Below are 71,172 nucleotides of genomic sequence, written 5' to 3'. Positions count from 1 at the left end.
CCTCAGGTGTTCAGGGTAAGAGGATTTCCGGTAGATGGGACAGATGCTTGCTGGCTGTTACTGAGCCTCAATTTGCAGTTCTCTGGCCTGGCCAGGTGGTGTTAAATTACTGAGGGTGGAGCAGTTGCTTCTCCCTGGGACTCTGGGAAGGGGCTCTTTGAGTAATATGGCTACTGTCCTGTGAGGAGTGATTCAGCACAAAACTCCCATTGCCCTCCTAGCTCTCCAAGCTACTGAGTCTCTCCACATTGTTCTAGTCCAGTCTGCCCTCCCTCTGCTGGAGCCCAAGGTGCATGGCTGTAGCTAATTTAGTGCTCTGAACTGGCCCTCTATGGAGCCAGCTCTGGATTTTAATCCCGAGGGAGTTGCTCACAGCTAAAATAGCTGCTGTCTGTGGGCTCGCAGCCCACAGTCTCATGCCTCTGCAGTTCCTACCAGGCTAGATTTATTGTCCTCTTTCTGTCCGTCATTATATGGGTCATCTTCAGCTGCTTATCTGTTGGTTCTTCCAGACAACTTGTCTTTATTTTAGTTGTAATTCAAGTTTGGTCCCGGGAGATGGTCGTGTAGCTACCATCCACTCTGCCGCCATTTTAGAATCTCTCAAGAGTTAATTTCATTGATTTCTTAAAACTTGCTTAATATATTACTATTTTCAGTGAGTCATATCCCTAATTCAGGAAGTAATTATAACATGGACAATAACCATTATAATAAAGAATAGCTAATATTTGTCAAGCATGTATTATGTGCCAGGCTTTATTATTTTATCTCATCCTTGCAATCCATTATTACCCCATTTTAAACATATGACCTTGGTTGACTTCTAATATTGCTCAGTAGTATTGGACAGTAGCCATATTACTCAAAGAGCTCCTTCCCGGAGCCCCAGGGAGAAGCAACTGCTCCACCCTCAGGAGTTTAACACCACCTGGCCAGGCCAGAGAAATGCAAATTGAGGCTCATTAACAGCCAGCTCAAAGGATGCTTAAACAGGGTACTTTGAGATGACAAAACATTCAATGGTTTCAAAATCATTTGTGCAAGAAGCCCTGTCCAAATCAGATATTTGGAGCTGCTTCATGGCTGAGAGTAAACTGCCCAGGTTGGTTACAGTATAAAGTGGAACTTAAGCTCCTGGTTCCACCCCTGGCACAGAGAGTCCAAACTTAGAAACATTACCCTTTTTCATCTTAGACTAGTGGTTGCCAGGATAGGGTGTCCAGATCTCAAATTAAGGAGAGGTGTTAATATCTTGGGAAGTTGCAACGGTTGGCTGTGGACACATGCCTGGACATCAGTGAGATCTCACTCCAAACAGAGTTGTTCAATAGAATTTGTTGCTGTCAAACAGCCCAAACAACCAAAACAATTGTGTATATGTCCCCATTAGAATGCTCCCAGAGACATTTTATTCAATGAAAAAAGCCAGATGTAGAAGAGTTTACATGGTATACAATAATTTGTTTAGAAAGCAGGTGGTGGAGGGAGGATGTATTTAAATCTATGCTAAGATGATCAGAGAATCTAACAGTAAAGTTTCACAAGAAATTACCTTGGAGGAGAGAGCCTTTCAGGGATAGAAGAATTACTTTTCATTCTTCACTTTCTTGTCATTTTTAAATTTTGTAAACAATGTATATGCATTACTATTTCAAATAGAGAGTAATAGATAGATGATAGATGATAAATAGATAGATTTTCCTAGTCAGCAGGATTTCTTACATCTGCTCCTTTATGTCCATGCTCCACTCTTCCCCATCCGGCTCTGCACCCTAAAAGGCTGACAACTGGTACCCAGTTGGGTTTGGCCAATGGGAGCATCAGCAGTGGATCAGAGGAGAGAAAAGGAAGAGAGTTAGGTCAAAGTATTTATTCAAGTTGACCAAAAAAGAAATTATATAATATACTTTTAGGGAGCAATATGAAGAAAATATAACAGAGCAGTGGAATAGAGTGGCTGTTTAAGGGGTGCTATTTAGGTGGAATGGTCCAGGAAGGACCCACTGAGGAAGGAAAATTTGAGCCGAAATCAGCATGAGCAGAAAGGACCAGCAATTGGAAGGTCCAGGGGATAATCGTTGCCAGCATGGGAAAGGGCAAAGGTGAAGGTCCTGAGGTTGACCCAGTACTGAATGTCTCAAGAAGAGAAAGCAGGCTCATATTCTGAGCCCAGGAGGAGAGGGCTAAGAGGAGATGTCATGGGCTAGATGGGCAGGACTACAGGCCACAGTGTAGTCCCTGATGGTATTATAACTGCAGTGCATCACCAGGATGCATCCATTAGGAGCATGGTGAAATCTGACTTGCAGTTACATTTATAAAGGGTCATTGTCTGCAGAGTCGAGAATGAATTGCACAAGGGAGAGAAGTTAAAAGGCTCAGTCTAGAGACAGCAAGACTAAGTCTAGGGTGATAGCAGAGGCGATAGTAACACATGGTCAGGATCAGGATATATTTTGGAGGTGGAGCTGGGAAAATGTGTTGATAGATTGACTGCAACAGTGTAGGGGTTGGTGGCAAAAACCAAGAACAAGTCTCTGGGTTTTGGCTTGAAGCAGGACAGGGATGCTGTTAATAGGATGAGAAAGGCTCAGGATTGGGAATAAGTTTTGTTTTGTTCTTGTTAAATGGTTTATGCAACCATTACAATTTTATGGTTCATCTCTCAGACTTCTGGTGAGATACGGCTTATATTCTTATTTTGAAAAAGAAACACATGACAAATAAACCAAACTGGACAGTGTGGCCCAGTGGGTTGAGGGTCATCCCATGCAACAAGAGATCATCAGTTTGATTCTTGGTCAGAGCACATGCCCAGGTTGTGAGCTCAATCCACAGTAGGGAGCATGCAGGAGGCGGCCGATCGATGTTTCTCTCTCATCGATGTTTGTACTTCTCTCTCCCTCTCCCTTCCTACGTAGAAAAAAAATTTTTTTTAAACCCACAAAACTTCCAGTATGCCCGTGTTATCAGAGAATTGCAAGAATTGCCCTTTACCATTACTAGTAAGAGTGGGGTTCTTGGGGTGCCACTGGAACAAGCATTTCCAGAGGCCCCCACGGAAGGACGAGATGTGTTAGAAATCTTTATACGTAGTCCTGGCAGATCTGCAGCTGTGGATTCAGCAGAGCTGGAAGCAAGGCCAATATCCAGAGTTTCCATTCCATGGTAGAGCTGGAATTGATGTAGCATCAGGCTCGTCACAGTTCATCAGTCCCTGTGTGTGCGGGGGGGGGGGGAGGGTCCACATGGCTGTGGGTCATGTGGGTGAATGCAAAGCATGGGAGCCCCACAATCCAGGAGGCAGGCTCCAGCAGCAAGAGCAAGAGAGCAAGAGAGGGAGCTCCTTCATTCAGGAGCTTAGACGGCAGATCTTCCCATGCTTGTAGGAGCCATGCCTATTCTGGCCAATGACCTCTTTCCAGATGTGTCTGACAGGCAAGTATCTTCCCTATGTCACCGGACTTTTCTGGGCATACGTCTGTTTGGTGTTCCCTTTGTTCCTTTCCTATTAATTAGTAACTGGGTTAATTACAAAGATATCACTAGGGTCAATATAGTTTTGGCCTAATCCTCTGTACCATCTGTACCCCTGCGCTGCCTACTGAGAGCTGATGGTCCAAGTGGCAGTGGTCCTGATCCTGGGCCACCACAGAACATTAGAGGAAGACGAAGTCATGTGCAGCATGAGGTTGGTGTTAGGTAGCACTGCCTTACACACTCAATGCCCTCTGCAGAATACCAGAATTAACTGAAATGCTTCACAGAGATGATTTAATCCGATGATTTTTTTCAAACAAGCTGGGGTGACCTCCCCCCAAGAATTTCAGAGGTGTGGCAATTTTTAAAATGCCTCACCTCCCCCAAAGATGCTGAAATGATCCCTTGGGGTTATTTTCTCCCTTGGCTGCTTCTCCCCACCCACTGAAAAACCACTGTCTGTGTTGGAAGCTCTGCAGGGACGGTGTTTCTGACCTGTGCCTGCGCAGGCGGAGAGCGTGAGCCAAGTCCAAGCTACCTGTGTGCACCAGGAAAAATGACACAGAGGAGCATCACTTGCTCATGGTCATGGGTAAGTGGGTCTCAGGACCTGTAGTGGAGCCCAGGTCCCCTGGCGATGCCCCTTCTTCCAAAATATATTGGGTGTTTATAATGAACACATTTTGGAGGAAGTATTTCTTGAATTTGGAATTTTTTTGGAAGCCGTGACCCCCATATGTAATCATGCAGATAACTCTGTTACATTAAATATTGAATTGATTAGAATAGTCGGCTTTTCTATTCTAAAAAAGCGATTAATCCACATTTAACTTCTTACATAAGCCCAGCCTGTGTGGCTCAGTGGTTGAGCATCGACCCATGTACCAAGAAGTCACTGGTTCGATTCCCGGTCAGGGCACATGCCCAGGTTGTGGGCCGAATCCCCAGTGGGGGGCGTGCAGGAGGCGGCCAATCAATGTTCTCTCTTATCAGTGTTTCTGTCTCTCTCTCCCTCTCCCTTCTTCTCTCTCTAAGATCAATAAAGAAAAAATAAATAAAAAGAAGAAAATATCAGGAGAGCTATATGCTGAGTGGTGGCATTTCATTTCAATGTATTTTCATATTTTTTCTTTCTCTTAGGTATAATTTTCTGATAGTAGAGTTCTCCCTTTTTAGGTATACAGTTCTAAGAATTTTGATAACTGTCTTTCGGCAGGTAACCCGCCATCATCATCACCCGACAACGTTCCCTCCTGGGCTTCAGGAGCCAATACTTCTGACACCGTCAGCCCCTGACAGGCGTTGACAAGACTTCTGTCCCCACCGTTTGCCTTGCCGACTGTCATGTGAATGAAGTCATCCAAGAGAGCGTGACTTTTGTGACGCCTCCGTTCTGGTGCACGTGGGAGCAGTCTGTTCCTTTTTGCCCCCGGATCTCACTGTGTGGACACAGTTTGCTTGGCCCCTCGCAGCTGACGGGCACTCGGGTTGTCTCCACCTGGGACAGTCGTGAACAAAACCACGGTCGGCAGTGTGAACAGGTGTGCACGCGGCCACGTGCTTCCCTTTCTCTTTGGTGAATGTGTGCCGTGGGGTGACCGGGTCGTACTGAAGGTGTGCACTGAACTTCGGAAGAAACTGCTCATCCGTTTCCCAGGGCAGCTGTACCCTTTGTCGTCCCCGCCAGGACCTACAAGCGTTGCAGCTGCTCCGTCTCCTCCTCAGGACCCGCAGGACCGGTTTTCCAACAGCTTTAGTCATGGAACAGCGGGTTGTGTTTTCCACTGTGATTCTATCGTGACTGGTGATACTGAGCATCTTTTCGTGGGCTTATCTGCCATCCACATCCCCTCTGTGATGACGCGTCTGTTCAAGTACCTTGCGCACCCTTTGTCTTGAGCTATCTTTCTTACTGTTGACTTACGTGTTCTGCATACAAGTCCTATCTTCGATCTACATAAGTCATATATTTTCTCCCAGTCTGCCTTTGACTGTTTTACAGTTACTTTCAACGAGTAGACATTTTTTAACTTGTCAGTTTGTTTTTAATTTGATGGTTTCTACTCTTTTTTTTTTTTCGCTAAGAAATCTTTGCTTCACCCAAGGTCACAAAGATTTTCTCCTAGAAGTTTTACACTAAGATCTATACCACTTTCTAATTAATTTTTGCATTGGGTCCGCTTTTCCTTTGTAAATATATCTGTTAAAATAATCTTCCTAATGGCAAAACATTTCAGTGTCACTAAGATGAGGAAGACAGCGGCGAGTGTACCTTTCATCTCAAGAAAAGTGAAGGTGTGAAGTGAAGCGTTGTTCTCCGCGAGGATCCGGGTTCGCAGAACTGCACCTGCTCTGAGTGCCGCCCGTGGCTCAGTGCCCAGGCATTTGACAGCCGTTAAAGACCCGGTGTAATGTCTCGTCTGGCTTGCTGGTGATCTCCACACTGGACCAGTCAAGAAACATTGTCTCCCAAGTACGGTAATTCCAGAGCCTGTTCCCAGCCCTCCAGCCCCTGGCCCATCACTGGCTCGTTCTGCAGAGAGACCTTAAAGGTGAGGCACCCATAGCCCTCGAGTTCACCTGGTCTACAACTTACCTAATCATTTTTCAAATAAGTACGATGAACAAAGAATATGTACAGAGAAGTCAGAAAATTAATAAGGATCTTATATTCCTTTCGGTCTGAATTTCCTGGCAGGGTCTCTCCACCTAGAAAATGCACCTTGTGTTACAAGTGCTTATGTTCGGTCCGGCCGCTGTGGCTCAGTGGCTGAGCGTCGACCCTGCACCCAGAGGTCGCCAGTTCGATTCCCGGTCAGGGCACAGGCCCAGGTGGTGGGCTGATCCCCAGTGGGGGGCGTGCAGGAGGCGGCCTATCCATGTTCTCTCTCATCGATGTTTCCATCTCTCTCTCCCTCTCAAATCAATAAAGGGGTGGGAAACAGCCGCAAAAACCCCGAACAAGTGCTTCTGTTCAGCTTTAACCCGGTGCTGCTCCGGTGACCAGCCTGTTTCACGTCCAAGGTGTGGCTCCCAGGTGATAAATGGTCTCGTCATTCAGGACCTTCTCACAGGGCGACTAAATATTTATTTTTGCTGATCAAACCAAAGGAGGGAGGAAGGGAGGAGGGAGAGGGAGAGGGGGAAAGATTAATTAATGTGTGATGTACCCCGAGGCTGGACAGGGAGACTCGGATCGGAGTGGGGCTGGCTCCTGAGGAGGCCGGGAGGAGGGGACCAGTACTCAGGAGACGTGCTTGGGGAGACAGCTGGAGCGGGGCCCAGAGAGGAAGCCGAGTGCCCGGTCACCGCTCCTAACTGACCTCTTTACCAGGCCTTCTCGTGGTGGCTGCGGGGCCCGCCACTGGGCTCCCGGACCAGTCCAGCCCGCTCAGCCCTCTGTTGTCTCCAGGAAGTCAGTCCCGGGAGTCCAGGCGTCCAAGACCCTGCGGTCCCTGCAGGATTGGAGGGCGGGGCCCTGGACCCATGAGGGGGGTGACCGCATGGAGAGAAGGGCTCGTCCTGACCCGGGGGACAGACAAGGCGCCTGACCGACAGCGCCTGGGCCAGGGCAGCGTTGGACACACGTACTCATCACCACACCTGGGCCGTCCCTCAGGCCACCACCACAGCCTGCCTCACCTGGGGCCTCGGGACACGTCCAAGGGGTTGGCCTGGGACACACTGCCACTGCCCGTCACTCCCTTGTTGTGAGCCTCTTGGGGCCCCTCAGTTCAGGAGATGGCGCCTGTGGGGAAGAGGAGGGAAGGATAGGTTGAGGGGTGTTCCGGGGAGGGGACTGTGCCCTGGTCCTTTGTCTTCAGGGTTTCGAGGCTGGGATTGCAGGGGGGTCTCGGGGGAGGACCTCAGCAGAGTATTCATCTGCTTTCCAGGTGTGTCCTCTCAGGCCGTGGTGTCCACTGATTGGTCGTCGCCAGGGCAGGTCACTAGTGGTCACAGCTGGTTCTGGCTTCCCCCACCTGGTTTTGCTGCTTTTCTGGGCCTGGAGCTAAAATACAACTGAGGCCTCGATGTTCTCTCCGGGGGGGAAAGGTCAGGGGTCCAAACTGCACGACCAGTGAGATGCCGGGGTGGGGGGGGTGGCGCAAGGTCACCCTGGGCGAGGTCGGCACCTGCTTTGCCCGTTGCTAGGCGCCGGGGGCTTTGAGCCCGGTGACCTTCTGTACCTGCTACAAATCACTCAGCCAGTCTGCTCAGCTCTGTCTCGGTTTCCCCATTCCACTCGCCAAGGACGTGTCTAGCTTCTTGCTAACCTGCCTCAGTAGGAAATCTAATCCTTGTCCCAGTGCATCTGAAAAGAAATATATCGACACACAGGAAGCGTTTAGAATAGAGCGGAGACAGAGTACGTCCCCAAAGGTATCACGTTTTTGTTAATACTGCTACTATCATTCGGACGCAAGTCAGCAAGGGAATTGTCAGTGTTTAGGTGCCACACACCCACCCACAGAAAAACCTGGACAGGGCCAGTAGCGATTGGGAAAGACCGAACCCAACTACAGGGTGTGCCGTCTCAACACCCCCGGGTCAGAGCAACGAGGAGAATCGGCATCGAAGCCCTGCGCTGGGCTAGGAGTCGCCCTCTGTCGCTAATGGATCGTCTCAAACTCCGCCTTCCGTCTTCACTCTTCCGGGGAAGCGACGCTTCCCTCCTCCCTGTGACAGCGGACATTCTGCGGGGCTGAGCTGCAGCTAGCGACCGGCTCGGCATAAGGTACCGGCGAGAAACCCAGAAACATCGGAGCGCACGTCCTGCCTGACAGACCCCACTAGCGGCCTTCCCCCTCCACTCTGGGGCTCCTGCCAGAGAAGCCAGCTTCCTGCATTCACTCTAGGTACCCCCACTGCTGTGACACCCCGAAAACCTCCGCCCTGAATTCTCCCAGTCCGAAGCGGCTGTGCTCCATCCGTTTGCCGAGGCAACTTTGTGTTCTTTCCCCCTTTCCTCAACCCTTTAATCTCTAGTTCAAGTAATTAGCTCTACAAATAATAGCTGCAATCAAGGTCTACCACACGTGACCCCCCCGATAAATCAATCAATTCTTTCTGCAGAGTGGTTCTTCCCCCCTTACAGTCATTAAAGAATTACAGCGCTACTTGAGGATCTCCAGCAACTTGAATTAGTCAAGAAATGCCAATCAAATTTACCAGATTTGGCTTTAAAGATGGAAAAAAATGAGATGGATTCACAAAGGCCTCTTGTCTTAGAATCGGAAGCTTGATAAACCTTTGTTGAATCTCTCCTAGAGAGGCCTTGATAGAGTGTAAGGATCCATTTGGAAGAAAATCAAAGTCAGTATTACCACTGACAAATCAGACAGAATGCAGAAACTCATTAAAGCATCTAAAAATTAAGCATTGGAATAATCAACCACCTACTCTCTCTAGGTGATGCAATATTCTGTAATAGCTAACAGGTTAGTACAGCAAAGGAAAAGGGGAGAGAAATTATCCAGCAAATAGACACATTTTAATTTCATAACTTGCAAAGAAATGTTTATAGTTGGATGGGAACTACAGGATCATCGGGTCCGAGCTTATCACTGTGCTATCAGGGCTGACTCCAGGGCTGGAGGTGAGGGGCTCTGTGGCCGGGCGCCTGGGTCCTGTCCCTTCCAGGACGGACGCTCGATTCTTATCTCTTAATCCACCCACGAGTTCAGTAGAGTTCGCTGACTAAAAATCATTTGAAGTCCAGCCGGTGTGGCTCAGTGGTTGAGCGTCGACCCTGCACCAAGAGGTCACCAGTTTGATTCCAGTCAGGGCACATGCCCAGGCTGTGGGCCTGATCCCCAGTGGGGGGCGTGCAGGAGGCGGCCAATCCATGTTCTCTCTCATCAATGTTTCTCTCTCTCTCTCTCTAAAATCAATAAAGAAAAAATAATAATAATTTGAAAATCGCCTATGTAGCTGAAACTGCTCTTTTCACAAACGAGTAAAATGAGTGCCAGAGAAATGAAGGAATTCTTCCTCTAGTGATGGACTTGGACCAGACCCTGGTTCACGTCTCTCTCCAGGGCCCTCTCGACACCATGCCGGGCTGCCGCTTACACAGCGGAGCAGGCCAGGCGAGAATTCCCATGACTTCGGAGTTGGACCATTTTTGGGTTGTTTTATTTTTGGATGACTATGAAAAAAAAACAATGAAGCCAAATTATTGTGAGAACAGGCATCACGCTGTATTGGAAGCAAAAACCACTGCAGTTGTACTTACTCCCCCTCCGGGTTCTTCCCAGTCACACTGAAGAATCATGTCATCATCCAGCACCGGAGCGGGTCGTGGGGGGACGGCAAGGACGGGTTCCAGTTTCTTATGTCACCAAATGCATCTCGACTAAGATGGAGAGACGACGTCAGGAGCTTGCTGGGTGGGGACTTGCGGACACTGACGACTCACGTCCTCGGAGAGGCTGCACGGAGAACGGGGGCATCATGTCATCCGAGGCTTCGCAGATGGAGTTTCACAGGAAGGCTGTCGGCAAAATGACCGCCAGGTTCTCTCGTGGGGCCCCAGGGCCGGATCACGCTCGCCGCTCTGCAGCCTGTGGTGCGTGGGGGGTGGGGAATGTTGAAAAGAAGCTGCGGAGAGGAGGTGAGGTGGGCGTCGGACCCGAGGGGCCTGCTCACAGCCGGAGACATTACTGGTGAGACTCACATGGTGACTGAGCGTAAGTCTAGGGTCCAGGTCTTGAATTTTGGATACACTGAAACCTAATCCTATCGGGATATTCCAGCAGAATCGTGCGCTTGGCGCTGAACGGAATTCAGAAAGTGGGAGCTACAGTGATGGTGTAAGTGGCTTGGTTCACAACGAGAAGGTTCTCCACCGGTGACTCGACACCCGTGTCTCCTTGGCTGCAGCGCCCGGACAGCGGCGAAGCCCACTTAGGATCACGGGCCGCTGGGAGAATGGGCGGGGGCCCCGGTTCGAGGCTGACTGCACATGACAGTCACCGGGGGTGCGGTAGTGCCAAGGTCATGCTCTGAAATCAAATAAATATAAGTCTCAGGGACTAGGGCCCAGACAGCCGTCGTTTTAAAATCTCCTCAAGCGATTCCAACGCGCGGCCAAGGCTGAGACCCACCAGGTTAGAACGAAGAGGTCTGTGGGGCTCATACTTTCTCTGTAGGGATCCATACTCTTGTATGTTACAGACCAATGAGGTTTTGTGTTTTTAAATTGGGCCCGGCCGGTGTGGCTCAGTGGTTGAGCATCGACTCTGCACCAAGAGGTCTCCAGTTCATTCCCGGTCAGGGCACATGCCCAGGTTGTGGCCTGATCCCCAGTGGGGGGCATGCAGGAGGCGGCCAGTCCATGTTCTCTCTCATCAATGTTTCTATCTCTCTCCCTCTACCTTCCGCTCTCTCTGAAATCAATAAAATTTTTTTAAAAAAGTGTTTAGCCTGAGCTGAACAGATGTAGGTTTGCCAATATTTTAACTTACCAAGCAAGGACATTAAAAATTAAATCACCATTATTTTATTAAAGTAAAGAGATATTAACAACAATTTCAGGATAAAAGATGAACCCACTGCCCCATGCTTATTCTTCTCATGTTTCTACAGCTCCACAAAAACCTCCCCCTGAGCGGACGCAGACCTAAGACGGGGCGTCTGATGCTCTCTGACCCAGTCAGGGCTTCTCTTCCCGGGCAGCGTAGAGACATCCGCTTGGTTCTGCTTCATCAAACCACCATCCTCTGCTGACGACCCCCTCCCTCCCCCCTCTCCTTTCTGTGAAGGTGTTCATGGTATTGATTAAGTTGTAGGTGATTTCTGCTCCCAGGCTTGGAAATGTGCTGTCTCTTCCAATTGCAGAATATGCTGATTTCTTCAGCACTCTGCTTGGACAGTTCACACTAAGGTTTCTGGAACGGATATGGCACATATACCCCCAGATCACCACCGGTGCCCCCTTTGTTTTTAGTGGACAGTGATGACAGTCAGTCTAAATCCAGAGACTTCATGGGGCGGCCAGATACCCCGTGGCGAGTGTTTCTCGGTGCCAAGTTACATGAAATGAAGACTTAGTCATACTCGAACCCGAGTTTCCAGTTCCCCTCCTGAATCTTGTGCATGCCCCTCCTCCCCTGGGGGACCTAGGCATTCTTTTTTTTTTTTTTTTTTTGTCCTTATTCGAGGACATTTTTCCATTTTTTGCACAGACAGAGTGGGAGGGAGAGAGAGAAAGAGAGAGAGAGGGAAACATCAATGTGAAAGGGACACATCGAGTGGCTGCCACCCGCACGACCAACCAGGGCCGGGGACAAACTGCAACCGAGGTACGTGCCTTTAGCGGGAACTGAACCCGGGTCTCTCCGGACCGCAGGCGGACACTCTAGCCACTGAGCCAAACCGGCCAGGGCACCTTGGCATTCTTGAATCAGTGCTACACTCAGCTCTCTGTCTTCAACAAGACAGCCTCTGGCAAGAGATAGCTGTGCCCCAAAGTCCAAGACTTGACCTTGGAGTCGCCCTCCACGCACACACCACCTGGAGACTCATCCACGCCGCCAGGGGAACAAATCTTCGTGGGGTGACTTCTACGCTGCAATGCTACTCGGTGGGTCAAGAGAATTGAAGCGAGCAGACACATGTGCTTTTGACCGACTAGGGCAATTCTACGAGCAGACGTTTCTGTTCTCCAAGCAGCCAAGACGTGCAACTAAGAGCAGGCTACTCTGTCCCTGTTCCTCCCTGTTCCACCAACCCCCGCTGAAGCTGGTCCTCTCCTCAAGGTCACGGGCTGCTCAGAAGAGCACATACGCTTCAGAGTTAGAAGACCTGGATTCAAATTGAGCTCCACTACTCACTCGGGCAAATTGCTTTCTCCCTCTGAGCCTCAGTTTCCTTATCTTTAAAGTGGGAATATCATCATCTTTACCACCTCCACCACCACCATCATCCTCTTCGTCATCACTTGATATGGTAACTGTGAGAATTAAATCAGAGCTCTGGCCGGTTTGGCTCGGCGGTTAGAGCGTCGGCCCGCGGACCAAAGAGTCGCAGGTTTGGTTCCCGCTAAGGGTGCATACCTCGGTTGTGGTTTGTCCCCAGCTCCTGTGGGGGTCGTGCAGGTGGCAACCAGTCAATCTGTCTCTCTCACATCAATGTTTTTTTTTCTCTCTCTCTTCCTCTTTCCTCCCCTCCTGCTCTATCTGAAGATAAATGGAAAAATATCCTTGGGTGAGGATTAATAAATAAATAAATAAGATAATTTAGGTAAAATACTTAGCACAGTGCCAGGCATATAAAGTTTTTTTTTTTTTTTTATCCTCACCCGAGGACATTTTTCCATTTTTTGTTCAGATAGAGTGGGAGGGAGAGAGAGAGAGAGAAACATCGATGTGAAGGGACACATCGAGGGGCTGCCACCTGCACGACCCAACCAGGGCTGGGGACAAACTGCAACCGAGGTACGTGCCCTTAGCGGGAACCGAACCCGGGTCTCTCAGTACCGCAGGTCGACGCTCCAACCGCTGCGCCAAACCGGCCAGGGCCATATAAAGTTTTTACTAAAAATTAAGCATTTTTGTTCTAAAAGTTAAGAATTCTTTGTAGGTTAGAGCCTAGAACAAGAATGTGGCAAATAGTAGACATTCAGCAAACACACACACACACACACACACACACCCTACATCTGTGTGCAAGAGGAGGTATCTCATTGGAAATGCAGAATTAGAAAGCTGTCGTTGAATTCTGAACTTCTGTTTTTAGGTCCCTCTTGACGATTTAACCAAACTCACTTTGTTGCTTAATCTTTCTTGTGACTCTGTCTTTTGTCCCCCTAATGCATTACCTCTGCTGGGACCCTGCTTTTCTGTGGCAAATTCACAGACAAAGCCTTCCGTCTGACCACAGCCTCCTCTTCCCATGACCACGCCCTGTCTTCTTTACAGACCCCGGAACTTTGCAGCCCCACAGTGGCGTCCTGCTATTGCCCGGAAGCAGCCAGGACAATAGCACGCAGACTCCTGGATATTTGCACCTGCACCTCCATATTTTTGTTTCCCAGAAAACGCTGGATTCAAAGTCTCTGTTGATACACCGGTTCTAAATCACAGACCTGGGTGTGGGGCAGTTTGTGTCCATGCAGGACCTAATTCAGTCCAATATTTGTCCCGCTACAATGAACATGTTTCAAAATCAATTAATACCAACAAATAGACGCATGTCCTTTTTACCTCTGCCAAAATTTCTCTTCTACCCCCCGCCCCCCGCCCAAACCTCACAAACATAAAAACACACCAGTACATGAACTTCTCAAGTTGCTGAAAATGTACCATAGGGACCAAGCCTGTTGCTGAAAGTTTCAACTCAGCCAATCAGACAGAAGCCTGGAGAAGGGGAGGCATTTCTCAAGTTACGCGGAGGACTCCATCTGTTATCTTAGACCTTTGTTAGCCAGTGACACAAGGGGAGGGACTCCAGGCAGTTTGAAAGAGTTTTCTTTCACGGATTCTTAGTCCAAAGATGTCAAATTAGAGAGAAATGGAAGCACAGGAGGAGAAAAGCCGAGTGACACGGAAGCCTTCGTCCCGGCATGCGGCTGACATGTCGCCTGGCCGCGGCCTCCGATGCTGAGCCTGCCTTCCCTCTGGGTCCCCTCTGTTCGGCTTCGACCTGAACGCCGTCCGCGGGGCCGTCGCTTCTCGTCACTCACAGAGCTCTTGTTTTTGAACTCCCCCCTCGCCACAGCCACGCCTCATCATGCCAAGCCAGCAGAAGAAAGTCATTTTTTGCACGGCTGGGGCGTTGAGCTTCATGTGTGCCCTTGGCGTGGTGACGGCGCTGGGGACGCCGTTTTGGATCAAGGCCACCTTCTTCTGCAAGACGGGGGCCCTGCTAGTCAACGCCTCGGGGCAGGAGCTGCACAAGTTCATGGGCGAGATGCAGTACGGGCTTTTCCACGGGGAAGGCGTGAGGCAGTGCGGACTGGGAGCCAGGCCCTTCCGGTTCCAATGTAAGTAGCGGCGGCATCTGTCGGTCTGGTACCTCCGGCGCCACACACCTGCAACTGTTGCAGGGAATACTCTTCAGAGCCGTGCCCTGTCTGCTGCAGGGTTTTCTGTAAGATCCGAACCGTCTGAAATAGCGGGGGCTCTTCTGAGCAATCTCTTCTCCCTAGTTTTCCGTGTTTTGCATTTGTTTGGTGGATTATTTCATCCTTGCTCTCTTTCCTGTGACAACACAGAGTCCACGAGTTGCTATGGAGTCCGACTTTTTGAAAAGATAAGAAATTAGCGCTCTTCTCGAATATTAATGTTCACATAGGAAATTATGGGGCCTTGTTACAAAGGGAGAGGCTGGGAGAAGTGGAAAAGATGTAAGAGATGATTTTCCGTTTGCAGTTAAAAAAGGGGTCAGCAGCGCCGTGGGCTCCTCAGCTAGTCCTACCTGCTCTTCCTTCGAGACTTGACTTCTATCCCTGCCGGGTCCTCTCCTGCTGCTAAGTATTTTTTAACCTGTTTGGAATCCCTTGGCTACAGACATTTAAAACAATCGGCTGTGCTGTCAGGGGAAAAAAATAGCTGCCTCCTTGGCATAGAGCCTTTGCAAGAAATTGACCTTCAGATCAGGTAGAGAACGTGAGACAGGTTTCCCGTCATGATGTCTGTGAAATGGAAGTGTTCTCCTCCATATTTATAACCTGTTGATCTTAGGAAGAGAACTTTAAAAAAATTACCATGCGGATAGGCAACTCATTAAATAAAAATTAATAAGAAGTCATTTGTTATATCTCTCTCAACGCACATGCAGAAATTATTATTTCAAAAGGGCTGGTTTGAAACAATCTCACGAAGACACAACCAGTAAATTAGAGCATAAATCACTCTTCAGGAAAGGAGGTTACCAACTGAGGCATTTAAAATGAGTTATTTTGTCTGGGTTTTTTTTTTTCTTTCACTAGTATAGTTAGAAGGCTAAATTAATTGAATTTATTATTAACATAGGCAGTGTCTAATTAAATTTCAGTGCTGGCGTATTTATATTTCTGCAACATTTCTTAGCAGTCATTGGACACCAACCTTGAACTCACACAGTGAGTCCGTAAGTGATATGAATTTGCGTAGGGCGCCAGAGATTCCCCAAGGGTTAGTCTTCAGCTTTGCAAAAAAAAAAAAAAAAAAATGATCATACACTCGATTTTATGAAGTGAATACCCACGCTTTGCCCTGAGCGGTTTCGGTTTATTAAGGTCATGGGCTGTTACGAGTTGCTTAGCTTTCGTGAGGGGCAGGCAGAGAACAAAACAGATGTCACAGGGTTTGCAACTGTTGCAAAGTGGGAAAAGATGAGTGAGATAAACCACGAGCCCCTCTGCGTGAGCGAAGCTTCCCACCAGTGGGCGTAGACCCACGCAGGGAGCGCACACGGATTTCCTGGAGCCCTTGCGTTTTCTGCAGAGAAATCTTCCAAAGCGATAGTGTTTCCTGGGGTTCACTGGACACTACGCACCACGCAGGGAGCGCACACGGATTTCTGGAGCCCTTGCGTTTTCTGCAGAGAAATCTTTCAAAGCGATCGTGTTTCCTGGGGTTCCCTGGACACCGCACCGCGCACAGTTTGTCCCAGGGAAGCCTCACACAGCCACTTTCCTCGTGGTTCCAGGAAAGGGTTTCTATGGTTGTGTCCCGGGCTGGCCCTGTCTAAAATGAAGTCCATCTTGTCAGGCGGGGTTACAGAGCTGGTGGCTTTACACAGTCCCCTCCCCTGGCTCACAGAACTGCATTGATCCCCAAGATACTCAGCATGTCCCCCCAGCCTGGTGAAGAAAAATGTACGTTTGCTTGTGTGCTCAGTGGTGTCCGCCCTCTCCCTAGCCTGACCCAGACACGTTACAGCCTCATTCATTTCCGAGGCCCAGCGAGGTGCACGTACGAACATTTTCCGCCTAAGCAGGAAAGTATCTTCCTTGATGGAAGATGAGAGTTAGGAGAACTGTAGGATAAGTAGACCCAATGGACTCCCTAAAAGGCATAACGCGCCCTGGCCGGTGTGGCTCAGCGGTTAGAGCGTCAGCCCGAGGACCAGAGTCGTAGGTTCAATTCCGGTCAAGGGCATGTACCTCGGTTGCGGTTGTGGGTTCAATCCTCGGCCCTTGTTGGGGTCATTGGGAGGCAACCAGTCAATGTGTCTCTCTCACCTCAGTGTTTCCCTCCCTCCCTCCCTCCCACGCTCTCTGAAAATCAATGGGAAAATATCCTCGGCTGAGGATTAAAAAAATAAATGAGTAAAAAGCATAATGTTCATTTATGTAAACGGCCCCTCGGAGTGTTAGGACTCCCTGGTCAGTGATCCCAGGTCACGCCGCACCGGGTGCAGTCCCCTCGGGGACCGTCGTGGTCACCGCCTTCCCGCTCACCATGCCCTCACGTGTCAGGGGCGTTCCCAGGACGTGCCCACGAAGGAAGAGAGCTCCCCGATGTTCTCCCTGATAGAAGAGCCCCGCTCACATGCAGGAATGAGACCCTGCATTCTCGGTAACGGCTCCTTTCCAGCAGAACCCGGAGCGCCAACAGCCTCCGAGTGGATGATCCCTTTCTTTCTCGAGTCCAAGTTGAAATTGGAGCCCCGCTCATTCCCCGGGACCTGCCTCTCTCCTCTTCCCTTTGACAGTTACTGAGCACACATTCGGTTTGCAGGACTTTCCAGCGCAGGAGGGCGGAAAGGGTGACGCGTCACAGTGGGGGGCCCCTGGGCAGTTTTCTGCACCTTGTCCTGATCTGCAGTTACTGTGAATGTCTCTTTCAGTCCCGTTGGATCGCTACATGCTACCTGTTTGCCATACTTTTCATTCAGATCAGCATCGGCCAACGGGACTATAACGCCGGCCATAAGTACAAGCCTCATCTGTCATTGCCCACGTTCTCGTGACGACATTAGGAAGAAGAAATGAAACAAGTGAAGTTAACTCTAATGACCTATTTTCTTTAACCCAAGATGTCCCAAATACCGTCAATGTAACCGTTAACGTAGAAAAGTAGTAAGCGATTTTCCTTTTTTGTTTGTTTTCGGTGCTAAGTCTTTGAAGGGAGACGTGTGTGTTATATTTACGCACATCTCGGCTCAGACCGGCCACTGTCCAGGTGCTCACTGGGCTAAGACCTATCATACCGCAGCGTGCAAATCTACGTGGAGATCGAATCTCCATAAATTGGGTGTTGACGGCGTCTATATCCTAAATGAATTTTTGCTTGTTTCTCTGTAAGAGTATGTGTGTGGTTTTTTATTTATTTATTTATTTTTATCCTCACTCGAGGACATTTTTCCATTTTTTGTTCAGGTAGAGCGGAGGGGGGCGGGGGAGAGGAACAGAGAGAGAGAGAAACATCGATGCGAAAGGGACACATCGAGTGGCTGCCACCCGCACAACCTACCAGGGCCGGGGACAAACTGCAACCGAGGTACACGCCCTTAGCGGGAACTGAACCCGGGTCCCTCAGGACCGCAGGCCGACGCTCTAACCGCTGAGCCAAACCAGCCAGGGCTATGTGTGTTATTTTTATGTGCGATGTTTGTGTAACTTTTACAACCCAGATACATGGTGTCACATGCAGATGAAGAGTGGACCAGAGAAATAGGCGGGCAGCGTGGTCATTGACTAAGTGTCCCTGCTGAGAACTCCGCCCCTTTTAATCATAGCCAGAGTCCTGTCCGCCAGCCCACAGCTCTGCTGGGAAAACCTGGGCCTCCTGTCCTCTGCCTGGCTCTCCTCCGAGCACGGGTCAGCGGGTCCCTTTCCAGAGGTCACCAGCACTCATAACCAGCATGTCATTTCACTCATTATAATGAAGAACCGTTTTCCTTTCAAGGCAACACAAGTGGAGGGCTTAATTTTTCCTGATACGTCACCTGTAACATTTTAATGATGGTTTTAAACTCTGAATACGCCATCAAGACAAAAACTGACAGTTCTGTGCCACGTGGGGGGGGGGGGGTTCTGTTTGGGTGGCTTGACACACCACAGAGCACCTCCTACACAGGATCCCCAAGAACCACATGATGTCGGTCATCCCTGGGTACACTGATCTATTCATTGCCAAGACAGTTCGATGAGCTGGGAAAACATATGGAGTCTTTTTTCATTTGGAAATGTGAGAAATAAAATTTAACCAATCATGTATCACAGCTTGAAACCTCAGGCACACAAAGCAGTTTCATGTAATGATCGGAAAATTTCTAAAAAGCATAACAGAGATTTAGTGTCTGATTTAATATTTTATTTTTTTTAAGCTTATCTTTATTATTGAATGTATTACAGATGTTTCTCATTTTTCCCCCATTGACACCCTCCTCCTCATTCCCGCCTCCCTCCTGCCTTTCCCCACACTGTTGTCTGTGTCCATTGGTTATGCATATAAGTCCTTTGGTTTATTTCTTCCCACCCCCCCAACCCCTTTCCCTTTGAGGTTTGTCAGTCTAGCAATGAGTTTGTGCTTCTTAATCCTTTCACCTTTTTCACCCATTCCCACAACCCCCCTCCCATCTGGCAACCAACAAACTGTTCTCTGTATCTATGAGAATGTTTCTGTTCTGCTTGCTCATTTTGTTTGTAGATTCCATTGTGGATAGATATGTATTCATTGCCATTTTGTTTGTTCATATTTTTTATCTTTTTCTTCAAGAAGACCCTTCAATATTTCATATAATAATGGTTTGGTGGTGATGAACTCCTTTAGCTTTTACTTGTCTGGGAAACTCGATATGGCCATCGATTCTAAATGACAGCTTTGCAGGATAGAGTAATCTTGGTTGTAGGTTCTTGCTTTTCATCACTCTGAATATTTCTTGCCACTCCCTTCTGGCCTGCAAAGTTTCTTTTGCAAAATCAGCTGACAGTTTTATGGGAACTCCCTTGTAGGTAACTAGCTGCCTTTCTCTTGCTGCTTTTAAGATTCTCTCTTTGTCTTGAACCTTTTGCATTTTGATGATGATGTGTCTTGGTGTGGGCCTCTTGGGGTTCATCTTGTTTGGGACTCTCTGTGCTTCCTGGACTTGTATGTCTGTTTCCTTCACCAAGTTAGGAAAGTTTTCTGCCATTATTGTTTCAAATAGGTTGTCGATTTCTTGTTCTCTCTCTTCTCCTTCTGGCACCCCCAAGATGCGAATGTTGGCACACTTGAAGTTGTCCCAGAGGCTCCTTACACTATCCTCATTTTTGGGAATTTTTTTTCTTTTTGCTGTTCTGATTGGGTATTTTTTGCTTCCTTATATTCCAAATCGATGGTTTGCTTCTTGGCTTTCCCTACTCTACTATTGAATCTGTATAAATTATTCTTTATTTCAGTTAGTGCCTCCTTCATTTCTGACTGGTCCTTTTTTATGCTCTTGAGGCCCTCACTAAGTTCACTGAGGTTCTCACTAAGTTCATTGAGCATCTTTATAAGCAGTATCTTGAACTCAGCATCTGTTAGGTTGCTTATCTCTATTTCGCTTAGTTCTTTTCTTGGGGTTTTGTTCTGTTCTTTCATTTGGGACCTGTTTCTTTGTCTCCTCATTTTGGCTGCCTCCCTGTGTTTGTTTCTGTGTATTACTTAACGAGAGGTATGGGGCTCGCTGAGACCAGATGCTGCTTGTTTGAGAGACTTTAGGAAAACCTGAAGCAGGATCCAAGACAGGCCAATCCTATGGTTAAGCAAGTGGCAACAGCTTGGGTGGGCCTGAAAGTTGGGTGGGGTGGGGCCTCAGGGAGTCACCAGGGTGGGGCTACCAGTGTGAGCCAGGTTGCTGGAGTCCCAGATATGGGGGCTGTCTGCTGCCCCCGGGAAGGGCTCACCAAAGGAACAAAGGCCTCTGACAGCACGTTTGTCCCCTCTCCAGAAAGCCCCCTCTCCAGCCCTCGCTCCAGTGTCAAACAGCTCAGTTCTTCCCTGTGTGTCTCTGGCGCCCCTCGAGCTGCCTCCCCTCCAAGCTTAGAGGGAGAGAGTCCAACAAGTCCGTGCGCGGGCCCTTTAGGGAGCTGCCTGGGGCTCCAGCCGCCTCAGCCTCCCTGAGCCTCAGTTCCTGCTGGTTTTCCAGCCAGAAGTGATGGGGATTCTCTTCCTGGGACTGGAACCCTGAGTGGGGGGCCTGGTGTGGGACGGGGACCCCTCAGTCCTCAGGGACCTTCCCAGCCGAGGTTTCCTCCTGATTTTTATCCGCCGCACGTGGGTGTGGGACCAGCCCGGCCCCTCCGCCCTCCTACCAGTCTCGTGTGGCTGCTGCTTTAACCCCGTGGTTGCAGGACTCCACCCAGCTCGGGGTCAGGCGGCTCTGAGTGATGGTTGTGCTGCAGTTCAGCTGTAACTTTGATGTGGTTGTGGGAGGACGGATACCGCGTTACCTCCCTGCCATCCTGACCGGAAGTCCTCTGATGTAATATTTTAGATGAGCAGAGTCTATTTACCAAATAAAGACGGCAGAGGGAACATTGAGGCTGCTTCTGTGAGCAGGCAGGTGGCTTCCCGAGTGTATTTGGGGTAGAAGAGTTGAGATTCAGGGTCTCTCACCTCTGACACTCTGTCCCCATGGTCTCCTGCTAACCCCCCTGCCTGCCCCAGGTGGTCTCCTGGTCACCATCCTCACACCCCGCATCTTCCCCATCACCCAGCCATGCCACGCAGAACTGCAAAGGTCTTAGATGTACCTGCTTCTGGTAACAGTGCCTGTCTCCCCTGCCTTCCTTGGTCCATGGCCTGTGGGAAGCAGGCATGGTGGGTGGAACAGAGGCCATGGAGTGTGCCCGGGAGGCCTACCTGGTAGGAGGGATGGGAAAGGAAGGGACTGGCATCATCTCACCCAGCAGGGTGGGCCCTCGGCCTTTTAGCTCAGGGCCCTACTGTCTAGTCTCACCCGCCCATTACAACAGCCCAGCACGTAGAGATCTCGTTTTCCTCCATTGGAACAAAAGAGGGATGAACAGAACAGAAGAGAGTCATGTTTAAGGAGCACTAGCATAAAGGAAAAACCTCCCAGTTCTCTCAGCCAAATGACTGTTTCTGTCTCTGTCCTTTTCAGACCTTGATGTTCACGCTATTGTTTCTTTTGTCTTTATTGTTGAGAGTGTTACATATATCACCCCCCCCCCTTCTCCTTTGCCCCTCTCCTCCTGGTTCCCATCCTACCCCAGGGCTTCACTGCCCCAGAGTCTCTGCCGTGGGTCATGCACAGGTGCATGTAAGTTCCTTGGTGAGTCTCCTCCCACCCTTCCCCCTGTCCTCTGAGTAAGGACAGTCTCTTCAACCAATGGTGCTGGGAAAAGTGGACAGCTACAAGCAAAAAAAATGAAACTGGACCACCAACCTACACCCTACACAAGAATACACTCACAATGGATAAAAGATTTAAATGTAAGTCACGAAACCATAAAAATCCTAGGAGAAAACACAGGCAGCAAAGTGTCAGCTCTCTCACACAGCATAATTTTCACCAATACATCGCCAAGGGCGAGAGAAACAAAGGAAAAAATAAACAAATGGGACTACATCAAACTAAAAAGCTTCTGCACAGCAAAAGAAACCAGCATCAAAATGAAGAGGAAACTTACTATTTGGGAGAGCATAATCGCCAAGGACACAGCAGATAAGGGGTTCATTTTCACGAGTGCTGGCGAGGGTGTGGAGAAAAGGGGACCCTAGTACACTGCTGGTGGGAATGCAGACTGGTGCAGTCACTGTGGAAAACAGTATGGAATTTCCTCAAAAAATTAAAAATTGATCTGCTGTTTAACCCAGTAATCCCACTTCTAGGAATATATCCTAAGAACACCAATCAGAAAGAATATATGTACCCCTCTGTTCATAGCAGTGCTACTTACAATAGCTAAGGTCTGGAAACAGCACAAGTGCCCATCAGTAGATGAATAGATAAAAAAGCTGTGGTACATGTACACAATGGAGTACTATGCAGCTATCAAAAAGAAGGATCTCTTATCCTTTGAGACAGCATGGAGGGACCTGGAGAGTATTATGCTAAGTGAAATAAGCCAGTCAGAGAAGGACAAGTATCACATGATCTCACTTACATGTAGAATCTAATGAACAAAATAAACTGATGAATAAAATAGAAACAGAAACACAGATGCATGGAACAGATGCATTCTGTGATTTAAATCACCTTGTTTTATAATTTGAGAATGTGTGTTTCTCTGCAAGGGGGTCCTGAGCCCCAAGAAGGCAGGGTCTCTCAGCAGGACCTGCACAGTTCATGCCGCAAAGAGGTATTTAGCAAATATTTGGTAAACTGGCATTATTGAGATGAAGCAACCCGGGTTGGAGGCTGGTCTGCATCTCAGACCTTGAGCAAACCACGTCCCTTCATTGGCTCTGGAAAAATGGGAAGTGATACCAGGTGATTTCTAACATCTCTCCCGGTTCAAACTCTCTAAGAGCCACGTAACGTGGGACCGGCGGCCCCGGAAAGGTCCCTCCAGCTTGGACACTGCGCGACCCTGCTGGTGTCCGCCTCACAGAGCCTTCGCGGGTGGACTCCTCAGCCCTCCGCTGGACGTGGTGGTTTGTGCACCTTCGTTCTCTGGCTCCGAAAGCTCCTAAATCATTCCGAAATGCCTGCCGCTTGTCAGGACCCGAGTGAACCTCGTCACCCAAGCGAACGCTTCTTTCTTCCCCGTCATAGCCTTTTCCTTTCCGTGTACGACATCGCAGGTGACAGAGGAGAAAATAAATGAGCAGCTTAGGCGGCCGAGGGAGAAGGGGTAGGGGTGCCCGGGAGGAGCAGCCGCAAACACCCAGGGCAGACGGCACTCTGAGGAAGGTCGGAGGACAGTGCCAGGCTGACCTGCTTCCTCCTCGTGACTCCTCGCGACTCCTCTTCCATCCTCACTGAAAACCCCCCTTTCCTGAGTCTGATCTGTTAAACCGATAATGGCAAGGAGTTCGGAATGGCCAAAGTGTTCAGTACCTCCAGGGTGCGCTTCCCCGAAGAAGGGGCGAGAGCAGCAATCGTCCTCGAACCAGTGAGGGACACGGAGACATCTGGTCGAGTCCAGCAGGAGAACCTTATTTCTCCCTCCTCCCTAACCACTGCCTCCGCTATCCCGCCCAGAAGGAAACGGGACGGAATCGGCCCGGAGAATTGTGCGCGCGCAGAGCTAGGGAAGCAGACCGGACTGGTTCGGATGCGTGTGACGGGCCGTGCTCATTGCTCCGCTGCATCTGGCCCCACACCGTCTGCAGAGCGGACACGAAGAGACAAAGTGTCAGGACAGCCTTCACCTTCACCGTCTGTTCGAAGACGAGGCTGGGACTTTACAAGGGCTTGTTCTCCTGTTCCACGTGCTGGCGCTTGGCCTTCGGGCTGGGCCTCATTCACCGCCTTTCGGCGGCCCTGATGTCTGAGCCCCTTTGCCTGTCGTTGGACAGTAACATAGCCAAGCCCGTTTAATAATCTAGATTGAGCCCGGCCGGCGTGGCTCAGTGGTTGAGCATCGACCCTGCACCAAGAGGTCACCGGCTCGATTCCCAGTCAGGGCACATGCCCAGGTTGTGGGCCTGATCCCCAGTGGGGGGCATGTAGGAGGCGGCACTCTCTCATCCATGTTTCTGTCTCTCTCTCCCTCCCCCTTCCTCTCTCTCTCAAATCAATAAAGGAAAAAAATTATTCTAAAAATAAACAAATAGTCTAGATTGAGCAGGTCACACACTTGTTGCTAATCCTCGGGCTTTGTAAGCACAGGACCACAGTGTTGACTGTTTACGTTGAAGACAGGGGTCTCTGACTGCCTACGTACTTAGCTGAGTTAGCGTCACTGTCAACGGAAACCCTCAGGGTACCGTCTTCAGAGTAGTTCTTTGACTCCAACAATTATTTCACCATAGCAATTACCAAACGAGAGGGTCTTTCCTGGGGTGACATAAACAGTTTCAAAACCTAGGCAAGGCCCGGTCGGGGTGGCTCAGTGGGTTGAGTGTCGCCCCGTGGACCGAGAGGTCCCCATTCGATTCCTGGTCAGAGCGCACGCCTGGGATGAGAGTCCATCCCCAGGAGGGGGCGTGCAGGAGGCGGCCGATCCGTGTTGGTGTTTCTTTCTCACATTGACGTTTCTCTCTCTTCCTTCCTCTCTCTCTAAAAAAAAAAAATCAACAAAACCATATATATAAAAACAAAAAATTGTTTTAAAAAACACACAGGCAAGGACAACAAGAAAAGCAGATACATAGCATTTTATTCGCTTTCCAAATGTCCAAGAGCATTCATTAAGGGCCAGTAGAGACATAGAGCACAAATTAAATCTTTCTTTAAAAAAAAAGGCTCATTTTCATCTCTCAAGTATTTCGGGAACTTCATACAGTTAAAGGCGTGTTTTCAAATGGAAGCTCGCCTGCCCAGACCCACGGGGGATGTTCCAGGGCAGGATGTGGCTGCGCACCAGGCGGCTACGGGTTCGAGAGGCCTGGCGCCAGACGGCACCGGGCAGACTCATTTACGCGCGGGTCATATTTTGCTCCCTCCCCGCGTGTTATACCCGCGGCCGCCGTTCTCAGGAGTTATTTCCGCGGCACGATCCCACCCCGTGGATTAGGAGCAGTTAAATGGGTTCCGTTATCCGAGGCACAAGGCTGGCCGGGCAGCTGTCGTCCCTAAGCCCCCACGGGTGATTGAGGCTCGCGGACGGGGCTGCTTCCCGGAGCTCTGCGGCAGGTGCTCAGCGAGGGGAAGTCATGCGTGGTGCTGAGAACATTGTATTTAAACGGCTGCATCGCCGTCAAGCCCCCCTTGTAAGTGCTGGGTCGTGGGTTTGTTCTCCCTGACCACGCAGCCGTCAGAGGCCTGGCTCCAAACCTGGGTGTGAGATTAGGGTGATGCTCAAGGAGACGAGTCGCTGGGCGGACGGCAGGGACTGTCTCTGAGTGGATTTTCACAGTGACTGGCCGCAGATGGGCCGAGGGACAGTCAGATCAAGGGCATTCTGTAAGAAGAAAGACGTCTTCCTTCTTGGTCCCTTTCAAGGGGATGAATCGCTGCGACCAAGGGGCCGGCTTCCTCTTTCACTGACGGCGTTGCCCGAGGCTGCCCGCATCCTGCCAGCTTCCCGATGGCCCGCTTCTCACATCTGGACAGATGAAGGCAAAAGGGTTGGTGCGACCCAAATGGTCCATCAGTGGTCCGCGACCCTGGCGGCACTTCACACCACCCAGGGGGTCTTTACAACTCGAGGTTCGGAGGCTGCCACCCAGACCGAGTGCAGCAGGCACCCGGAGGCGGCCGAGCCCTGCGTGGCTGGGAGCGTCCCAGCTGACTCATGCACAGCCAACGGCGAGAACTCCTGGGGTGGACGGTGGCCAGGACAGGTGCCATCGGGTGAGGTCCGGAGTCAGAGGCTCTCATTGTTCGGGGTGGGGGTCGCCCAGAAGAAGGGCAGGGGGCAGAGGCAGTACTTAGCACGATTTCCGCACAGTTAGGAGCTCCTCCGGTCGAACTGAAGCTGGGACCCTGGGGTTTTTCGTTAGCTGTCCCGCGAAGGGCCTCACTTTGCCTACGCCCGGCCTCGGGGAGTGAGTGATCTGACTGATGAGTCCGCAGTAAGAAACGCGTCCTTGGCTCTCAGCCCGCGGCCTCCCCTCCCCGCACAGCTGCCCACCCGTGACAGGAGCCTGCTCCCCACCCGGCCAGGGCGAAGGCACCGGCTTTGCCCTGCATGGAGGCCTTGGGCTGTCCGCCTGCCTCTGGCTGGGCGGTGTGGCTGCCTCATTCAGCAGAGCTCGGTGGGTGGACGGCAGCCGTGTTCTCCAGCTGCCCTACAGGGATAAAGGTGACACTCTGACCCTGGTCACCTGGGGAAGGGCTCTGTTCCCTCCAAAGCATCCATCAGGGCTCCTCTCTGGAGGTGAGCCCCCAGCTCAGACGCCAGCTGAGACAAACCAGGACAGAGGATCCCCAGAAACGACACAAGGGAAATAGAAACGAGAGTGCGAACAATCCATCGGATGCGGGGGAAGTGCGACAGGCGTCATCCGGTAACTCACTCTCAGTCCAAAGTTCCTGGGTTATTTACAGCAATAGTCACCCACTTGGTCAGGGGGGAAGAAACAGGTAAAAACCTGAGCTACAAGACAGAACCTTTTCCTGAATTTCATGTATTCTAGGGACTCCCACGGGGGGATTTTGGTCACAGTGTACAGACGTGCGCTCTGACCCCTGTGGGCCAAATAACTCCCGCCCACCCACGACCATCGGTCCTGAGACCCAAGAACCAGACACCCTGTCTGCCCTGCGTCCTCCTGCCTGGGGGGACGCAACCCAACTGTCCTGAATGCAACTCTCGTCACGTTAAACAATTATTTAGGCAGTTACGTAAAATTTACAAAGAGCCTCCGCAGAAAGGACCTCATTGTGTCTCCCTTGTGAGGTTACGTGGATGTTGAAGGAGATGGACGCACTGAGCGGCGGCAGGGACTGTCCTCACTGGTTTTCATAATGACCGGCCGCAGAGGGGCTGAGGGGCAGTCAGATCAAGAACTCGAATGCCCCTGGGTTTGTTTCTATTACATCCGTGTTTGCAGACAAGGAACCAGAGGCCCACGGAGGCCCACGTGAGCATTAAATGACAAAACCAGATGCATCCCAAGTTCTTCTCACTCCAAAAGTGATGCTTTTCCCCACCTGCCAGGGGCCCTGTCAGTTAAGGCCTGGCTACTTGTCTCCCTCCAACCTTCTTGCTTTGGTGGCGGATGACAGTCCAACTGCCGAACACGCTTGGCTAATTATAGGTTTAGACTGATTTTACTAATTCCTGTTTTAAGAATCGTAAGATGAAATATATTACTGTTAGACTGGGATCAGTAATATAGCCAAGGGTATATTCAGGATAAAATATAACAGAAGAACTCAGCAGATAGAACTAAAATACATTTTCAGGCCACTGAAATGAAAGTCATACATTTAGAGCTATCAGATAAAAATGGATTCATGGCAAGCAATAAGGGAACACACTGAGCGATTAGTAAAAACAAAGAGTTTTTTTTAAAAATCGTGTTACCCTCTAATGATCTATTGAAAACATCATGACTTTGCATGTAAGATACAGATATTTTGTAAGGTAATGGATATCTATGCCTCCGCTCCCCCAATGACAACAGAAACATTTCACTGGGTACCTATCAGGTGCCTGCATATCCTCCGATAGCGAGGAGATGACGGAATGATGGAGGTTATTCCTTCCCAGACACTCGGACTCCGGCAGAGTGTTGACACCCAGCCCCTTGTAAGAAGTGCACAGCTACATCTACCCGAATGGGCTGGCTTTCGTTTCAGTGACAAGTGCAGACGTCACAGATTTAAATCAACCACGATCGACTTGTTGCAGGTGGTACACGGTCTTCAGGGACCGGCCGTGGAGCCCGTCCCGGACACGGCCACCAGCTAGAGTGTTGCCATTTGTTGTCACAGACCGTGCTGTAGAGACTTCCACCTTAGCCGCCAAACCCTCTGCGCCAGACCGACACACGCTACCGTCGCTCACATTTCGTTGGCCACGTCATGTGACACGGCCACGCCTGCCTTCGGAGGGGCTGACATGTGCAGTCCTACGGCCACGAGCCGGGGGAGGGAGGAACCGGAACTGCAGATGGTCGATTGGCACGGACGACCAGCACAATCGTTGTCTGTGTTCCGGACGCGCCAAGAAGAGGACTGACTGTCCGTCACGCAGGCCCAGGGGCATCAGAGGGCAGAGCTTACAAACACGTGCGCGTCCACTGGATGAAGTGAGAACTTCACACTGAAGAAGCCATTGCGAGCAAAGGAACAGCATGAGCCCGGGTACGAAGACTCCGTGTCCAGAGCAGAGCGTGTGGGGAGAAAGGAGGAGCAAGAATAGGGCTGGCGAGGGAGGCAGTGACCCGACCGTGAGGACCTCGCTTGCTGGACCGACGTGGCTGACGTGACTGGAGGCCGTGGGCACCCTGTAAAGACGTGGGGCTCCGAGGTGGAGTGCAAGAAGACCCGGAGAGAGTTGGGGAGGCCAGTCCGCACGCCCCTCCAGTGTCTGAAGTCCCAACCCAAAGCATTGTCAGAGGTGGGGGCGTTTCCACAATAGAGGCAAGAATCGACAGAACTTGGTGACAGGATGAACCCCAGATTTCTGCTGGACAGATTGTTGACATCATTCCCGAAGACAGGAAACACGGAAGGGGAACGTTTAAAGGGAAGGTGAAGTTATTTGTGGTTATGTTTGATGAATTAAGGGGCAGCAACAAGAGATGCCCATCGGTGAAGCAGGCGTGGAGGGAATGAGGGGCCGGGGAGCTGGAGAAGGAGGGGGGTCTGCACATTAGGGGGTCAGTGGAGCTGTGACTGAAGACGAGGTTTCCCAGGGACAGGATCAGTGAGAAGGTGGAGAATGGTGTGTTCTTGGGAACACCAACGTGCATGGGTAGAGGGGGGACCTGCAAAGGAGGCTGGGGGGCAGGGCAGTGAGCTGGAAGAGAGCAGCTGGGACCACAGGAGGAGAACCCCCAACAAGGAAGCAATGGACAACGGTCCTGTGCACCACAGAGATGGCAAATGAAAACAGTCCTTTCAAGTTTGACACCAGAAGGTCCCAGGGACCTTCTCTAAAGTGGTCCTGATGGAGGGGGGGGGGCAGTTCCTTGTAGCAGCTGAGGAGGGACAGGGGGTGAGGACCCAGAGAAAGGCTGAGGTCAGGCCATGGCTGGATGAACCCTAAGGCCCAGGGGTGTGTGTGTGTGTGTGTGTGTGTGCGTGTGCGCCCGTGCGCGCGCAGTGGGAGGGTCCTGAGCCTTGAGCATGGTTCTCCGCGGGGGGACAGAGCCAGAGGAAAAGGTTGAAGACAGGAGAGGTCGGCAACAGGTCCAGAAAGCACCCCGTGAAGGTGGAAAGGGGTAGGTCTGCGAGTACAGGGAGAAGACCTTGCATAAGAGAAAAACAAATTTTTTTCACTAAGAGTGGAGGAAAGATTGGACATGGACCAGGGAGAGGGTGCGTGTGGACAGCAGTGGAGAACCAAGACGTTGGGAGAATTCCCCTGTTTTTCTCTGTGAAATGGAAGAGTTCAGTTCCCTGGGGATGTTCAAGCCTTTTGTGAGCCGGGCACATAGACCTTGGGAAGGGAGGTGGGGGTGGGACAGGTGTTGGGAGTGGGGGAAGTTTGGAGTGTCGGACACGGGGCAGAGGATGAGGAGACTGGGAACGACTTTGCAGGATGGGGGACCACAGGTCAGAGGCTTGACCAGGAGAGTGGGGGTGCAGAGGCAGAGGACAGCCCAAAGAACAGAGCCCCAGGAAATGACCGCAGAAGGGTACATTTCCTACAGGGAGAGTCCTGGGAACTGTGTTTTCACTCCGGGTTATTAACTTAGGACTTAGCTCCGTTGCATTTCGTAATAGCCGACTGCCGTCATAAGGGCTTGGCAGCCTTGCTCTGTGTGCCGAGCGACTCATGCCTTGTGATGCCCTCTCCTCGCCCACCCGTGGCTTGGGCACCCCTGTTTTAGGAAATGAAGCCAATGATTACTTTCTTTGAGCTCTCTGTTTCCGACTAGATGTCAGAAACCTCTGCTTTCCAGACTCAGCGAGAAGGAACTGAGCTTTGAACCAGGGTTGAAACAGTGACGTTGGACATGTACGTTACAAAATGTAACCGACCTTCTTTAAGTGAATACATATATATCCTTTTACGTTACAAAATGTAACCGACCTTCTTTAAGTGAATACATATATATATCCTTTTACGTTACAAAATGTAACCGACCTTCTTTAAGTGAATACATATGTATATCCTTTTACGTTACAAAATGTAACCGACGTTCTTTAAGTGAATACATATATATCCTTTTACGTTACAAAATGTAACCGACCTTCTTTAAGTGAATACATATATATCCTTTTACGTTACAAAATGCAACCGACCTTCTTTAAGTGAATACATATATATCCTTTTACGTTACAAAATGTAACCGACCTTCTTTAAGTGAATAAATATATATACTTTTAGAAAGAATCTTGACCCAAGTAATTTCCTGGGACTTCATCCAAAAAGCATATTCCCGTTCATCGTGCCCCCCATACAGGAGAGAAACAGGTGTGTGCTTTGGATGCTCCCGGAGGCAGCAGCTATAACGCAAGTCTGTCTAACAGCAGCTGGAGGGACAATCCACATGGTTATCCAAATGACAGTTTTGAAGACAATATTTATAGCACGGAAACTTATGTTCTGAGTCAAAAGAACAGAATGTGACCTCAAGTCTGTATTTTGATTATAGTAATACAGAAAACAAATATTAAGATGGATAAATATTTGAAAGGAATAAAAATCAAGGAAAATGTTGCTTTATATGTTGGTAGGACTGTGGGTGAAATTTCTATCTTAGTATCCATTTCATTGTTATAATGTTGTTCATGGGGAAAAAAAAGTTTCTGCCCTGGCCGGTTTTGCTCGGTGGTTAGAGCCTCGGCCCGCAGACCAATGAGTCACGGGTTCGATTCCAGTCAAGGGCACGTATCTGGGTTGTGGTTTGTCTCTGGTCGGGTGGTGCAGGAGGCAGCCACTCGATGTTTTTCTCTCACATCGATGTCTCTCTCTCTCTCTCTCTCTCTCTCTCTCTCTCCCTCCCTCTCTATCTGAACTAAAATGGAAAAATGTCCTCGGGGGAGGATAAAACAAAACAAAAAAAAGGCTTCTCCATAAACAGTTTGCACTTTGGACAAAGTAACGGAAACAAGGAGAGGAGCAAATCCATCTCCTCCGAGTCCTCTGGCCCCGCTCACGAGAGCTTTGCGTGTTCAGGTTTGAGATGAATTGTTTTCCTAAATCCCAAACTCCAAACTTGTTATTAAACAACAGTCCGTGTCCATGTAGCACATTGACAATCACCCAAGTAGGCTGGATTAGAGTTTTCCTTGTAACAGAGATTTGAACTTCCACTCCAGTTGCCAACGGGGTATTTCAACTGTTTAAAACAAAAACACACCATGCTGGGCTCCATCACCCCTCTGGCGATGACTCTGTTGTCTCTCCATTGCCCCGATTCCCTACAGAAACCTTTCAATCAGCTTCTGTCACCACCAGCCCCGGAACAGCTGACATTAAGGTCATCGGTGACTGTCTGACTCAGTGGACACGTTCTGTTTGGACCACGGCCACACCGTCTGTGTCTCCTGTGGCCCATGTCACTTGGACTGTCCACTCCTCTCCGTCCCCTCCTCGCCATGTGCCCCTCACTCCCTTCAGCCTGAACCAGTGGCTTCCACCAGGAGCCTGAGACCTGCTGACCACCTCAGACTCCACTCCGGCAACGTCTCCGAGTGGAACGTGTCCATCCCCCGAGGGCCCCACAGGACCGGCACACAGTCGCACCAGCAGCAAGTATCCCCCTGTGGAGGTGACATCTGGTTCTTGGAGGAGAAAAACACGTTACTCTTTAAAGAGTGTGTATATATTGCCCTGGCTCAGGGGTTAGAGCGTTGGTCCGCACACGGAAGGGTCATGGGTTCAATCCCCTGCTCCAGCCGTGGGGGAGGGAGCCAACCGATGTGTCTCTCTCACATCAATGTTTCTCTCTCTCTCTCTCCCCCCCCTCCCTTTCACACTCCCTAAAAATCAATGGGAAAAAACATCCTCAGGTGAGAATTAACAACAACAACAAAAAAGTGTATATGCGACCAGCCAATGTGGCTCAGTGGTTGAGCGTCGACCCTGCACCAAGAGGTCGCCAGGTCGATTCCCAGTCAGGACACACGCCCAGGCTGTGGGCCTGATCCCCAGTGGGGGGCGTGCAGGAGGCATGAATGAATGAATGTTCTCTTTCATCGATGTTTCCATCTCTCTTCCTCTCCCTTCCGCTCTCTCTAAAATCAATAAAGAAAAAAAAGTACATGTGTATTTAAAACATAGACATAAATACAATACAGAAACCAATGGGTAATGTATCTGTGGTGGTAAAATTTTCATGAGCGGAGATAATTCGGAGCACTGTCTAAAAGACCCCTGGGGTGAGGAGAAACGCTACAAAGAAACGGTGGGAAACACTGATCACAGTGCCGGGCATCCCCAGGTACCAGGAACACAGCAGAGAGTGAACAGACCAACACACCTGCCCTCACACCATGGGGGAAACAAGAAGAGACTTATCTGTGTCCACATTAAAATACAGAACTTGTCCATGGTAGCCATTGCCATGTAGAAAAATAAACGCCAGGAAAGAGGTTGGGGGTGCGCAGGAACTGGGTGGGGGTTGCGACCTTCGATAAGGTGGTTAAAGAAGGGTTCCCTGAGCGAGTGGCATTTAGGCACAGACATGGAGGAGACACAGAGCAAACCAGGGGGGTCTCCGGGGTGTCCAGGCAGAGGGCACCGGCCGTGCCGAGGTCCTGAGGCAGGAGCGTCCCTGGCATAGCTTAAACACAGTGAGGACACCAGAGGCTGGAGCACACTGAGCCAGGAAACGGGGAGCAGAGGAAGATGGGGGCCCCATCCTGTGTGGCCTTGTAGGCCATTGTAACGATGTGTGTTATCCTCTGGGTGAGATTAGGGTCCACTGGAAGGGGTTGCGCAGGGGACTGATACAAAACAATTCATTTTTCTAAAGGTCCTACTGGTGCTGGGTGGACAGGGGGTCGCAGGAGGGGGTGGGGTGGAATCAGGGAGCCCAGGGAGGGGCCTCTTGCAGTCACTCGGGTGAGAGGCGATGGTGGCCCAGCCAGAATGGAACAGTGGAGATGCTGAGAGGCGACCAGATTCTGAAGGCAGGGCCAGCAGGTGCTCCTGACGAGGTGCACGTGAAAGGGGGGCAAGAGAAGAATCAAGGATGCTGCAAGGGAGCGGACCTGCCACCAACTGAGCCGGAGAAGCTGAAGGGCACAGGTGGAAAGAAAGGGAGAAGACGGGTTCAGCTTGTGACACACTGCGATGTCTGTCCAATATCCAGTCAAGGTGTTCCGCGGGGCCCGGGCCAGGTCGCTCGGTTGGCTGGGGTGTCATCCCCTACCCCAAAAATGTTGTGGGTTCAATTCGCAGTCAGGGCACATACCTAGGTTGCAGGTTTGATTCCCCGTCGGGGAGCCTACAGGAGGCAACCGATCAATGTCTCTCTCTCTCTCTTTCTCTCTGTCTCTCTCTTCCTCTCTCTCTAAAATCAATAAAACATATCCTCGGGTGAGGATTAAAAAACAACAATAATAATAATAACAAAAGATGTTCAAGCCCGGCCGGTGTGGCTCAGTGGTTGAGCATCGACCCTGCACCGAGAGGTCGCCGGTTCGATTCCCGGTCAGGGCACATGCCCAGGTTGTGGGCTGATCCCCAGTGGGGGGCGTGCAGGAGGCGGCCAGTCGATGTTCTCTCGCATCGATGTTTCTATCTCTCTCCTTCTCAAACTAAATAAATAAAAATACAATGTGATTGCTTTATAGAAGAAAAAATATATATTTAATAGGTAATTGGAAGCCACGCAGTATGGGATGCAGGGGAAGTCTGGGCCGATCACCCATCTGAGAGTGCTCCTAGGGAATCCATGACCCTGGATGAAGTGCCCAGGGGCGAGGAAGAGGGAGAAGAGAGGGCACAGGAGAACCAGTCGGCCCAGAGGACCCAGGGAGATGAGCCAACAAGCGGATGGGACAGCAGCCGGGAGCCGGGGAGCCGGCAGCCACGCTGGGAGCAAGCGTCTGGAGCCGGGCAGGACGCTGGCTGGGAGGGAGGCGCCAGCCGGGTCAGCGGTAGACCAGGCACCATGAGGGTCAAGAGCGGACCTTGGGTCGGGCAGCCGGAGCTCCCTGTTGCCTGGGAAACGCCACATGGGGCAGTGGGTTCGAGGGCGTAGCTGGAGGACTTGAGCGCGGTGTGTTGAAGATGAGCCGGTGACAGCATGTCCACGCGCGGAGGGGCGGGTCCCGCAGAGTGGAGGGGACGCCCTCAGCCGCATCTTCCAGGTGAGGCCACCGGCAGAGGCCACCCGCCTTGGAGGCGCGGCCACCGGGAACCTCTAGACGCCTGCCGCGGGCTAGCTGCTCCCCACGCTCATGCCACGGAGCCCTCGCCAATCTCAGAGGAAGGTGGAATCCGCCTTACTTTCCAGACAGTTTCAAATCGAGGGGTAGGGAGTTCGCAGAGCTGGGGACGACGTGTGACTCGAAGCTCCTTAGATGCAAGTGCTTGGCCCTTTCTCGGACTGTCCCTGGAGCCCTCTCATATCCCAGGGAGGACAACAGACTGTCAACCTGCCGAAGGTCCCCGGGCGGACTAGACTGGGGCGCTTGACTCTGGGTCCCTGCTCATTTCTTTCCCGAACTCTCCCTTCCGCATGGCCAAGGTCACGCTGCTGAGGCTCAGTGCAAATCTGCACGACCCCTCACCAGACGCCCGCCTCTCTCGTTTGTGGTCGGAGGACTGAGTATCATCTACATGCAGTAAACTCACCCTTTTCGGGCGCACAGGACTATGAATTTCGACTAAGGCATAGAGACATGTAAATGCCACCCCAATCAAGACACAGAACACTCCGATCACCCCCAAATGTCCCTTCCCCTCTGTGCTCGGTGTCCTCCCCCAGCCCCAGCCATGCACCACCGTGATCTGCTTCTGTCCTGCTCACTTTGGCTTCTCCAGAAGGTCACTTATGCAGAATCACACAATATGCAGCCTTCTGAGCCCTTCCCTCAGCATGGCGCATGTTCCAGGCATCGTGTTGCTGTGTCACCGACAGTGCGGTCCTCTCCAGGACCGAGTGGTACTTTCCCGGGGGGGGGGGGGAGCACCGCTTAGGTTGTTTCCAGTTTGAGGCGAGTATGAAGAAAGCCTTTAAACATCTTCACGCAGAGTTTTGTGTAATTTGTTTTTTTGTTTTTTTCAATCCTCACCTGAGGACATTGTTGCATTTATCTTCAGATAGAGCGGGAGGGAGAGAGGGAAGAAGAGAGAGAGAGAAACATCGATGTGAGAGAGACCCATCGAGTGGTCGCCATCCACACAACCTCAACGGGGGCCGGGGACAAACTGCGACCGAGGTACGTGCCCTTAGCGGGAACCGAACCCAGGACTCTCTGGTCCACAGGCTGACGCTCTAACCGCTGAGCCAAACCGGCCAGGGCTAAACATGTGTTCTTACTCCCTTCAGGTGAATCTCTAGAAATGCATGATGGGGTCTTGGGTTAAGTCTATGTCCAGCTTTCTAAGTACTGAAACAATTCCAAAAAACCACTCAAGTGGATTATAGACTTAAATGCAATAAACTAAAACTAAAAAACATCCAGACAAATACATAGGACAAAATATTTGTGGCCTTGCAAAGTATTCTTATAGTTGACATGTGAAACATGATACATAAAAGAAAGAAAACTGATAAATCAGAATTCATAAAGAATTCTCAGTTCTCAACATTAGCAGTAACACAATCCGATAAAAAATCACTCAAGGTATGAACACTTTACCCCTCCCCCAAAAGATATATGGAATGCAGAGAAACTCACGAAAATGATGCTCAATAACATCAGCCATTTGGAAAATGCAAATAAAAGCTACAGTGTGATAAACCCACAGCTCTTAAACGGCTACAATTCTTGAAAACCTGTCAAGTGCCCGCAAGAATGAGGAACAACTGGGACTTTCCCGTTGGTGACGAAGTGGTTCGGCCACTGTGGAAAACACTTGGCAGTTCCTTATAAAGTCACACACTGGAGCGGGGGGGGGGGGGGGGGTTGAGTACAAAGATGAAACAGGAATTTTTTGGAAAAGTGCAATTGTTCTATATCTCCTTTGTAGTGGTGGTTACACAACCGTATGAGTTTGTCAAAATTCACAGAACTCTGTACTCGACAGAAAGGATTTTTTTAGTATATTAATGTTACTTCATCTTAAAAATGGACAAAAGCAAAGGCACCAACAATACTGTGTGACTTCAGGCAAGCTTCGTAACTCCTCTGTGTCTTAGTTCACCTATACCTGGAAGATAAAATAGTTATACTTTCCTTATATTGTTGTAAGAATGTAATGTGTCGACTTATGTAATACATATAAAGTACCTGGAACGTAGAAAGGCTAAGTAATTATTAGCTGTTATTTTTATTCTTCTTATTGCTACGTGTGTATTGCTCTTTCAAGAAGTTTGGTGATCCGGCCGGTGTGGCTCAGTGGCTGAGCGTCGACCCTGCACCAAGAGGTCGCTGGTTCCATTCCCGGTCAGGACACATGCCCAGGTTGTGGGCCTGATCCCCAGTGGGGGGCGTGCAGGAGGCGTCCAGTTGATGTTCTCTCTCATCGATGTTTCTATCTCTCTCTCCCTCTCCCTTCCTCTGTCCCTCAATAAAGAAAAAAAATTTTTAAAAAAGAGAGAGCAGGACCTCGCTGCACTCATCACAGCTAGGGGAGGAACTTCCCGAGAACTGGAGTCCAGGGAGACTTCTTTGTCAACACCAGCCCCCCGCAGCTCACATCGCAGACCCTTCTTCTGGGCTGTACCCTAACCCTCAACGCGTGGGAAGACCAGAGAGTCTGCCTCCTGCTCCGTGCTCTCCAAGGCCACTGGGTGCACCTCCCACTGTGGATCCGACTTGTTTGCTCTCAGCTTCTACCGAGAAAAGCGACATTCGTGTTGGTGGGAAAACGGAGGGCTATTACCAGGGTTCTCGGCGGTCATCGCAGGCTCAGGGAACTTCCATCAGAACGAGAAACCCGACGATGCGAGAACGGGACACGGGAGGACTTCCACCACCGTGGGGATTGTAAGAAACCAGAAGAATTAAAATGCCACACACGGCTTCCTCCAGGTCCCAGCTTTCCCTCCCAGGAGTCACGTCAGGGCGACTTCTTTCTGCATTTGCTGCAACGTGACAGCCGTCCGTGTCGACAGCTTCCCCCGGCTACCTGTCAGGGAGATGGGAGGGGGCGGGGGTTTGGTTAGTCCACAGTTAATTGACTGCAAGAGCAGCAGGTTGGATTGATGGAGCTGTCTCCGCCGTGGACGCCCAGAGGGTGGGCAGGCAGGCGTGGCCCGAGACGAACCGGTCCCCTCTGGCCCCAGGACACCGCAGAGTGGACCTCTCGCTGACAGCAGGAGCTGAGGGCCGGGGTGCTGGGACACCCACACTGCTCCCTGCCCTCTCCCCAGGGAGCTGAGGACTCCTCTCTCTCTCTCTCTCCTCTCTGCATTCATCCTTACCACTTTTAATTGATAAGGACTTTTAAAAACACAACCACACTACCATTCGCATAGGCAACGAAATCAATAGTAGTTATGTAATAGTTCATCAGCTAACATTCTGTCCGTGTTCCGTTTTCTCCGCTTATCTCCAAAATGTCTCTTCTACTTGGTTCGACAAGTCCCAATCAATATCCATGCCCTGCATTGGGTTAATGTGTCTCGTAAGAGTCTTTTTGTCTAGAACGGTCACCGGAATAGTTTATGTCTTCGGTGATTCTTTGAACTAGTTTTAAAAAGTGTTTATGGCCCGGCCGGTGTGGCTCAGTGGACTGAGCATTGTCCCATGGACTGAGAGGTCCTGGTTCGATTCCCCGTCAGGGCACGTGCCCAGGTCGCGGGCTCAGTCCCCAGTGGGGGGCGTGCAGGAGGCGGCCAATCGATGTTTCTCACATCGATGTTTCTATCTCTCTCTGAAAAAACAATCAACAAAAACATTTTTTAAAAGATTTGTGTATTCATTTAGTACATAATGCTTGCAGGGTGGTAAAAAAAAAAAGGGGGGGTACATCATGAAATATCCCTCAGTTTCCCTCCCCAGAAGCGAGGTCACCAGCCCCACACAGAACCTTCTAGAAACAGTCTCTGCCTGCACAAGCATGCCCGTCTCTGAGGCTGGCGTGGCCGGGAGGGTAAGAGGGAGGACATGAGTTCAAGTCTCTACTCTGCCACTTGCTAAGGGTGTTGTTCTTTGAAGAAGTCTGGTTTCACTAAGTAAAAACCTGGGGCATGTTATATGGCCTCTGAGCTGTAGTCCGTCCTCTGGGAAGTGGGACTAATAACAGTACCTCTCTTTCGGGGTTGTTGAGAGAATCAAACCAGATAAGTAAAGTACTTAAATAATGACTTGTGTTCATGTACATTCCCCGTTAGCGTGTCCCGAAAGGACAGAATGGTGCACCTTTCTCTTCATTTGTGTGGTTTGTTTTTTCATCGAACATCACATTTGGTGATCATTCCATACCTGTTCTGACAGGTTTGCTTTATTGTTTGTGATCAAGGACTTCTATCCCATTGCATGGATGTCGTACTGACAGACATATAAGTTATTTCTCGTCCTTTGTTCTTACCAAATAGAAACAAAGGCATTGCATCGAATATGCTTGCAACATTTTCTCAGATCAGTGTGAAACATATCCACAAGGTAAACTCCTGAAAATACAACTGGGCAGCTAAGAACATGCGCATTTCAACGCTTTATGGGTATCGCCCGACTGCCCGGAAGGAAGCTGTACCCATTCACACTCCCAAGAACGCACAAGGCTCCCCATTTCCCTGCACCCCAGCTCACCAGAACGTTGCTGTTCTTTGTAAAGATGATGTGTGGAAAATGGTAGCGCCTAGATTTGTGATATAGATTCATTTCTCTTATTGCGAGAAGATAAAAGAAGTATAGTGCAACTAACCCCCTGCAGTCAAATAACCCCGAGCCGCACCGTCAGATTGCGGGCGCCCCGGTCGGTCTTTGGGAAGAGGCGCCCCCTGCCCGACCGCACCCGGCACACTTCATGCAGGGACACAGGGCTGGTCATGTCCAGCAGCGGGAGGGTTGGTTCTGAACCAGTGCAAACCCTTCCCTTTGGGACAACAGTCCGGAGTGGGGCCTATGGCCATTTGCCATGCGTCAGCTGACCCCTCCTCTTCCCGGGGACATTTTCTCCTGTTGGCCTCCCCAAGTCCATGGACTCGCTCAACCCTCACCAGCTTCCTGTCTCATCTCCCGGCCGACTTGCCCTCTCCTCCGTGTGAGGAAACGTGGGGGCCCCCGGGCCCCTCGGGGCTTTCTTCCTCTGCTCCAGCTTCTCCGCAGCAGGTGGGCGTTCCGGGGCTCCACGCACTGGGGCCGGGCCGGGGCGACATGACGCAGGAAGACCTTCACTCTCCAGCTCCGAGGCTGGCCCTGGACAGAGACTGTCTCCTTGAGTTTTAGACCCCAGCCCCACCTCGGACCCCAGCCTCCTCTGTCCTGTTTGACATCTCCCGTTGGAGGTGGTAAGCGCCCCTCAGACGTAAACCTCTGCAGCAGAGCTCCGCTCCCAGGCCTCACCCCTGCGCCCGCTGCTCCTTCTGCCTCCTTCGCGGGCAACAGCACCGTCGCCCGGTGGCTCGGGTCCACCATCCAGCAGTCACCCTGATTCCACGCTTGCAACGAAAACATCCTGGTTGAACTACCTTCTCTCCAAAGCATATTTTCTCTCTCCGAGGTGTATTCCAAGTCTGACAGCCTCTCGCCACCTCCACCCCTGCTCCCTCAGGCCCTGTCTCCGGCCACTGTCTCCGGCCACCCCAGGTCACCCCCCTCGAGCTATATCAGCACTCAGCAGCCAGCGTGACCTTTCGCATCACTGAGGAGACTGTGTCCCTCTCCTACTTGAAACTCTGCGGTGGCTTCCAAAGGAACTCAGAGCTCAGAGCGGGCTCCTCCCTGCGGCCAGCAGACCGGGCTCCAGCGGGGCAGCCACCGGAGCGCAAAGCGGTCTCAGGTCCACCTCCCGCGGACACCAGGCCCGCAGCTCCCTCCTGCCCCCGCTGTGTCCTGGAGGCTCCACCCAGGTCCGCACTCTTCCTCTCAACATCCAGGCGTTACTTTGCTGACCACGCCCATCACTCACCCAGTCCCTGCCTATCCTATTGCCCTCTTTTATTTCTCCATAGCATGATCACCATTAAGAGTGTCTCATTGTGCTCACTGCATAATCACCCCCTCTAGCTAATACAAATGTATCCCTCCTCGGACAGTTCCTGATTGGGGCTCTCTCCTCTGGAGACTTTGCTGGGCTGGAGTTCCCCACTCCTCCCTCCCTGCTGTGCCCTCCAGGTGGCCCCTCTCCAGCCGAGCAGCCTGGACTTCCTGCCCAGCAGCTCAAGCCTCCAAAAGTAAAGAGTGGGAACTGGGGTCCTCTCATAGGCCAGGCGAGCTACCGTGCTCAGGTGCTCACATCATCACAGGCCAGCCCAGGTTCAAGGCACTGAGGGATGCATTCCGCCTCCAGAGGGAAAGTCACCTGTGCAAAAGGAAAGGAACCGATGATGTCATCTCTGGCCTCAGGTGTCGGTCACAGGTTTGTTTACTTGTTAACCGTCTCTCTGCTCCCATTAGGCTGTGAGTTCCACAGGCAACAGGACTTGTCCGTCTTGTTTGACGGCTCTATTCCCCGCACTGAGGAGAAAGCCTGGCGCATAGTAGGTGCTCAGTAAATAAATTAAACACTTGGTCAATGTTCGGGGAACCGAAACGGACTGAAATCGACTTCCCAGATGGGTTCGCTGATGCAGAGCACGCTGGTGCCTCACCGGATGAGGGAAGCCCTCCGTTTACAAAGCATTTCATTTCCTCTGCAGATGAGGGACGCGTACCCCAAACACAACATCCAGAAATAGACTTGGCCTGTGTTCCAAGTGGAAAATATTTCGTGTACCACCAGAAACTATTTTCCCACAGCTTGTGCCACCGTCAACATGTTGAAGTGGACTGCAAATATCCCCTTCTTTATAGTTAGTATGGGCTAGAAACTATTTTTTTTTTTTAGCAAAGGAAATAAAAACCTCCTGCTGTTTGAACTCTCCCAGAGAACCCCAAACTGAAAATGCCACTATAAGATAGATTAAAAAAAAAAAAAAAGATGATGGCTGAAAAATGTCATTAAAAGTTTTGCTTATTGCCCCAGCCGGTTTGGCTCAGCGGTTAGAGTGTGGCCCGCGGACCAAAGAGTTGCAGGTTCGATTCGGGCCAAGGGCACGTACCTCGGTTGCAGTTCCTTCCCCGGCCCTGGTCGGGTCGTGCAGGAGTCGATGTGTCTCATTCCCATCGATGGCACTATTTCCGACTCTGTGTGAGTGACAGAGATGGTTCCTCTAATGGCTTCAGGTGGCTCTTCTCCAAGCCGTGGACCCTCCTCACATGAGGTACTGATGAATGCATGAAGGGGACCCTCTGCAGGTCTGCGGCCGCTCAGTACTCTCTACCTGCCCTGTGAGCTCTGCAGACTTGGCCTCCCTGGTTTCACTCGCCGTGTTCTCAACGCAGACACCAGCAGGCTCTGCCTGGTTCTCCGAACCTGTGACCGAGAAACCGTCTCCGGCCTTAGCTGGGATAAGGGGCTCACCTATTTTTCCTAATCGCTCAGGAATCACTGCCCTTTATGTTCGATGTCCATTGTCTCGAGAACTGTTTTTTTCAAATAGTCTGTCCCTATTTTTTTTTTTAACCCTATCTCCCCCCCCCCCCAAACACACTCTATCTGAAGCTAAATGGAAAAACATCCTCAGGTGAGGATATAAAAAAAGTTTTGCTCATTGTCTTGGCCTGTGTGGCTCAGTGTGTTGGAGCACTGTCCGGTACACCAAAAGGTTGTAGGTTTGATTCCCCGTCAGGCACATACCCAGGTTGTGGGTTTGAGTACCAGTCGAGGTACGTACGGAAGGCAACCGGTGGATGTTTCTCTCTCCCTCTCTCTGAAAAAAAATTTAAGTTTTGGTCATCAAACTTAGGTACAGTTTTTGGTTATAAACCCGGCGCTTATTTATTGAAGTAATTACATATGACCAAAGCAGAAAAATAATGCCCTCCAATCTCTCCTTTGGTAGTTTTTACTGGTGAGTCCTATAAAATAATCCCATGTTTAAATCTTTTTATAAATCCCTTGTAAATTAGTGAGATTGTATTCATCTGAAGGCATTGAGTGATTTTTTTTGAAGTTAAAAATATGGGGACTTGATTTTTTTTTTTTTAATCCCCACATGAGGATATTTTTTCCATTTATCTTCAGATAGAGTGGGAGGGAGAAAGGGACGGAGGGAGGGAGGAAGAGAGAGAGAGAGAAACATCACTGTGAGGGAGACACATAGACTGGTTGCCTCCAGCCAGACCCTGACCAGGGCCGGGGACTGAACTGTAACCGAGGTACATCCTCTTGAATGGAATCGAACCAGAGACTCTGGTTCACAGACTGACGCTCTAACCACTGAGCCAAATCAGCCAAGGTGGGTATTTTTTTTCAATCATTTTTTTAAAACTTATCTTCATTGTTGAATGTATTACAGATGTCTCTTCTTTTTTCCCCATTGACCCCCTCCTCCCCAATCCCGCCCCCCTCCTGCCTTCCCCACAATATGGTTTGTGTCCACTGGTTATGCATGTATGCCTAGAAGTTCTTTAGTTGATCTCTCCTGGCCCTCCCTCTCCCCTTCCCTTTGAGGTTCATCAGTCTAACAACAAATTTATGCTTCTTAATTTCTTCATCCTTTTCACTTAGCCCCCCCATCCCCTCCCATTTGGCAAGTAACAAAAAGTTCTCTGTATCTATGAGTCTGTTTCTGTTCTGCTTGCTCATTTTGTTTGTAGTTTCAATTGTTAATAGATATGTATTTATTGTCCTTTTATTGTTCATATTTTTGTTCTTCTTCTCCTTCAAGAAAACCCTTCAACATTTCATATAATAATGGTTTGGTGGTGATGAACTCCTTTAGCTTTTTCTTGTCTGGGAAACTCTTTATATGTCCATTGATTCTAAAGGATAGCTTTGCAGGATAGAGTAATTTTGGTTGTAGGTCGATGCTTTACATCACTTTGAACATTTCTTGCCACTCCCTTCTGGCCTGCAAAGTTTCTTTTGAGAAATCAGCTGACAGTCTTATGGGAGCTCCTTTGTAGGTAACTAGCTGCTTTTCTCTTGCTGTTCTTATAATTCCCTCTTTGTCTTTAACCTTTGATGATGATGTGTCTTGGTGTGGTCTTCTTTGGGTTTATCTTGTTTGAGACTCTCTGTGCTTCTTGGACTTGTATGTCTGTTTCCTTCACCAGCTAGGGAACTTTTCTGTTATTATTTTTTTAAATAAATATTCAATTTCTTGTTCTCTCTCTTCTCCTTCTGACACCCCCATGATGCGAATGCTGGCATGGCATGCTCGGAGTTGTCCCAGAGGCTCCATACAATGTCTTCATTTTTTTAAATCTTTTTTTTGTTTGCTTCCTTATATTCCAAATTAATGGTTTACTTCTGGGCTTCACATGTTCTACTATTGATTCCCTGTCAATTATTCTTTATTTCAGTTAATGCATCCTTCATTTCTGACTGGTCCTTTTTTATGTTTTTGAGGTCCTCACTAAGTTCATTAAACATCCTTATAAGCAGTCTTTTGAACTCTGCATCTGTTAGGTTGCTTATTTCCATTTTATTTAGTTCTTTTCCTGGAGTTTTGTTCTGTTCTTTCATTTGGGACCTGTTTCTTTGTCTCCTCATTTTGGCTGCCTCCCTGTGTTTGTTCTATGTATTAGGTAGAGTTGCTATGTCCCCTGAGCTTCCTAGGGTGGCCTATTGTAGTAGGTGTCCTGTAGGGTTCAGTGGCACAGCCTTCCTGATTACCCCAGCTGGGCCCTCGAGGTGCACCCCTCGTGTGAACTGTCCACCCTTCTGTTGTAATTAACTCTTGATTGCTGTTGGCATGTCAATGGGAGGGATTTACTCAGGCTGATTAGCTGCAAGGACTGGCTGTGCCCACTGACCACTGACCTCTGACCACCTTGGAGGATCAGCTGTGCAGGGCCCACCACACAGAGCAAGACTTACTTCAGCAGGGCTCTGATAACCCCTGAATCCACTCACTGAGTGTGTCACTTGTGGAGGTGGTTGGGTGGTGGTGCTTTGACATGGTCTAAGATGTCCACTGGGTGTGGTGGCTCTGGGGCAAGGTCAGCCACTGCCTGTGTTCTACCCAGGACCTTCCCAGCCGAGGTGGCCCCCTGATTTTTATCTGCCACCCAGAATGAGCTACAAAGTGATCTGCTGATGGCTGCTTCTTGTGCTGGGCTTGGAGGTGCCCAGGCAAAGTCAAGCTGTGAACCAAGGCTGGCTGCTCCTAGTGCCAGGCCTGGGGCCACTTAACGAGAGGTATGGGGCCCACTGAGACCAGATGCTGCTTGTTTGAGATTTTAGGAAAATCTGAAGCAGGATCCAAGACAGGCCAATCCAAAGGTAAAGCCTTTGGAAACAGCTTGGGTGGGCCTGAAAGTCGGGTGGGGCGGGGCCTCAGGGAATCACCAGGGCGGGGCCAACAGTGTGAGCCAGGTTGCTGGAGTCCCAGATATGGTGGCTGTCTGCCGGCCCAGGGAAGGGCTCACCAAAGGAACAAAGGCCTCTGACAGCACATCTGTTTAGGAGAAAGCTACCTCTCCAGCCTTTGCCCTGATGCCAAAAAACTCAGTTCTCCCCCATATGTCTCTGGTGCCTTTCAAGCTGCCTCCCCTGGAGGGAGCAGGTCTGAGTAAGTCCATGCGCGGGTCCTTTAAAAGGAGCTGCCTGGGGCCCCTCAGCTGCAGCCTCCCTGAGCCTCAGTTCCCACTGGTTTTATAGCCAGAAGTGATGGGGATTCTCTTCCTGGCACTGGGACCCTGAGCTGGGCACCTGGTGTGGGACGGGGACCCCTCAGTCCTCAGGGAGGACCTTCCCAGCCGAGGTGGCCCCCTGATTTTTATCCACCACACGTGGGTGTGGGACCAGCCCGTCCAGCTCCGCCCTCCTACCAGTCTCCATGTGGTTCTGCTTTAATCTCGTAGCTGTTGGACTTCCATCCAGCTCCATGTCAGGCGGTTCTGAGTGATGATTGTTCTGTAGTTTAGTTGTCATCTTGATGTGGCTGTGGGAGGAGGCGAGAACCGAGTTTGCCTTTGTGCCATCATGACCGAAAGTCTTGGGTATTTAATTTTTACATCACACTTGCAGACAACGGCTAATGAAATCTCTTCCCATGTCTGTCGGTCTTCAGTTTTCCCAGACCTGCTCCAAGCGATCCCCGTGAGCATGCACGTGAATGTCATCCTCTTCTCCATCATCCTGTCCCTCGCCACCATGCTGGGCACGGCCTTCTTCATGTACAACGCCTTCGGCAAGCCCTTCGAAGCTCTGCACGGCCCGCTGGGGCTGTATCTTCTGAGCTTCATTTCAGGTGAGAACGAACTTCGCCCTGGCTGGTCTGGCTCAGTGGTTAGAGCGTCAGCCCGCGGACCAGAGAGGCCCGGGTTCGGTTCCCGCTAAGGGCATGCACCTTGGCCGCAGTTTGTCCCCGGCCCTGGTTGGGGTCATGCGGGTGGCAGCCACTCGATGTGTCCCTTTCACGTCGATGTTTCTCTCTCTCTCTCTCTTCCTCTCTCTCCCTCCTACTCTGAGCAAAAAAAATGGAAAAATGTCCTCGAGTGAGAATAAAAAAAAAAAGAGAAAAGAAAGTTAAGTAAAAAAAAAGCAGTATATAAAATTTCATCAACACGGAACTAATTTGATTTATTTATATATAGAGAAAATATATATAGATATATAGTGTATATATATCTCTATATACAGCTGCCATATATAGATTGCATAAATACATATAAAGATATGCAGAGAGAGAGACATCCTGTTGGTATTAGTAACCTCTGAGCAGTGAAATTATAGGCGATTTTCATTTTTTCTCCTACTTTTCAATATTTACAAATGTTCAATAATGGGCGTTTATTTACATATAATCAGAAAAATAAATAAAAACCATCCAACAAAGCAAAGGACACATGTTCCCCCCACACAGGATTTGCCCCACCCAGGGCTGTCGGCACTTTATGTCACCTACCGGTGTGTCCCGGCAGAGTTACCTTCTAAACCCAGAAATGAATCCACCAATGCCTGTGCCGCTCACAACCAGGGCCGAGGGACAAGAATACGAAATCCAGCCAGGGCCACGGGGTGCTTTAGGATATACTGACAAGGAGGGAAAAGGGAAAATAAACATCCCACGCCCATGCAGCCATGTTTCTGCAGATGTCTCTGGCTTCTTCCCGCCCCAAAGCTGCAGAGACTCCGGGCTCCGCCCTGCTCCCCGGGAGCCAGCAGCTGCACGAAGGGTCCGTGGGGAGATGCAGTAGACGTCACTGCACACGAGCAAGCTGCATGGCACACCTCCTTCTCCTCTGACGTTGTCCCTCGACTGCCACCAGGCCCAGGTCCCTTCTTGCTCCCCACCCCCACCGTAAGCCCTCCAGACACACACTCGCCAGCTCCCTCTCTGGAACCAGCGCCTGGGGGTCAGCCAGCCCTCAAGCCTCTGGCCCTTTTTGTGGGGCTCAGGCCCCACCTGGACACACTCGACCAAAACGGCTCTCTCTAGGGGCGTCGACTAGTACATTTTCCAGATCTTTCGCAAGCAGATACTACCATTTTCAACTGTGCACGATGATCACCCCGGGAGTCCAGTCTGCGTCTTTCTCGTCTTTCTTTCTAGCGAAGCGTCCGGCGCGAGGTTCTGCACACAGCCCACCGCTCAGTGCGTGGTGGGCTGGGAACGCAGCCCCGAAGTCGCTGACTTGACCCCTTGGGACAGCACAGGTTAGAGGAGTCAGACTCGGATGGTTCGGGGTGACCGAGCTGGCCCGCAGAGACGGCGGGCAGAGCCAGGGTGTCGGCTTGGACGACGGTGGAGGAAGCGAAGGCTTTGCCATGCAGGCAGGGGAGCGGAGCCCAGACGCAGGGTGGGCACCGACAGACCTCGAGAGTGCTTCGGTCTCGTGGGACCGTCAGGCCAGGGGTGGTGCTGCCACTACTCCCCCGCCCAACACCCAGACCCAGCAGGGCGACGTGCTAGTTCAGCGAAGGCGGCCGAGCCCACCTGGTCAGCGAGCAAACAGGACACCCCGTTTTAACACAGGAAGTGGAACGTGCCGCAGTGGTCTGATCATGGGGTCCCCAGACCACGGCATCTGCATCTGCGCCACCCGGAACTTGACAGAGAAGCAGATTCCCAGGCCCCACCCCAGACCCAGAGAATCAGAGCGGGGGTGGGGAGCCCTTCCTCTCTCGGGTGGTTCTGATGCCCTGGGGGTCACTGAACAGGTGCTGGAGAACCCGGAACAAAGGGAGACCCTGCCGACTCAGAAACCAGTGTCAGGGAGCAGCTGCCACCGGGGTGCAGAGCGCCAGGGGGAGTCGGAGTTCCCAGACCCTCGAGGCTAAGGGCAGGCCAGGGAGCGGGGTCCCATCCCCGCCGAGAAGATGACGCTCTCACGGGACACCATGAGGCGGCCTCGGAGTGAGGGAAGGTCCAGGGACCTCCCTCCGCGGCTCCCAGACATGCCCTTCCTGCGGCCAGGCCGGGGCAGACCCTCTGCCCTGCCCACTGCGGCCCCCCAGAGCCTGAGGGGCGGGGCCACGAGGCCGGTGGGGTCTCAGAGCCCCGCCCAGCAGCTCAGGGCTTGGCATCTCCCATGAGCTTCCGAGTGACATTCAGAACGACAGCCCGCTTGGAGGGCAACTGGTTTGGCCATTTTAACGGGCAGCCCAGTGAACAGTAGCTGAAGAGCACGGAGACTCAGAGAATGCGACTTGAATCCTGCTCCCAGACCTCATGGTGGCCTAAGGCCGAGTCAAACGCAAAGACGAGGTGAACTCAGGGCGTCCGTGGGGCCGCGCAGACCCCGTGCCCCAACTATGCCTTAGCTCCGAGCTGGTGCCCCAGCAGACATGGGTGGAGGTCTGTGGGCGCGGGTGGAGGTCTGTGGGTGCAGGTGGAGGTTCGTCTGTGGGTGCGGGTGGAGGTTCGTCTGTGGGCGTGGGTGGAGGTCTGTGGGTGCAGGTGGAGGTTCGTCTGTGGGCGTGGGTGGAGGTCTGTGGGTGCAGGTGGAGGTTCGTCTGTGGGCGTGGGTGGAGGTCTGTGGGTGCAGGTGGAGGTTCGTGGGCGTGGGGAGGAAGACACGGGAGAGAGGAAAATAAGGGCCCTCCTCCAGCCCCGAGTAGTATTTCCAGATCATCCAATTTTTAAGCCCCAAGTTCTTATTTTTAACTTTCAGAGTTTTCACTGACTTTTAAAAATATGTTCGAGGGTCCGATGGACTCCTAGTTCGGGACCTGGGGGAGGGACAGCCAGCCCTGGATGCCGGCCCGCCTCGTTCCCCTCCGTCTGCAGCCAGTGCCCAGACGCCTGGAGTCTGGGGAGGGTTGGGCTGAAGCTGCCCAGTTCGCGGAGACCCCAGCTCTCAGCCTGTCTGTGGAAAGGTGGGGGGCTCCCAGTCTCACCTCCAACACCCTGAATGTGAGCCAACAACAAGTCACACAGTCTCAGGTCAGAGCCCGTGCTGGGAGGTCCTTCAGGCCCAGCGTGAGCATTTCCTCAGAGACCCCAGCGGGCAGCTCTTCCACCTGCCCAGGTGGCCCCCCCTCCCCGTCGGAGAGAAAACCTCTTCCTCCCTGGTCGCCGCCCCCCCTTCCCCGACGCACCCCTAGACTCTCCGTCCCCTCGCGCCGATGTCCCTGCGGGCGTTTCTCCAGCTGTCTCAGGGGCAGGAGGACGGGAAGGGATGGGAAGGGAGGTCCTGCTGTCCCGCCAGGACCCCACACTTCCCAGAGGAGCACTGCTGTGGGCCCCTCCGACGTCTCCTGGGCGGTGCCCGCCGACCCTGGGCCCCGAAAAGGAAGGGACAACACCTGGGTGAGACCCAGCAGCTTCAGGCCCCACAGCCGCTCGTACTGACCCCAGTGCCAGGGGGTCCTCCCCGCCTGACGCCCGCGGTATGGCTCCTCCGTTCCCCCGCTTCCTCGGGTGACATTTCTGACTGCCCTCATTGTTCGGGGAAACCCTGCCCGTCAGCGGGCTCCTCTCGTCCTGCCGGCGTAAACTAGGTCTGAGGCGCCATTCCCGAGTTAGGAGTGGCCCCACAGCCCGTCTGGGGTGGGGATCCCCTCCTGGATGTGCGTTGGAAGCCCCGAAGAGCTCTCGGAAATTCCGATGCAGGCCCACGGCCACACACCCTGGAGTCTCGAGGCGGAGCCTGCGCGGTGGTTGTTTCAAGGTCTCCGGCTCTTCTGAGGGGTGTTGAGCCCCTGGTCCCGCTGTACCAGGTCAGCGGGCAGCCCACCCCGAGGAGCGCTGCCTGCCAGTGTTGTGACGGCATCGTGGTCACGCCGCGAGCCTGGCTCACACCTCGTGGAGCCCACGATGTAGTCAGGGAGTCACCCGGACCTGCACCCAAACCACCGAAGGTCACCGGCATTATGATCGGGGTGATGCACAGTCCGCCCTGATGGAAGCGCAATGTGGTCGTCAGCAGAGCTACTCCAGAGAGCTGACTTCCAAAGATACGCGTTGCTGAGGACCCTCAGAGAACGGCCCCCTCAAGTGGGCACGCTGGAGGGGGCGCTGGCCCCCGAAAGGAGGGGGCGTGAGGGAGGGGAAAAGCGAGAAGCAGTAGATCCGAGAGACCGCTGACCCAACTCACGTCGGATCTCCAAAGCGTGGCGAGTCTGTCAGAGCGAACTCCACAGCAGGAGGAGTTGCTGAGAGGCTTGGGGAGGTCGGGGAGCTGACTTTCCTCCTCCGACACGGCTGGTGGGCGACTAGGCAGAGGCATGGGAGCTGGAGAGAGGCGAGCGGATTCTTAAGACGTTTTGGAAGTAGATCCCGCATTGTGCTGGCAGCGGACACCCTGGGAGACAGCCGTGGCGTTCACCGGGGTGCACAGAACAGCGAGGGCCCGGCTGCGTTTGGGGCACAGACGCAGGGAGGGGTCTCGGGTCCGGTGCTGTGTCGGGGGCGTGTCAAGTCTGAGGTCCTGTCAGATGTGCCAGGGGACACGTCGAGTGACCATAGGGTCAGTGAGTCTGGAGCTCAGAGGAGGTCTGGATGGGAAGTATGCATTTAGGGGTTGTCAGGAAGTCGGTGTTATTTAAAGCAATGACAGCGGATGAGATCATCTAGGGAGGACGTGGTGAGGAAACATTGGCCAGGGACCAATCCCTGACGGGACGCCAGCAGGGGACACTGACCAGGTGTGGTCCAAGGTGAAGGAGGGAAATGAGGCTGTGGGGTCCCAGAGGCTGCAGGAGCGGGTGTCTCAGGAGCACTGGCCGACAGTGAGGGTTGTGAGAGCCAACAGGAGAGGAAGGGAGAGGGAGAGACAGAAACATCGATGAGAGAGAACATCGACTGGCCGCCCCCTGCACGCCCCCCACTGGGGATCAGCCCACAACCTGGGCATGTGCCCTGACCGGGAATCAAACCCGCGACCTCTTGGTGCAGGGCCGACGCTCAGCCACGGAGCCGCACTGACCGGGCTGGTGTGCGCCTTTATGCGTCTGTCCTAGAACGCCCCCCCGGCCCCCCCCCCCCATTGCCAGCAGAGAGCAGGCGAGGCGAAGGCTTGCGGTGAATCAGGGTGGAACCCCCGACAGTGCGGTGACCTCTCTCTGAGATGACAGGGAAGCCCCGAATGTGGACTTCCCGCAGATGGCACTCACCATGTCTTCTCTTCCACGGAGCATCATGCCGTGAGCCACACCAAGCCAAGCAAACACATAGCAAGGCTGCCCGTCTCTAGAAGGGGGTGCTCCGACTACGGTCTAACTCATCCGATAATTACAACAGCAGCTGGGAGCACGAACAAGCGTGGCCGGGAAGGAAACGTGGAGACTAGAAAGTGACCAGCAGGACCAACAAAGGAGGAGGCACTGTGGCAGGACGCGTTCTTCTGCAGCCACCGCGTCTGGTCTCCCTCGGTCCTCAGGGCGGCGCTGTTGCTCAGAGGCAGAGACAGAGGTGCAGGGTGTCCTGGCTCCAAGGCCTCAGAGCCTGAGGAGGGACAAGGGTTGGGCAGGGGAGTCAGCCATGAAAATATGCAGCCGGTTCTCAGCCTGGGCTCTAGAACGGAGGCCACAGAAGGGAGAAGGAGTTAGCCGGCCCGCCGTGGCAGCTGCAGGGGCAGAGGCGTCGCGAGGGGACTGCACTGCGGTCACTCCCGCTGAGGATGGCGGGCTGGGCTGTCTCACTCACTCTGCAGAGGGCTCAGCGCGACCTGTGCAAGGGGACGCTCGGTCTTGTCCTCGAGTTGCAAACTCCTCCCCTACTCGGAACGTGCGTGTGTGCCTTCCCTTCGGAGTCACCGTCAAAGCCACGTCCTTGCTGCGACCTCCAAAGCACCACTCGGTGTCCCCCACCCCACACACATCCACCCGCCCACCTCCTCTCTGCCCACCTCTCTGCCTCCGCTCCCTTCACTCCGTTTCTTCAGCCTGAAATGCTCTTCTCCTCAAACATCTACCTTCTCGCTCCCTGCTTCCTTCCAGAGGCACTAACCTGTCATCTCTGACGCCTCCCCCAGCGACCCCCTTCCCTGCTTCAGCCTCCTTAGCGCACTCAGATCACAGTCCACTAAACAAGACGCTTGTACCTACCTTGTCACTGCTGGGCCCTGAGCGTCTCCACCACCGAGAGCTCCCCGAAGATGGGGTGTCTGTCTGCTTCGGTCACTGCGCAGCCCCAGCACCCCCGCGGTGTGTGAGCACCCGGCAAACCCCTGCTGACGGAGGGAATCCAGCAGGAGAAGTCCTGCGCATTTCCTGGTAACGAAAGGCATTCTCCTTTTCCGAGAATCAATTCAAGTGAGAGAAAGACCGAGCTCCTGCGCCGTTTCTTCCTTGCACGAGTCACCCCAGCATGACGTCTGTGACGCTCGCTCGGGGTCAGCTCTCAGCACGGAGCTGGTGTTCCTCCTCCATCCGCAGTGCTCCTTGGAGTCACAGGGCCAGCGTGGTCTCCAGGACAAGCTCAGCGTCTGCTCTTAGGGATTCGTTGGCTTCGGGGCCCTCTACGCCTTGTCTAGGTGGCAGCCAGTGGTCTCTCCAAGCCGGGGAAGCCAGAACTGCTTCCGCTCGGGGAAGAAATTGTCGCTGACGGTCTCCCCTTCCATACTTGCTTCCTAGTGAGACAGCCAAACCCCGCCAAACGTAGCACCTGCACCTGCCAAGCTGCGGCTCCCCCACCCCGACGCCTCATTCCCGAGCCCCCTCACAGAAGGAAGTGATCGGCACAGCATTCGGACCGGAGACGGACTGCCTTTGACATCTGTCCTGTGTCAGAGGGCTTCAAGGTGACGTCCTAGCTCTCCGGAAATGTTGGCCGTTACTTTCAATGGAATTGAAATTCTAACTTATTGTTTCCCAAAGTGCAATCTCAGTGATAATGGGAGGTAGCTGCATAGATTTTCACCTTGGAGACACTTTTCTACCAGAACGCACGGTGCCCCGGACACCCCCAGATCCGGGCAGGGTGCCTCTCCAGGGCCAGCCAGCAATACAGAAGCGGTTTTCTCCTTGGCTGTGACCTTTGTCCCCATGTTGTCAGGACCGGAGGAGCGGGGTGCCCAGTGCTCACACCACGCCAGAGCGAGTCACGGGTGCCCAGCACGTTCCCAGATGTCTGAACATCGGCTGATGGTTCACGGTGTGACAGCCTTGTAACCCAGTCAATCCGAAATTAACTCAATAATCAAAGTCATTAAAAGGACAAGAAAACCCACTACAGTAGCAGCCGGATGGCGGGGAGGTCCGACGCCCGCAGGAGGGATGGCTGGTCTTGGAGGAGCACGGTGGGCCGCACGCCGGGGTCCTCCGCCTGGGTACCTCCAAATGCACCTGGCGCAGGCCTGGAAGGCTTCCCCAGCCTAGTGTACGCTGACCTTTCTCCTGAGCATCAACAGCGCTGGTCAGCCCTGGCCGGTTTGGCTCAGCGGTTAGAGCGTCGGTCCACGGACCAGAGAGTCCCGGGTTCGGTGCCCGCTAAGGGCACAAACCTCGGATGCAGTCCGTCCCCGGCCCCTGTTGGGGTCATGTGAGTGGCCACCAGTCGATGTATCTCTTTCACATCGACGTTTCTCTCTCTCTCTTCCTCCCTCTCGCTCTGTCTGAAGATGAATGCAAAAATGTCCTCAGGTGAGGATAAAAAAAGAAAAAAAACAGTGCTGGTCAGAGGGACAGATGTGGGGACAGTCCTGGTCAGAGGGACAGACGTGGGGACAGTGCTGGTCAGAGGGACAGACGTGGGGACAGTGCTGGTCAGAGGGACAGACGTGGGGACAGTGCTGGTCAGAGGGACAGACGTGGGGACAGTGCTGGTCAGAGGGACAGACGTGGGAAATGGGTCCAAACGGGCCGGCCGAGTCTGGGCTCTCGGTTACAGGGGAGACTGGGAGAAGGATGAGGGCGCATGGGGACCTGGTCCTAAGACTTGTGAGGCCTTGGGCCAGAGCAGGAGCGACAGCTCACATAGCCTGTCCAGACGTCTAGAAGTTGAATCAACACACTATTCGCTGAGACGGGTCCTAGCCTCCTGCCTGCACAAACCTCTCTCCGTGGACCCGCGAGGCCCGATGCAGATTGAGAATCCTGGAGCCCTGGGGAGTCTGCGCTGCAGTGGGGTCGTGGGAGGATGGCTGGCTGCTGCCTGTCCTCTTTCCCGACGCCGTAAGTGACCTCCAGCAGCTCTGGCGGACACCATCAGGCTCCAGGGCAGTGTCCCAGCCAGAGTTGGGAGGACTGGCCCAGGGAGGATCCCCATTGGTCCTGAAAGCACTCAGGTGTTTGGGGAAGAATTCTGGGTCCCAGAAATATATCCAGATGTGAGTCAGAGACTCCATGGGCCTGTCCCATTGACCTCGAGGATCTCGTACCCCAAGGGGAGGGCCTCCAGGAGAGAGAGAGCAGGACCCTGAGTGTGGGCCCCTTGCTGGAGTCTGAGTCATACCGAAATCTGCTCAGCCCTGCTCTCCCCACCATCCACACCCCACGTACCTGCTATCACCACCATCCACACCCCACACACCTGTTCTCACCACCATCCACACCCCACACACCTGTTCTTACCACCATCCACATCCCCCACACACCTGTTCTCACCATCATCCACACCCCACACACCTGTTCTCACCACCATCCACACCCCACACACCTGTTCTCACCACCATCCACACCCCACGCACCTGCTCTCCCCACAATCCACACCCCACGCACCTGCTCTCCCCACAATCCACACCCCACGTACCTGCTCTCCCCACAATCCACACCCCACGTACCTGCTCTCCCCACAATCCACACCCCACGCACCTGCTATCCCCACAATCCACACCCCACGCACCTGCTCTCCCCACAATCCACACCCCACGCACCTGCTCTCCCCACAATCCACACCCCACGCACCTGCTCTCCCCACAATCCACACCCCACGTACCTGCTCTCCCCACAATCCACACCCCACGTACCTCACAGACCTGTTCTCACCATCATCCACATCCCCACACACCTGCTCTCACCATCACCCACATCCTCACACACCTGTTCTCACCATCACCCACATCCTCACACACCTGTTCTCACCATCACCCACATCCTCACACACCTGTTCTCACCATCACCCACATCCTCACACACCTGCTCTCACCATCATCCACATCCTCACACACCTGCTCTCACCATCATCCACATCCTCACACACCTGCTCTCACCATCATCCACATTCCCCACACACCTGTTCTCACCATCATCCACATTCCCCACACACCTGTTCTCACCATCATCCACACCCCACACACACCTGTTCTCACCATCACCCACACCCCACACACACCTGTTCTCACCATCACCCACATCCCCCACACACCTGTTCTCACCATCACCCACATCCCCCACACACCTGTTCTCACCATCATCCACACCCCCACACACCTGTTCTCACCATCATCCACATCCTCACACACCTGTTCTCACCATCATCCACATCCTCACACACCTGTTCTCACCATCACCCACATCCCCCACACACCTGTTCTCACCATCACCCACATCCCCCACACACCTGTTCTCACCATCATCCACATCCTCACACACCTGTTCTCACCATCATCCACATCCTCACACACCTGTTCTCACCATCACCCACATCCCCCACACACCTGTTCTCACCATCACCCACATCCCCCACACACCTGTTCTCACCACCACCCACATCCCCCAAACACCTGTTCTCACCATCATCCACATCCCCACACACCTGTTCTCACCACCACCCACATCCCCCACACACCTGTTCTCACCATCACCCACATCCTCACACACCTGCTCACCATCACCCACAACCCCACACACCTGTTCTCACCATCACCCACATCCCCCACACACCTGTTCTCACCATCATCCACATCCTCACACACCTGTTCTCACCATCATCCACATCCTCACACACCTGTTCTCACATCACCCACATCCCACACACCTGTTCTCACCATCATCCACATCCCCCACACACCTGTTCTCACCATCACCCACATCCTCACACACCTGTTCTCACCATCCTCCACATCCTCATACACCTGTTCTCACCATCATCCACATCCTCACACACCTGTTCTCACCATCATCCACATCCTCACACACCTGTTCTCACCATCATCCACATCCCCACACACCTGTTCTCACCATCACCCACATCCCCCACACACCTGTTCTCACCACCACCCACATCCCCCACACACCTGTTCTCACCATCATCCACATCCTCACACACCTGTTCTCACCATCATCCACATCCTCCACAACATGTTCTCAACATCATCCCCACATCCCCCCACACACCTGTTCTCACCATCACCCACATCCCCCACACACCTGTTCTCACCATCACCCACATCCCCTCACACCACCTGTTTCTCCCATCATCCACCATCCCCTCACACACCTGGTCTCACCATCATCCCCACATCCCCACCACACCTGTTTCCTCACCCATCATCCGCCACCTCCCACACACCTGTCTCACCATCATCCGCCATCCCCCACACACCTGTTGCTTCACCATGTCATCCAACATCTCCCCACACACTGTTCTCACCATCCTCCACACTCCTCACCACACCTGTTCTTCACCATTCATCCCCACCTCCTACCACACCTGTTCTCACCATCACCCACATCCTCACACACCTGTTCTCACCATCACCCACATCCTCACACACCTGTTCTCACCATCACCCACATCCCCCACACACCTGTTCTCACCATCATCCACATCCTCACACACCTGTTCTCACCATCATCCACACCCCCACACACCTGTTCTCACCATCACCCACATCCTCACACACCTGTTCTCACCATCACCCACAACCCCACACACCTGTTCTCACCATCACCCACATCCCCCACACACCTGTTCTCACCATCATCCACATCCTCACACACCTGTTCTCACCATCATCCACACCCCCACACACCTGTTCTCACCATCACCCACATCTCACACACCTGTTCTCACCATCACCACAACCCCCACACACCTGTTCTCACCATCATCCACACCCCCACACACCTGTCTCACCATCATCCACATCCTCACACACCTGTTCTCACCATCATCCACACCCCCACACACCTGTTCTCACCATCACCCACAACCCCACACCTCTTTCCATGGCTGTAGGAGTCAGACGCCTAAGGAAGTGCCTCACGTGCTCTCTGGTCCATGAGCCCGACAGTTTTACCTTGTCTCACATCTCTTCTAAGACCAGGGACAAAAAGAAGCGAAAGGGTTCTACATCCACACTGAACTGGCCCCTTCACACCTTGGCAGTGTGGGCGGAGCCTCGGGCTGGGTCCTGTGCTCTGACTCTGAAGTGACAAAGTTGACCCCGTGGCCAAGCCCGGAATCCAGAGCCAAACCTCAGACCATCTTCTCAACCGCTGGACCACGTGTTCCGATTTGAGAGCACGTGCGCTTGAAGCATCAGCCGTGGCAAAGGCCTGGGGTTCGCTGCCCTCAGACGGGGGAACATGTGCCCTTCGCGGAGCAGGGACGGCCCGGGAGCACTCTGCCGAGTGACGTGAGCCGTCAGGGGACACAGGTACCACATGATCTCACGCCTGCGGAGTCTAATGGACAAGGTGAACTAACAGGCAACACAGAGACAGACTCACAGACAGAGCAGGCGGACAGCTCTGGGGGCAATGGAGGGATGAGCAAAACAGAGAAAGAAGTCATGGACACGGACAACAGTGGTGATGGCGGGTGGGAGAGGGTACAGGGGGATAAATGAACATTTAAAAAAGGAAAATTTAAAAAAATAAATGTATAAAAATAAAATAAATGAAATATAAATAAATAAATAAATGAAAATTAAAAATAAATTAAATACATAAATGAAAATTAAAAATAAATTAAATACATAAATGAAAATTAAAAATAAATTAAATACATAAATGAAAATTAAAAATAAATTAAATACATAAATGAAAATTAAAAATAAATTAAATACATAACTATAAATTAAACATTAAAAATAAATAAATAAATGAAAATTTAAAAATAAATTAAATAAATGAGTGAATAAATGAAAATTTCAAAAAAATAAATACAAAAACCTGAGAAAGAATAGGCTGTGAGTGTGAGACTCCCCAAACACCCTGTACTTTAGGGAGTTGGGGTGAAGTCTGAATGAACTACCATTAAAGAACCAAAAGCACTCACCCCTCCTAAAGGAGTCATAAGCCTAATGGGGGGTACTGGGAGGGACGGGGCCCTGTCACTCATTATTCTGGGCTGCCCTGCCCATCTAGTCCAGGTTTTTGGGTGTGTGGTGGGGTAAAGAATTATGGCAAAAACTTTTGAGAAGAAAGTAATGCAAAAAAAACCACACCCATTTCAATGTCCAGCACTAATCATGTGCTGTCTCTGCTGTCTGCATTTCATAGAGAAGGAAATGAGATTCGGTGATTAAAACAACTTCGTTCCATAGGTCATGAGCCCGCACTGTTTGCCTGAGTCAGAAAACCGTCCCAGCGAGTCTGCCGTCAGCGGCACTCCTGTGTGGTGGCCTAGAACCCACACTGGCTGTGGGGCCCCCCGAGTCCTGGCCATCCACCGTGCTCCTGCCCTGTGCCATCTGCCCCCTGGGGTCCCCCATTCTCCGTCCTGGGGAGAGAGGTCCTTCCAGAGTTCTCAGGGGTCTCACCTGGATGGACGCTGCACCAGTTAAGATTAGGTTGGACGCCCTGGCCGGCTTGGCTCGCGGTTGGAGCATCAGCCCGCGGACCAGTGAGTCGCGGGTTCGATTCCGGTCAAGGGCAGGTACCTCGGCTGCGGTTCATCCTGGGGCCCTGGTCGATGTGTCTCCCTCACATGGATGTTTCTCTCTCTGTCTCCCTCCCTCCCACTCTGTCTGAAGATAAATGGAAAACTATCCTCGGGTGAGGATGAAAAAAGAGAGTAGGTTAGGCTAGAATGAGTGACAAATGAGAGGAAAATAGGAATCGTGGGTGAAACAGAACGGACGTTGGGTTTTCTCTCGCACGGACACCCAGAGGCAGAAGTCCAGGGCCGACCCGGAGCCTCCAGGTGTCTGGGACCCAGATTCCTCCTGTCATGCTCAGCCGGAGCACGCGACTTCCATTTCTGGGACCACCAGGCCCCAAACGCCAGCTGGAGCCCCAGCCAACTTGGGGCGTTCCAGCTGCGGGAAGGGGGCCAGGCCCTCAGCCAACGGGGGACCAGTCCTGAGTCCGGTTACGAACGAGAACACACTTTCTCCTTCAACACCCCAGCCAGGCCCCCTTTGCTCAGGGGCTCCCGGGGCAGCGGTGGCCAGTGGGAGCTGGGGGGGGGGGGAGTCCTGAACCCCTGAAGGAAGCCTGGGGCCTTCCACAGGCTGCGTGATCGGCCTTTCTCCTGCGTGGCCAGGGCTTTGCGGGCGCTCAGCTCTCCGCCTTCTCATCACGCGGAGGAGCACCCCCTCGCGAGCTCAGCGCGATGCGGCCCCACAGCTGCTCACGCAGGTCCCTCCCCGCACCACCACCCGCCCCGTGGGAGTCGGGCTCATGAGTACTGATTTGCAGTGATACAGTTTTGCAGAAAATGCAAAAGAGGATAACGGGTCCGGGTGAAAGGCTCCCCGGGGTCTGCCCCCTGCCCCCCTCGCTGCGCCTTCCCGCCCAGGAATGTCCGTCCCCACACGTGGCGTGTCCTCTTGCAGGCTCCTGCGGCTGCCTCGTCATGGTGCTGTTTGCCTCGGAAGTCAAGATGCACCGCCTGTCGGAGAAAATCGCGAACCACCAAGAAGGGACGTACGCCTACAGGACGCAGAGCGAGAGGTACAGCGCCTCGTTCTGGGTGGTGTTCATCTGCTTTTCCGTCCACTGCCTGAACGGGCTGCTCGTGCGACTTGCTGGGTTCCAGTTCCCCTTCGCCAAGGCGAAGCACACGGAGCCGGCCACCGTGGCGGCGGACCTGATGTACTGAGGGCGGCCTCCTGGCGCAGGCAGCGCGCACCCGCCGCGCCGCGGGGCCGGTTGACCCGGTCCGTGCTTGCCGGTGCCCCCCAGACAGCGCCCAGACGCTGGGCGAGGGTGTTTACAAGCCGCACGCTAAGGTCACAGGCTGGAGAGGACGGGGAGCAGCGGGGAGGCCTTGGAGGGAGCCCCCTCCGCTCGCAGTGGTCACTCCCACTCGCATCAGCGTGCAGAGCGCCGGCCCCCCATGGGTCCAAGGCGCCGGGAGCACATCCGATAAAGCTACTACTTCCCACGTGCGCACACGTGCCACAGAAAACAGCTAGAACCACGTTGTTGTTGTTTCTTTATTGATTTTAGAGAGAGGAAGGGAGAGGGAGAGCGAGAGATGGAAACATCATGACAGAGAACATGGACTAGCCGCCTCCTGCGTGCCCCCCACTGGGGATCAGGCCCACAACCTGGGCATGTGCCCTGACTGGGAATCGAACCCGCGCCCTCCTGGTGCAGGGTCGAGGCTCAGCCACGGAGCCACACCAGCCGGGCTGCAACTGCTTTGTTAAACGAGCGTGCATTTGGGGAGCTGTTGGCAAGTCCATTCCAAGCACACGCTCTCTCTCCATGCCTGTTTGTTAAAATGTGCGAACCTCTCAAGGTCACCAAGAAGAAAACACAAAGCGAAGGGTACTTGACCCCCAACATCACAGGGCACTTACAAGAGGGACAGCGGCCTGGACACTGAGGGATCACGGGAAAGTCGTCCTCTGCAGCACCTTGAGGCCCTGGGGCCGTTGTGTCTAACCTCGGGGTCTCGAGCCCTGATTCCCAGCTATGAGGTGACATTGTATTCTGGGTTCTGTGTCATTTGGTTTGTGGTCTGGCTGTCAAAGCGTGGCCCAGGTCCATTTCCCCCGGACTCTCCGTGACATTGACCAGCAGACGACCACAGGCCACGGCCGGCCCGGAGGTCAGCCTTCCTCTCTCCTCCAGATGCCGTCCTCAAACACACACAGGAAGACGCAGAGGGTGACAGGCGCCAGGCCACTCACCAGAGCTGCCCGGTACTAGCTCCCATTCAAGGGTTTGGAAAGTGCTTGTTTTTTAAAAAAATAAAATAAAATACCTTTCCCCTTTTGGAAAAATTTACGAGGAACAAATGACGGTCCCTGAGAAATAATTCACTCTGGTGGCAATTTACAGCCCGCAGGCTGACATGAGACCGCTGGTCCCCCTCTCCCGTCGGTAATGCACCTGGAGAATTTGGAGAAGACCACAGTCAGGCTAGTGACGGAAGGGAGGTTCGGTGTAGTGACGAGCGGGATTCCACATAGGGACGTGCTCAGCCCAAATGGTTAGATACACACGCATCACCAGCATCAGGAGCTGGGGGCGGGCAGGAGGCGCAGGGACAGCCAGCGTAGGGGTAACTGGTCTGAGATCCCCGAAGGCCACGGTCCCCACCCTCTCCTTGGAAATCGCCCTTCCGCCCTTGTCCTCTCTCCCTGCATCCTTCTCCCCCACCCCGTCCTCTTTCCCCTCTTCCTCCTTTCTCGGGGAGGTGAAAAACTCCTAACACCAGCTTTCTGCTTTAGAAAACACATCTCTGCACGAGGAGAAAACTCCGGGCAGAAAGTCCAGCGCTGTCCCTTCGGTGGTCAGGAGCTGGGCTGGGTCCCTGCTGCTTGTGCCGCTCACAGAAACAAACGCCATCTGCCGGGGAGGAGGGCTAGTAGGTCGTGTCCCTCTGTCCGTCCAGGGAAGTGTGTGGTCACTGGTGGCCCACGCACAGCCCTCGGAAGAGGGATCTGGCCAGGGTGTCTCTGTGGGGATCCATGGCCCGGGGAAGGACAGTCCTTACGCTGTGTCCTCACCAGGTGGCGGCCAGCATTCCCAGGTTCTCACGAGGACACAGGGCCCCTGCTGGCTTTGGGGCCACCAACGCAAGGCCACGCTGGGCGCTCAGTCCAGGTGGTGAGCGGTCACCCTCGGCCCGAGAACATAGCGCTTACTGGGCGGCGGGAGAAACGGCGGGAAGCTATGGACGCCCCTGGGACGACCTGCAGTGCCCTTGCGGGAAGGTCCCCGGAATGCGAGGACGCCTGAATGACGTGGGGCGGGGCAGGCCACCGGGAGGAGGGCCGGCACAGCTGCAGAGGTCCCCTAGGCTCCTCCAGAGCCACGCTCTCCTCCTGGGCAAGCTCAGGGTGGCGGCGTTGCTGGTGCCCGAGGGCAGCAGGCAGAGGGACGAGGGGCCGGCGGTGGCCGCATCAGGCCGCACCAGCTCCCAGCTCGCCCTCGGAATGGGTGCTGATCCCAACCATTTACCTGTCAAAACCTGCACAAGAACCAAGGGGAGAGCGGGAGGGGCTGTGGATCTCGGGGAGACTTAGGGGCTCTCTCCATGTTTCTCAGCCGCTCCCCTTCCAAGGATCCAGTATCGGTAAATGGGCAAAAGTCGCGTGGTTGTTCCAGAGACGCGGCCGCAAGCCCGGTCCCCTGGTTGTCTGAGCACCTCGCGGCCTCTGATGGCTTCTGCTTAGACATTCGGAGCCCCTGCTATTGGGGTGCTGCGCGTTCATCTGGTGGGGCAGCTGTGCGGGCCCAGGGCAGGTAAGCCCTCCTCCAAGTGACAAGGGACAGAGCCGTGCAGATCGGTTTAGGGAGAAGGGTCCCTGCTCCTTGAAGCTGACAGAGAGAAAGATGGGAGGGTCGGGGCCCTGGATTCTGGGGTGAAATTCCCCTCGGGGAAAGGCCTCTTCCTCAGCGAAATGCTAATGTAACCGCAGGAAACTTGCACTTTGAGGTATAGACTGTGTGACGCCCCTGCCCCCACCCACAGACAGATCTGTGGCCTCACAAGACAACACTCACCCGGCTGCTGGCAAAGCCCAGAGGAGCCCGAGGCTGACGGGTGACTCACGTCAGAAATCTCCAGAGAGCCCGGCTGGTGTGGCTCAGTGGCTGAGCGTCGACCCTGCACCAAGAGGTCACGGGGTCGATTCCCGGTCAGGGCACATGCCCAGGTTGTGGGCCCGTCCCCAGTGGGGGGCGTGCAGGAGGCGGCCGATCGATGTTTTTTCTCATCAGTGTTTCTATCCCTCTCTCCCTCTTCCTCTCCCTCTAAAATCAATAAAGAAAAAAATTTAGAAAATAAAAATAAAAAAGAAAGAAATCTCCGGAGAATGTCCCCTGCAGGGCCTGGGGCACCAGACGGTGTCAGACCTGGGGGTGCGCAGTGGGGTGCACGGGGAAGAAGCTGGGCCACCCAGTCACGAAAGGACCAGTGTCTGGAAGGAGTGTGTTTCTCTGCTAGAATCTGGTCCGAAGGATTCAACCCACCCCAGACGTGACCAGACTGGGCAGCGAGGCAGCTGTCTGGTCACTAGGTCCAAGTCCACTCCTGGGAGCCAGGTCTGATTCTGGAGGACGACGAGAGACTCGGGCACCCCTAAAAACCTGTGCTCCGGCTCCCCCAGTCCGGGTGCCAAGGGGCCATGGGGCCGTGGCCAGGGCCTCTCGGGCAGTGAAGCCCCACCCGCGGGGGGACCTCAGGCCACAGTTTCCAGCTTCCTATGGGCCGTGGCCTTCACCTAAAAAAGTGTATCGTATCCTGCTCGGAGGTATGGATTTCGGGGTGCCTCAGCTTGCGGGTTTGCACCTGAAGCCCTACCCTTCCATTAACCAAGATAACAAAGAGGTTCAGACACCTGAACTTAGGGAGGGACGGTGTCGTCACACACCCCAGGCCAGGGGCTCCAAGAGACGCTGGTGTCCACCCTCTTGTCTGCTGCTGTTGGGGGCGCCCTTCGCACCCCTGTGCTCTCACCCTCGCCCCCAACTCTCCGTGGCAGACGGTGCCCGGGGTTCCCTGTTGCGCCCTCCAGAGGCAACCAGCGTAGGGACTTCTCCGTGCCTCCTCTGCAGGGGTCTGCGAGGGCGCTGGGCTGCGGAACGTGGCCTCCAGGGACCGTGCCGCTCCCCGGCCTGGCCCGGACGCCCACCCATGCAGCCCTTTGGGTCTTCTGCCCCGGTACTGCCCCTGGGAGGGGGACCCAGACGGCGAGGCTACAGAGCAGAAGCGGGCTGTGGGACCTGCCCTGGGTGTGACAACAGTGATATGTGCGCTTTCTGTAAAGCCACTAAGGGGGGGTTGTTTGTTACTGTAGCTGGTCACAGCCTGGCTGGCCCGTCCTCATGCCAGCGACTCTCTGGGTGGCTGAGGGGGCAGCCCGAGGCCAGGGGCACCCACCAGCGACCTGCAGCAGCTGTCTGTGCCTCCGTCCTGGAAGCAGTGACCCTCCGGCCACCCTGCCCATCACCTGCTGAAATGACCAGAGGGAGAATGTCCCGCATAAACCTCTGCAGAGCAAACGTAGTAACCTTTGCTCATGCTGCTCTTCGTCATGATTCCGTCCACGTGGCAACGACTAAGCCCTTTTCCATTCATCCAGAAAGCGTTCATTTTGAGCCTGCTCCGCAATGGGCCCAGCTGTGTGCAAGGCACTGAAGCTTTGGGGGAAGAAATGTAAACAGAGGAAAGATTTTTTCTACTTGGTCTGTGGTTGAGAGCAGAGACATCTACCCTTCAAGACTCTCCCTTCTGTTTCTAAAGCTCAGTTTATTCTTAAAGAGTTTTTACAGTGTGTCAACAAAAACAAACTAATCAGATGAGAGTCCTTAAGTACATAAATTACCCCCCACATCAACCAGTAGTTTAGTCTCCATTTCCACAAAATGCGGGAAGAACTGTGTACTTAAGAAAAGAATGCCAAGAAAAGTTTTGTGATGTATCTGAACCAGCCCAGGTTTGAGGGTGTCATCTGGAGGGGTGCTTAGTCACACAGCCATTTTCCTTTCTGCACCCCACTTTTCCTCACTTCCTCCCTCCTGAGGGGACTCCCACATCCGGGTCAGAGAGGCCTGAGCAAGGCCCCGGCCGGCACACGGAGGACAGTCGATAACATCGCAATAACTCTGGACAGTGACAGGTCTCGTCGTGAGGTACGTACGTGTCAAATCACTGCACTGGGCACCTGCAACTGCTACAATATTGGATGTCAGTTATACTTTAATTACAAAAAGCACGTCTCGGAGCCCAAAGCAGTGTCCTCCTGCGGGTCCGAGAAGGGAGACCTCTCCCCGCCGTCAGCCTGGGCTTTGCCGGCTGGCACCAAGGACAGCCGGACACCAGCTCGGTTTCCCCGAGTCCTCTGGTGCTCGGAAGAATCGGGTACGCGCTCCAGCAGAGATTCTAGGTTGAGTCCAGGGGCACCTCTTCTGCCCACCCCCACCCCACCCCGGGGACTTTCTTGCTAGTTTGGAGACAGAAGCAAATGTATTCTACACGAGTGTATCTGACTCCGATGGATACCCGAGCGAGTGACACTTTCTACGTTCCTCCTAGTCACCCCTTCTCCCCAGAGCTGACGAGTAGCTGCTGGAGTGGCCCGGGCCCCTGGAGGGCAGGGCAAGAAGTGGACGGGCCAAGGGGCAGGAGAGCTGTACACGGAGCCCGTGCGCCCACGTCTCACCACACACCGACGCCACCCTGGAGACATCTGCTTCAGACTGTGCTTTGACTTTTGGACAGACTTCATAGCTGCTTCCCCACACAAACTATGTTTGCTATTTTGTTTTTAAATACATACAATGCAAAATACATCTGTCATATCAATTAAAGCTCTAGAGCAGGGGTTCTCAACCTTCCCGATGCCGCGGCCCTTGAACACAGCTCCTCGTGCTGTGGGGACCCCCAACCATAAGATTATTTTCATTGCTACTTCATAACTAATTTTGCTACTGTATATCTTAAGGGACCCTGTGAAAGGGTATTTGCTCCAGCAGGGAGTCTAGGTTTGATCCAGGGGTGCCTGTCGCGACCCACAGGCTGAGAACCACGGCATGAAAAGCACCTTATTTCACTTAATACCTTGGTCAGGACGCATTTCACATAAGAAAAAAAGCCCCACTTGGAACATCTTAAACAGAGAGAGCAGGGTTGGGGGTGGGGGAGAAGGAGAGAGAAATTAGGAGACACAGCTGAAGTGAGGAGGGAGGGGCTGGGTGCTGAGGATGTGTGTGTGCATGTGTCTGTGTGCATGCACGTGTGTGCACGTGTGTATACATGTGTGTGCGTGTGCGTTCGTGTGTGTGTGCATGTGTATGTGTGTGCGCATGTGGGTGCATGTGTGTGCACGTGTGTATGTGTGTGCACGTGGGTGCATGTGTGTGCACGTGTGTGTGCATGGGTGTGGGTGCATGTGGGTGCACGTGTGGGTGCGTAGGTGCATGTGTGTGCATGTGGTCATGTGCAGGGGAGTTCTCACAGAAGATGTGAGTTTGGTAGCTCCCCTCCAGAACTACCCATCACGGTTGGTTTAAAAAGCTGTTATTCTGTGTCCTGTGTATTGATCTGTGCTCCTGGGAGTCTTTTGGTCTAATTTCTCGCCCTATAATGACTGACCAAATTTCCTTCGCAATTCCTAACCCGTCTTACTTCTAAAGTTAGAGAAAGAAGACATCGCGACACATTGAGAGAGAAACATGGGCTCACAGCTCAACCTGTGGGTGCGGATCCCATTCCGACAGCCCGGTGACTGAACAGCACTTCCTCTTGTGTTTCGTCTAGAGTCGCTCCCGCCGATTTCTGCCGAATAGGCAAAGCCGTTTCTCTCCAACCTTATTCGTCCTATTCTAAGATGACAGAATGTCTCCCTCGGTTCCCTGGTCCTCCCTCTCCCACACGGCAGCATACCCGCCGCCCAGCCCACAGGGACACGGGAGCTGGTGGACCCCAATGGCCTGTGCTGAGACCACTGTGACCTTGTTCACAAACACGTCAGCGACTCAGCCTCCCTATCTCCCTCCTGCCTGGCTTCCAGCTACCCTGCGGCTCACATTACGTTGTTTTCTATCCTCACCCGAGGACATTTTTTCCATTTTTTGTTCAGATAGAGTGGGAGGGAGAGGAAGAGAGAGAGAGAGAGAGAAACATCGATGTGAAAGGGACACATCGAGTAGCTGCCACCTGCACGACCAACCAGGGCTGGGGACAAACTGCAACCAAGGTACATGCCCTTAGCGGGTACCAAACCCGGGTCTCTCTGAACCACAGGCCGACACTAACCGCTGAGCCAAACTGGCCAGAGCCACATTACGTTTTTTATTATTTTTATTTTTGACGCTATTACAGATGTTTCTTACCCCCTGCCCTTTACCCACCTACACCCAGCCCCCGCCCCCTTCCCTCTGGCCATCACTACACTGTTATCTGAGTCCATGCACTAAGCATATATGATTTTTGGCTAATGTCTTCACCTTTCATGCAGTACCCAGCTGTGCCCCTACCCTCTGACCTCGGTCTGTTTCATGTATCCATACCTCTAGTTCTATTTTGTTCAGCAGTTTATTTTGTTCATTAGATTCCACATATAAGTAAGATCACATGGTAGTTGTCTTTCTCTGGGTGGCTTATTTCACTTAGCACAGTACTCTCCAGGTCCACCCATGGTATAGCAAAGGTAAGCGAAAGGTACGAGTTCCTTCTTCTTTAAGGGTGTGTAGTATTTCACTGTGTAAATGCACCAGTGTTTTTTTATCCGCTCATCTACTGATGGGCACTTGGGCTGTTTCCAGATCTTGGCTATTGTAAATAGTGCTGCTATGAACATAGGGGTGCCTATATTCTTTCTGATTGGTGTTTCGAGATTCTTAGGATATAGTCCCAGAAGTGGGATCACTACGTCCAATGGCAATTCCATTTTTAATTGTTTAAGGAAACTTTATACTGTTTTCCACAGTGGCTGCATCAGTCTGTATTCCCACCAGCAATACACTAGGGCTCCCTTTTCTCCACACCCTCAGCAGTGCTTGGTTTTTGATTTATTGATGGCAGTCATTCTGGAAGGTGCGAGGTGATATCTCATTGTGGTCTGAATGAGCATTTCTCCGATGACTAGTGACACTGAGCATTTTTTCATATGTCTACTGGCCATCTGTATGTCCTCTTTGGAGAAGTGTCTAATTCAGGTCCTCTGCCCATTTCTTAATCGGGCTGTTTGTCTTCCTGGTGTTAAAGTGTATGAGTTCTTCATATATTTTGGAAATTAGCCCCTTATTAGATATATCATTGGCAAATACATCCTCCCATTTTGTTGGTTTTCTTTGCTGTGCAGACATTGTTTATTGACGTGGTCCGTTTGTTTGCTTTTCCTTGGTTTCCCTGGCCCTAGGAGAGGTATCGGCAAAAACATTGCCACATGAGATGTCTGAGGTTTACTGCCTGTTTCCTCCTAGGATTTTTATGGTTTCATGACTTACATTTAAATCTTTTATCCATTTCGAGTTTATTCTTGTATGTGGTGTAAGTTGATGGTCTAGTTTCCTTTCTTTGCATGTATCTGTCCAGTTTTCCCAACACCATTTATTGAAGAGACTGTCTTTACCCCATTGTAGGCTCTTGCTTCCTTTGTCAAATATTAATTGAGCATAGAGACATGGGTTGATTTCCGGGCTGTCTGTTCTGCTCCGTTGATCTCCATGCTTGTTCTTATGCCAGCCCTGGGCTGTTCTGATTACAATGGTACATCACGTTCTTTATCTCAGGAGACACATGCCAGATTGTAGCCACATCCTTACTGTGATTTATGTCTTTGCTGAGTGGAGCTGCAGGGACTGACTGACCATGAGCATCTTTGCCCCTGGTTCCTGCCTGGAGATGAACTCAGGAAGTCTTGGCCATGGAATTCAAGGTGACAGCGCTCCCAGACTCCCCTGAGGGGCATTGGCACATCCACGGGGTATCTTATTTTTGGAGGAGTCTTAGAGAAATGTTTTTCTGGTCTGAGTATTAGAATGTGTTGTTTTCTTCCAAAGAACTGTTGCTTTCTTTGTTCATTTCAGCAGGTGGTACCATCACCCCCTGTACTTAGGTCACTGAAAAGCCTAAAGCCACATGCGTGGGTCTCGTGTTGAGACGTCTGGGATTTTCAAGGTGCGTGTTGCATTCTAGTGACTAGCTTTCACCCGGGTTGGTTTGGGGTTCCCATGATTTCCAAGTCTTAAAAAAGAAGTATTTGCCTTTGTCTTCTACTGAGAGTTCATCCTCTTTTTGCGAATGGGATACTACCTTATAAGTTGCTGTAGGTATTTTAGAACAAGGTGGGATATAAATTTTACAAAGTGTGTTGATATAAGAGGCATCCAAACCTGTAGAGAATTTTTATAAGAGTTTGAGCCAAACTGATGACACACGCCGGGGAGCGAGATTTCAGATGCTCCAGAGAGTAACAGGTTGGCAGCTTCTCCTCTGCATTTGAAGTTAAGGAGGGACAGAAGGAAGACCGGAGAAAGCAAGGCAGGTATTGAATTACCGGGTAGTTAACAAGGTTATGCGCTCTCTTGACAGTTAATGCCACCTTGGGGGGGCGGGGTATTACTTCTGATATTTCAAAAGTGTGTTAACCCAGAGGCACAAGACAACAGACAGGGCTGGCTTATAACTTTTCACTAAAGAAGTTATAGGCCTGGGACATGACTGCCCATCATGACCTGCCCAGTTGGGAATTTATCATCAGATCACTCTGTGGGGCTGTTTTCCATAGAACCCCCTTTTTTAATTCACGAGAACATAAGGAGAGAGATGAATAAACTATAACCTGGTCCGCACAATGTTCTCACTTCCCATCAATGCTGCGTTGTCTCCTGCTGAATTCCAGGCCCTAGAGCCAGCCGGACACGGGCTAAGCACTCGATACATATTTGCCAAATGCCTCTGGCCAATTTTCAATCCTTCTTTCTGCCCCAGAGACCTGGCTGCTTCTAATCTCTGCTGAAGTCCCTAAACTCGGCCGCCCTCCTAACCCCTGTGTCCTCAGTGTCCGTCTACCCATAACCCTGTCCAGGTTTTCACTCCCTAGAGGGTGACTATTTTGAGACACGGGTCTATTGTATGGCCACATCTTCCCAGTCCATCACCAGCACCTGCCCACCAGGCTCAGTGGAAGATGGGGTCCTAACCAGTGACAAAAACGACTGACAGAATGTGGATCAAGCTTCGACCGTGCCCCACAGGAAAGAGAAGGCAGGGCACAGCCCCTGCCCTTAGAACTGAAATCCGCTCCCCAAAATCACAGAACTGCACTGCCAGTGACTGCGACTGCTTCCCCGGGGGGCGAGCTCGAGCGCAACCAGCCCGTGGAAGCGGGGCCGAGACGGGCTCCGGCCCAAACCCCCTCTCACCGGTTCTGGGAGTCAGCAAGCTCCTGATTTTGTTCACCTATCTGCATCCAATCTGAATGTCCACTGGTTTCTCCAGATGAACATGCCTCACAGTCGCACTCTTTAATTTTCCCAAACGTCGACGTTCTCAGCAGGTGGCCCTCTGCCAAACTGAGAGCCAAGGCGTTGCCCCGCACCCCTGGCCTCTCCCCCGCCCGCCCACCTCACTCTGAGAGCTTCCAGGTCCTGTTTCCTGGGGAACGAGTCTGTCCACACGCCAGCAGCTCACCGCGTGCCTGGCCCCCGGCTTCCGTGGGGGGCTGCTTTCCCAGGGCGAAGGAACTGCTCCCTGAGCAGTGCTCCCCGACCCGGAGGTTCCCAGTGCACTGAGGTCTGTGATAGAGTGGGGGTATGGAGAGGAGCCCCTCCCAACTCTGCTGCACCCTGGGTCACCTGTGCCCTCAGCTAGCCTTGTGTGTGTCTGGCTGGTCACGTATCTTCCCAGAGAGCTTACCCCCAGCCCCGCGGGCTGAGCAGGCACACAGGTCACCTGCTCCGTTCCCCTCTGTCCTCCCTCTCCAGGTTCCCGGCTACAGCCTGTCCTTCAAGGACCTCACGCTTCTCTGCTCCTGCCAGAGTCGTATCAGGGCATGCAGAACGGCCCCTAGCTCACGTCCCATCGTTGTGGGGTCCGATCCACAACTGGATCATCCGCCGCATGAGAAATGACCCACCCGAATGATCCCTATGATCCTGCGTGGCCCAAAGAACCCGTGGTCACAGGAATCCAGCACTTTCCTGAGGGCACAGTGCCAGCGGGCAGCACCGGGCGCGCTGGGCACCCAGCCCGGCCCTGCAGGGTGGGGAGAGGCTGCCCGGGCCGGCCGTACCCGGCGCCCGCACCACACACATCCGGAGCCTGTGCCGAGTGGGCCCGCCGCGCCGTCCAAGGAGACAGGCAGGTGGGCAGTCAGGATTTCAGGCCCTTGGTATTCCTTCCTCATCTAATATTTACAGTTTCTTCTTCCCTTTTCTTTTTTATCTTCCTGTATACTGCTTTTTATTTTTCTTCAAGCAGTGAAGGGTTTACATCATATTTTTCAAAGAGCTCCCTTTGCAAATTGAAAGTTTCCGTGTAGGTAACCCTGGGGGCGTCCCAAACCCGCGCCGTGCTCAGGAGGCTCAAAGTCTATCCCGGCACCATGGGGCGAACACTGGCGTCCAAGTCCCATGAG

At 52.5% G+C, this 71,172-nt stretch overlaps 1 protein-coding gene across 1 annotated transcript; it reads left to right on the top strand.

The window, feature by feature from the left end:
• The first annotated feature begins 14,214 nt into the window (after window positions 1-14,214).
• On the top strand, window positions 14,215-59,729 carry CLRN1 (clarin 1). The gene is made up of 3 exons (XM_036243838.1): window positions 14,215-14,467; window positions 45,423-45,602; window positions 59,464-59,729. Exons 1-3 carry the CDS (start codon window positions 14,215-14,217, stop codon window positions 59,727-59,729), a joined length of 699 nt encoding a protein of 232 aa, XP_036099731.1.
• Window positions 59,730-71,172: the final 11,443 nt, after the last annotated feature.

Source organism: Molossus molossus, unplaced genomic scaffold (assembly GCF_014108415.1).
Source record: "Molossus molossus isolate mMolMol1 unplaced genomic scaffold, mMolMol1.p scaffold_m16_p_5, whole genome shotgun sequence".
Classification (NCBI taxonomy): Eukaryota; Metazoa; Chordata; class Mammalia; order Chiroptera; family Molossidae; genus Molossus; species Molossus molossus.
The sequence above is the reverse complement of the archived record's forward strand: the minus strand, read 5'-3'. Positions and strand labels throughout refer to the sequence as shown.

What these genes read in the sequence shown, in the direction of transcription:
- CLRN1 (XM_036243838.1), top strand. Translation starts at nt 14,215, where the DNA reads ATGCCAAGCCAGCAGAAGAAAGTCATTTTTTGCACGGCTGGGGCGTTG. An exon ending in CAGGCCCTTCCGGTTCCAAT is followed by an intron (nt 14,468 to 45,422) that starts GTAAGTAGCGGC and finishes GTCGGTCTTCAG; the next exon opens with TTTTCCCAGACCTGCTCCAA. An exon ending in TCTTCTGAGCTTCATTTCAG is followed by an intron (nt 45,603 to 59,463) that starts GTGAGAACGAAC and finishes GTCCTCTTGCAG; the next exon opens with GCTCCTGCGGCTGCCTCGTC.